This window comes from Lactuca serriola, chromosome 1 (genome assembly GCF_051521515.1).
Source record: "Lactuca serriola cultivar US96UC23 chromosome 1, Lser_US96UC23_V15, whole genome shotgun sequence".
NCBI classification, from domain to species: Eukaryota; Viridiplantae; Streptophyta; class Magnoliopsida; order Asterales; family Asteraceae; genus Lactuca; species Lactuca serriola.
The window spans coordinates 17,394,702-17,466,790 of record NC_136408.1 but is presented as its reverse complement, the minus strand read 5'-3'; the positions used below and the strand labels follow the sequence as shown (position 1 = coordinate 17,466,790).

General features: G+C 38.0%; 5 protein-coding genes across 5 annotated transcripts; 2 read left to right on the top strand and 3 right to left on the bottom strand.

The window, feature by feature from the left end:
• Positions 1–2,105: 2,105 nt before the first annotated feature.
• On the bottom strand, positions 2,106–6,531 carry LOC145052040 (flavonoid protein). The gene is made up of 10 exons (XM_078999860.1): positions 6,514–6,531; positions 5,244–5,329; positions 4,258–4,700; positions 3,972–4,154; positions 3,758–3,865; positions 3,568–3,663; positions 3,331–3,475; positions 2,882–3,094; positions 2,643–2,761; positions 2,106–2,487 (listed from the first exon to the last, which is right to left on the bottom strand). The coding sequence occupies exons 1-10, from the start codon at positions 6,529–6,531 to the stop codon at positions 2,315–2,317; spliced, it is 1,584 nt and encodes a 527-aa protein (XP_078855986.1). The 3' UTR covers positions 2,106–2,314.
• A 22,690-nt stretch (positions 6,532–29,221) lies between these two features.
• LOC145060201 (target of rapamycin complex subunit LST8-1) lies at positions 29,222–31,688 on the top strand. The gene is made up of 12 exons (XM_079007929.1): positions 29,222–29,397; positions 29,505–29,652; positions 29,803–29,923; positions 30,006–30,107; positions 30,204–30,316; positions 30,393–30,462; positions 30,536–30,613; positions 30,754–30,870; positions 30,936–31,030; positions 31,108–31,187; positions 31,264–31,323; positions 31,409–31,688. Exons 3-12 carry the CDS (start codon positions 29,816–29,818, stop codon positions 31,534–31,536), a joined length of 951 nt encoding a protein of 316 aa, XP_078864055.1. The 5' UTR covers positions 29,222–29,397; positions 29,505–29,652; positions 29,803–29,815; the 3' UTR covers positions 31,537–31,688.
• Positions 31,689–32,969: 1,281 nt separating this feature from the next.
• On the bottom strand, positions 32,970–37,186 carry LOC145060141 (protein LEO1 homolog). Its single transcript, XM_079007879.1, has 11 exons — positions 36,977–37,186; positions 36,207–36,541; positions 35,966–36,089; positions 35,666–35,848; positions 35,129–35,305; positions 34,906–35,037; positions 34,300–34,479; positions 34,012–34,143; positions 33,806–33,913; positions 33,478–33,669; positions 32,970–33,327 (listed from the first exon to the last, which is right to left on the bottom strand). The coding sequence occupies exons 1-11, from the start codon at positions 37,097–37,099 to the stop codon at positions 33,172–33,174; spliced, it is 1,842 nt and encodes a 613-aa protein (XP_078864005.1). The 5' UTR covers positions 37,100–37,186; the 3' UTR covers positions 32,970–33,171.
• A 10,032-nt stretch (positions 37,187–47,218) lies between these two features.
• On the top strand, positions 47,219–48,316 carry LOC145060069 (asterix-like protein). Its single transcript, XM_079007819.1, has 3 exons — positions 47,219–47,455; positions 47,895–47,995; positions 48,093–48,316. The coding sequence occupies exons 1-3, from the start codon at positions 47,318–47,320 to the stop codon at positions 48,157–48,159; spliced, it is 306 nt and encodes a 101-aa protein (XP_078863945.1). The 5' UTR covers positions 47,219–47,317; the 3' UTR covers positions 48,160–48,316.
• A 2,524-nt stretch (positions 48,317–50,840) lies between these two features.
• On the bottom strand, positions 50,841–52,970 carry LOC145060015 (biotin carboxyl carrier protein of acetyl-CoA carboxylase, chloroplastic-like). The gene is made up of 7 exons (XM_079007768.1): positions 52,659–52,970; positions 52,203–52,256; positions 51,983–52,119; positions 51,576–51,888; positions 51,380–51,451; positions 51,163–51,228; positions 50,841–51,067 (listed from the first exon to the last, which is right to left on the bottom strand). Exons 1-7 carry the CDS (start codon positions 52,827–52,829, stop codon positions 51,044–51,046), a joined length of 837 nt encoding a protein of 278 aa, XP_078863894.1. The 5' UTR covers positions 52,830–52,970; the 3' UTR covers positions 50,841–51,043.
• Positions 52,971–72,089: the final 19,119 nt, after the last annotated feature.

The window sequence follows — 72,089 nt, the reverse complement described above, 5'->3', positions numbered from 1 at the left end:
GCCGATATATATATATATATATATATATATATATATATATATATATATATATTTACAAGAGATTTCAAGAATGAATATAGTTTATGTTCATAGTTGTATTCATTAAGAATGAATATAATTACTTATTTTAAACTATTAAACTTCGTCTTATATAAAAGGTGTATTCATTAAAAATTATTGGTCTTGATAATATGTGTTTATAATATTATGTTCATAGTTGTATACCATTTTGACTTACAAAATATCATTATAACAAAATAACATTCTGATAGAATAAAGTCGGTTTATGTTTACAAATTACGTTTGAAATTGAATTAATTTGAAAAAAAATCAGATTTTTTAAATTAGAATCATTAATTATCCCATAAATCTCGATTTTTCCTTTTTTAAATTTGTCTCAATTGATTAAAATGCCCTTATGCTGAAATTTATGTGATTATATGGTACATGTTACCCTATTGTACTATCATAGACCCTCAAATCATGACCTTTGATTTTATTCCATCCGATGGTCCAGATCTATGCATTCTGGCACACAATAGTTACTAGAAACAAAATAACCTAACCCTATATATATATATATATATATATATATATATATATATATATATATATATTATAAAGTAATGAATTTCTATATTTTTAGTTTTTTTTGATAAAAAATAAGTTCTAAAAGTTGAAAAAAAAAATATTGGTTCTTTGGTTCATTGGTTAATTATAGTTCTCTATTGAACCTAATCATATATATATATATATATATATATATATATATATATATATATATATATATATATATATAGACACACACACACACTAGATGTGTATTGTGTGCATGTAGGATTGATTCTGCACCAATCATTTTAGTTATTTTAAAAAAAATAATTAATGCATATTAAATGCTAAACATTTAATTAATACCCATTATATCTTCAACATGTAATATGCATTAATTATTTTCTTAAAATAACTAAAATGATTGGCTCCATAATCAATTCTAAATGCATACAATTGATATACAATTGATAGTTAGAACACAATAACATAAATCAATAGTATGACATAATATGCATTAATTACTTTCTTAAAATAACTAAAATGATTGTTTCATAATCAATCATAAATGCACATAATAGATAGTTAGAACACAGTAACATAAATTAGTAGTATGACATAAGATGCATGCCTTAATCCTATATTTTGATTAAAAGACATAAATTAATGAACTAAACGAGGTAGGGTTTGTATGCCATAGTTGTGTACTTTATAGTTTATAGTTTATAATATATCACTAGTCATTACGAAAAGCTTGAAAATTTTGAATCAAAATAATCAATGATGGAATTGTTAGTTTATTCTTCAATTTTTTTCTTGGTTATTGACGTCCAAATTTGGCATAAAAAAATATGATTTCATAACTATCTAAAATGATTGGTATGATCAACAAGATATTTAAAGACCGTTTTGGTAACTAAATATAACTACAAGTTATTTTAAGGGCATTGGCGTACTTTTGTAATTATCACGGGATACAAACATACAATATTTCAAAATCGATTCCAACATATCAACACCTATCATGCATCGATTATAATTAATAAATAGGCATTAAAATATTATTATAAATATAATAATTTATAACTGAAGTAATAAATAAATATTAAAACATATAATTAATAAAAAAAGTAATAGATATTTAATTTAATTTGTTATATTCATCGTTAACTAAACATTTTGTCTAGCTAGGAGGAAAAACCAACAGCAGCAAGTCAGCAAGTTTAATTTATGAATAGTAGTTTATGCATTGTCTAAACATATCGCACATCAAACATTCAATTTATTGTTTTATTTTGTGAATATGCATGTGTATATATATATATATATATATATATATATATATATATATATATATATATATATATATATATATATATATATATATATATATATATATTTTGAGTTTTTTAACCGATGGCCATAGAGGATGCATAATAACAATGATTTTAGTGGTATTATGAGTCAAAAATATTGTTTTGTTCTCATGAATATTTGAGTTGTCAAATATACTTAGGCTATGAAAAGGTAAAATAGTAACATTAGTTGCTATATAGCTGAATTTCCCCATACACTAATTGGTAATTAGTAAGTAGTAAATGCCATCAATATCCACAAATGCATAGTTCTGCCAAGTAACTATTTAACACGTGCTTCTTTCTTTTCCTATTTGAAACCCGAAACCATCAATAATCTTTTTTTCTTCAGCTATATAATATGCTCTAAGTATGTGGTGCCACGTGTCATATATATTGCAAAAGGATCAACCTTGAGGAGGAGGAGGAGGGTTGTGCATTTTCTCAAAACCTGGAGGAAAGTCATAAAACTTTGACTCTGAATTGGCATTCTCATGCACAGCAATTGACTTTGATGACGTGTCCTTCTTCACCATGTTTGCCCTAAACACTCCCCAAAGAAAGTAATTCCCTTCAAATTCTGAACACCCAAAAAAAAACAATATTTAATTTATACATTCATTCTTCTATGTAATACAACAAGCTTAAAACTTTTTGAATGGGACAAAAAAGTGTAATTTTTGTTCCAACAAAAGGGATAATAAACATATATACTGTGTGAGATTATGAAGTTACCTTGAGAATTTAGTTGTAGGAATTTAGATGAGAGTACAAACAACTCCACTTCATCCACATAGCTTTTCATAACCAAATTATTATTCCAAAGAAAGTCCGTTAAAGTACACTTTTCATATCTGTGCACAATAAATAAATCAAGATTTGTCACAAAAGAAACAAACTAAAATTTAATAATACAGATTATGTGTTCAACCCTAAAGATATAAATAAGGTTGGTGAAGAAGGAAGATATGAACCTTTTTTTGTATCTTGGAAAGAAGTACAAGCCAATGTCATCCTTATAGGGGGAGTCGCCTTGAAATAAGTCAGGAATTGGAAGCAACTCAAAACAAATATTTTCAGGCATTTTGTGTAGGGCCTCATACACCTTACTATGCACATTTGATGGTGGATGAGCCCTGAATGCCCCATTATATATTTCATGCCCATTTGGTAGGTTAAAACTTCCCCTACAAAAAACAAACATGCCAATTAAATTTTTTCCTTTTCTTTTTCAAACATAAAACCAAACACACACTCTCTCTTTTCTAAAGAAAAAAAAAAGTCCACTTGACTTTCCACCTTTATATGGGTTTCAGGTTTCTAAAAACTTCCTATTTTGACATTCAAAAGTCAAACACTGACTCCTCTTTTCAATGAAAGTAGAATTAGATTTATGCAAGAAAAGAATGGATAATTTCCTTACTTCCAGTAAGAATGTAAAGCAGGAATGGAAGTATCATGCATCTCCTCAGAAACAGGCCCTCCCCCTGCCCCTGGCCCACCCATTGTTAGATATAGCCCTCTAGAATTATTCCTGGCGTCCACATCAGCATCATTCTTATTGCCACCTTCAAATAACATTTACAAAATTAATGGCATTTTCAACAAGGATGACATGACACAATGACATTAACAAACAACATATACCAATCTTTTCTACCTCTTTTCATGTTGGTTTCATCGACTTTTTTGGAAGATTTAGGCACCTTGATTTCAGCTTCTTCTTCTTTTGTGGGAGAGAGAACCTCACTCTTTGCTGAAAGAAATTTAAAAAAAAATACATAACATTAGGGATTAGGCAAGATAATATCATAAGAAAAAGGAACAATCACAATATTAGAGATACATACCCATCTTTGTAATTTCCTGTGTGATGGTTTTTTCGACTTTTTTGGAAGATTTAGGCACCTCGATTTCAGCTTCTTCTTCTTTTGTGGGAGAGAGAACCTCACTCTTTGCTGAAAAAAAATTTATTAAAAAAAATACATAACATTAGGGATTAGGCAAGATAAAACCATAAGAATAAGATGCAATCACAAATACTAGAGATTCATAAGTCAATACCCATCTTTATAGTTTCTTGTGTGATGTTTTTTTCAATTTTGTTGGAAGATTTAGGCACCTCAACCTGCTTTCTGATATCAGCTTCTTCTTTTGTGGGAGGCAAGACTTCACTCCTTGGTGAAAAGCTTTTTGTGTTTGTTCTTTCAACTCTTACAGAAGAACACTTAGTGGACTTGATAGAATCTGGAAACAAGGAACCCCAAAAAAAGGTTAAAGATAACGATAACTTTTGTAATTACATTTTACAAACTAAAAGTACATAACAAGTATGCATAAAGAGTTTCACCTTTCACAGCAGTTGATTTTTGAGCAACAGGTTGCTGTAATTGTGGTTCAAACTTGGAGTTGTTGGTGGCTCCATAGATTTTAACAAGACTCTTTTCACGTGGTGGTGGCATGGATCTTGATGATCCATGTTTACAACTGAAAGCATTTCTTGAAGAAAGTGGTTGTTGTTCAGACCTGTTAACACCTGAAGAAAGTTTAACTGCTTCATCACAACTGATATATTTTGTTCTTCCTGTATTCACCCTTTTCTCCTTGAAGTTAAATCGACTAGCAAAAGAACTTTTGTTTGGACTTTTTAGTACCCTTGTGTTTTTCTGTATTAAAACTTCAGGTATCTGCTCTTTATCGGTTGTTTTTGTTGGTGAAAACAACTTTTTTCTCTCACATTCTTCACAAAGCCAAAACTGTGGTGCCTCTGTAGTAACTACCTTCATGCAATACCTGAAAGTAACATACAAATTTACTTTTAATACATAAATACAACTTTCAAGTCTTCTAAATGAAGAAAATTACAAATTTACTTTTATATTATGATTTATGACAAAAAAAGGACAATAAAACATATCCAACAAGGAACATCGACTTTTGAAGAATGATTGAGTGGTTCTTCTACAAAAACAAAACACTTTAAATGACATATTTTCATTATTGGGAAAGACTTCTAATAAATGATCTAAAATTTCCGTCTCCAATCAATGGATTAAGCACATATTGTTCATATGATTCATTAAGACACATTAACGATTGAATATCGAATAATGTTTCACATATTTAAAAGATTGAAGGTTTGAGTATTTTATAAATGTATGGTAACAAACTTTCAAGTTATGTTTGTAACTGTTAATTATATAAAAACTTAATTTTACTAAATGATTGTATTTTTTTATAAAATTGATTAAAAATATAAACCTTTTACATACAAGAATGTGTTTATAGTCATATGATATTGTCATGTGAAAGTGAAGTAGAGAAGAGAAATCATACAGATGCTGACGAGAAGTTTTGCATTCACAACATGTTATTATAGCTTCAATCACACCTTTATCACCACATATATCACAACAATTGGCCTGCAAAGTAGTAAATATTAAATAATTGACATAAATTTAAGGAAAAGATTCTAAAGATTTGATATAATGGGCTTTGACCAAATGATAAAATTGCATGCATGATTAATTGATTACCATATTGATGATATCTTTCAAGTACTTCTGTTGGGGTTTGAAGACTTTTTAAAAAGATTCTGGTCCCATTACTAAAATTCAAAAGGAACTTGAATATTGACATGTGGAAATCATGTTATGATTTGGTACTTTTGCCTTTTAAAGTCAAACTACATGTCAAAGTTCCAGTCAAGAATCAAAAACAAATTCATAATCCAAAGAAAGAGGAAATCAAACAATATGCCAAAGAGATTGTTAAGATATAAAAGAATTTACATGAAATTTGTATCTTTCTGTTGTTGTATACTAAGGTATCACATTAAAAGGCCAATAAAATATATTATATTAGGTGTCCCCCTCTACCAAACAGTGGCCACACAAATGAAACATTCTATTTCATGGGTCCCACACCAGGAAACTGAACCAAAAGCCAAAAATTATATATAATCTCGGTTTTCAAGAACATTATCATGTCATTTTTAATGTAGAGTGTAAAGTTGTTTTGACTATTTAACAAATTTATAGAACATCTCCCAATAAAAAAGCAATGCAGTTTCAACGAAAGAAAATGAAAAGTGTTCATGACACCAAGCTAGTAATAACTAAATTTAAGTTTAGAACACAAATCTTAACAATAGATCTTTAAACTAACTTCCTATTTTCCGGATCTAAAGAATCAGTCAAGCATAGATTAGAATTTATTCCAAATCGTTTCATAAAAGGTAAAACCCTAATCAATCTTGGTCGATTTGAGTAGCTCCCAGAAAATAAATAAAAATAGAAGTTGGAATAAAATGAAGTTAGCCTCTCGTCATCAGCCACAATGAAATCCAAACCCCATTTTACATGAGTTGAGCTTTCATCGTAGTGTACACAGATCAAAACTTTCACTCAACACAAACCTTGATATAATCGATCGAACTCCGTTCCATGATTTGGATAAAGCCGCACAATTAACAAACAGTTGTTATAAGCACGAAAATCGCTTCACATTTATGGATTAAGGGTTTATGAAAGAGGGTTTTGTGTCGGATGATCGTGTATTGTAAAGAATAAATGAAAGGACAAAATATAGAAGACGACAAACTAACCATGTTGGTGGTGGGCATGACCCTACTACAATGGCGCTGATTTGGAGGTTTGTTGAAGAATGTGCAATGACAATAATGGGAACTCAATGATCATCTGCAGCCTTCCACCAACTCGATTCGATCGTGCTTTTCCGGCAACTCATCGTTGCGTTGATTCAGACAAAATTAGTATGTGGCTATGTGCTATGTGGTGCTTTGTTGTATATTAGAATAATATGGAAAGCATCATATCATTTTCTTTCGGAAGGGTGTTCTTTCAAAGCAAGCTATTAATTACGTGAATTTAATTATTTATTGTCAAATTTTAAAAGTTTAGTTTCTATTTTTTCATAGAGAAATTAAATAGAAAACTATTTTGAATTTAGTAATATAAATTCAACTTATTATTTATTATTAGTTTATTAAAACTTGTTTTTTATATAGAATTATAATTTTTGTATTGAACTTCCTCTAATTGTCGAGGGGTGTTTTTAGGGCACATGCATTATAGTTTTGGTATTGATCAAAATTAGTTGGTTTCAAAGAATACTTGCATGAAGTTTCAACATATATAAAAAGTCTCTAGCTTAACGCAAAGCAACAATAGGATGTTGAAATGTTCAAACAAAAATGTTTTTTTTTTCTAGACGAATTATTTGTTTAACTTCAAGGAAATAAGGGTTTTCATGCAAGGAGAACAAAATATATTCGTTCTCAAGCTTCTTGGCTCCTTGATTATATACTACATGATGTGGATCTCTAAATTGCCGGTGCTAGACAAACAGAAGTTAGAAGCTCTTAGATCTCAATTCTTTGTGGGCTGGAACGAAGAACTACGAAGAAACGAAGAAAGAAAAATAAGTTGGGTTAAATAGGATAAAGTTTTGGCTTCCAAAAAGAGAGGTGGTACCAACCTTGGAAGCGTGGAGGGATTCGATTCAATAACGCTCTTTATAATAATAATAATAAAAACAATAAAAAAAGAAAAAGGGCAGTGGCTTTTTGATAACAATGAGACATGCTTTGGATTAGACTTATAAAAGCAATCTATGGTGTATGTGTAACATGGTGTATGTGTAACGTTTCAAATTTCAAAACCAAAATTTTCAAAATTTTGATTTGAAATCCGATGAAAAGTTCCTGCACATTCCTGAAAACATATTATATTATCCTTTCGTTTCGAAAACATACGTTTAAAGAGAGTTAATTTATAAAAACCAACGCAAGCCAATAATAATAATAATCTTCGATGCGAATATACAGTCACGCCGCGTCCTTCCCTCGAATAACCTGAAAAACATTTAACTTAACAACGTAAGCATAAAACTTAATGAGTTCTCAAATATACCATATACTCCGCCATACATACAATGCATACAAACAAGGCTTTCGGTTCCATAGTCGATCCACAACCATACAAAAGCTAATATTGATGGATCGCCTCATGAATGCATAATCACACGTAGTCGGAGAATAAGATAGACAATCGGATAGGTGTTCATATCCTAAGGCCTTTATCAAATAAGAACAAGCAATAAGGTTAGATCAAGAGTTATAAGGCTATCTGATTTTAACTACATACGACCTCGTCATATAACGATTAACCAATACTAGCAATACCCCAACCAAACATGACACATAAAAGTATCATACAGTCAATCAATTGCATACATAATAGACATTATCCTAGTTAACTAGTGTTGGAAAATGAAAGGGTTTGTAATGGAGATTTGGATACCAACTTGGATCGTGAGAACACTTTCCGAACTAAAATTTCTACCCTATGTCTGGGTTGCAAGAAATTCAGCCTAGGATAATCCAAATAGACATTTATGATTCTAGGCATAGAAATCATAAGCCAAATTGCTAGAAAGATTATGTGAAAGTTTGAAGAAAACGAGAGCTAAATTATGTATGTCTCTTATGAGAAGGAATAACCATTTATATAATAAACGAGATTAGGGTTTCATTAAGGTTGGGTTGTCATGAGTTTCTTTGGAAGCAAGTCAGAGTAATCCGGATTTTAATGAGGATTTAGGGTTACCAAAACTAACAAGTCTCGTTAGTTTTACCATAATCACCCTCAAGAAATCTGATTTTCCACTAAGTTCCCATAAATAGAATGTTGAGAGGTTTTGGGGCGTTGCCCCCAGCCAGGGGCTCTGCCCTTAGACCCCGCCAAAGGGGTGCTGCCCCCGGACCCCCGACTTGTCGTCAAACCGGATTCTAGTTTGATCTTATACATGCGTGCACTCCATACAAACCCGTACATATATTAGAATACAAATTATGAAGCCCCTTAGCTCACATGTTAATTCCAGTTACATAAAATGACATGGTGACACTAAAATCACCATAAATCCTCCCATATTTTAGTGTAACCCTTGAACATAACCTTATTAAACAAACCAAACTATTACATAATGAAAATATCGAAACGATTGAATTTCCACTTAGTATCATACATTTGCAAATACTCAAGAATCAGGGTGTTCTAATAATTAAACCCATCAATCCATATGAATACCAGAAGGTAAAATACATACTAGTTTAATGAATTTCTAGTAAAATACAACTTCACACTATTATAAAGTTGAAACGACCTAAAAATACGACCCGAAATTTCATTTTTTTAATATAACCAAAAATCATAAAACTGAGTATATCATAATAAAACCATGCGTTGCGAATCTCAAAACCATACTAAAATACAGTGAGAAAACTGTGTCACAACTGTATCAAAACATATTTAAGAAAACTGAATCAACTCCCAGGATAAAAACTGAAGCTGTGGTGTGTGCGATGCCATCATCCCGAGCTCTTCCCTTTGCTTGCGGAAGTACCTGAAACCAAAACTGAAAACTGTAAGAACGAAGCTTAGTGAGCTCCCCCAAACTACCACATACCACACAATAACATATAAAGCACATACTGGGCCTTGCCCACTGCATCGGACCGAAGTCCGACTAACCGGGGCCTTGCCCCCTACATCGTACCGAAGTCCGAAGCTGACTGGGACCTTCGTCCCCTACATCGAACCGAGTCCGAAGCTAACTGAGTCATCGGACCGAAGTCCGAAGCGGACTGGGACCTACGTCCCCTACATCGGACCAAAGTCCGAAGCTGACTGGGACCTCTGTCCCCTACATCGGACCGAAGTCCGAAGCTGACTGAACATAGCATAAACATATCAACTGGCATAAACACATAAATCCTGTCTGAACCACGAAGGCATCAAACATACTAACTACTACATTGGATCGAGGTCCGAAGCTGACTGCTAGCTAAACGGGCCGACATTGTGGCCTTAGACCCGTTCCTACTGGAAGGAAACTCACCTCGTGAACTGGCTGTTGTGCGAATGGCTCTGGAAACTAACTGCTGCTGCTCCGGTATCTCCCCGGCTACAAATCCATAAACACACTCAATCAAATGCTAATCACTGCACTGGGGTAAAATGACTCTTTTACCCTCGGTTAATGTCAACTCTCCCAGTCAAAGTCAACCCTCTCGGTCAAAGTCAACCCACAGTTGACCTGACTCGCCGAGTTGGGCCGCCAACTCGCCGAGTCTCTAGTCTCATTTCACAACCCCACTCGTGGCTACTCGTCGAGTATGGCATCGACTCGACGAGTACCCTCTCTTGATCCAAGAACTCAGATAATCTGCATCCGACTCGCCGAGTCATATGAACAACTCGACGAGTTGTTCTTGAGCTTAAGAAGATTTCCTTGGACTCGCTGAGTTGTATGAACAACTCGTCGAGTCCTTCCATTACTGAGTCTGCCCTCCAACTCACTGAGTCCGCTCTACTACTCACAGGCTTCCACTCAACATCACTCAAAAAGGGAAAAAACGGGACTCGCGACTTGACTCGCCGAGTCGTTCTTCTGACTCGCCGAGTCACATCCATGCAACTACTCTAAACTCGATTATGCTTGAATCCAGCGCATACAAATGATAGATCTGAGTCCAATAAGCTGATCTACCACGTAAAGTTTCCAACTTTACGTGTACATACACAAGAAAAAGGAGATAAAGGCTAAAAAGGCACTTAGAAGAGTAGATCTAGGGTTCTTATGCAAAGCATCTTCAAAAAGGCAATAGATCCGGGCTCTATAACTCCTAAATGAACAGATCTAGGGATATCTCGACCTATTAAGGCATCCATACAACTATAAGGCCTTGAGAATGCATCAAACTAGCCCTAGAAGAGTTCTAATGGAGGTATAAAGCATAAAACAGAAAGAATCCGAGAAATACCTCAATGAACTCTGATTTTGCCCTTGGATCTTTGCTCTACACCTCTTCTCCTTGCTCCTTTCTTCTTCTTCTTCTTCAAGCCTTCAAAATCCACACAAGAGCACTTAAAACAAATAAGGGATGGATTAGGGTTTTCTCACAGCTCTCTGAGGGTGAAGGAGGCGAGTTTGGGGCACAAAGCATTGCTTAAATAGTGAGCAACCCGGGGATTTAGGGTTTCTTCCAGACAGGCAGACTCGCCGAGTCCCGAATATGGACTCGCCGAGTCGCCTACTAACACGTGCTCGAAAACTCGACCCTACTCGACGAGTCAGGCCATAGACTCGCCGAGTCCCTCAATAAACTTCTAAATAAATGCCACGGGGACAACATACCAGAGACGGGGCGTTACAATTCTCCCCCACTTGTCTCAGACTTCGTCCTCGAAGTCTGCTACGACTGAATCTGCAAATAACTCCGGGTAGTGTTCCCTCATTTCCTCCCCAGCCTCCCACATCCACTCAGACCCCTTCCGGTGCTGCCACTGCACCTTCACTAACTGAATTGCCTTGTTCCTCAAGGTCTTTGTCTACCGGTCCAGAATCGCAACCGGCCTCTCAATATAGTTCAGGCTGCTATCAACCTGAATATCCTCTAAGGGAACAACTGCTGACTCATCCACCAAACACTTCCTCAACTGAGACACATGGAAAGTGTTGTGGATCTGGCTAAGCTCTACAGGAAGATCCAACCGATAAGCAACCCGACCCACTCGGGCCAAAACCCTGAAGGGACCAATGAACCTGGGGCCCAGCTTGCCCCTCTTCCGAAACCTGATGACACCCTTCCAGGGTGAGACCTTTAGGAGGACCATATCGCCCACCCGGAACTCCAAGTCTGAACGCCTCCTGTCGGCGTAGCTCTTTTGTCGACTCTGCGCAGTCTGCAGTCTACTACGGACCTGCTGAATCAACTCGGTCGTCTTGAGCACCACCTCTGTGCTCCCAACGACTCGCTGCCCAACCTCGTCCCAACAAATCGGGGTCCTACACTTCCTCCCATAAAGCATCTCAAAGGGAGGTCGATCAATGCTCGCATGATAACTGTTGTTATACGAAAATTCCGCTAACGGAAGATACGTATCCCAATTGCCACCGAAGTCTAGAACACACGCCCTGAGCATGTCCTCGAGAGTCTGAATCGTCCTCTCGCTCTGCCCGTCCGTCTGAGGGTGGAAAGCGGTGCTGAAATGAAGACGAGTACCCATCTCATCGTGAAACCGCTTCCAGAATCTGGATGTAAAACGGACATCTCGGTCAGACACTACTGATACCGGCACTCCATGACGTGCCACGATCTCACGCACATAGATATCGGCTAACTTTTCTGTTGATATACTCTCCTGGATCGGGATAAAATGAGCACTCTTCGTCAACCGATCCACTACTACCCATATCGAATCTACTCCTCGTGCGGTCCTGGGAAGCTTGGTGACAAAATCCATGGTGATGTCCTCCCATTTCCACACGGGAATGTCTAACGGCTGCATCTTGCCGTGAGGCCTCTGGTGCTCCGCCTTGACCTTCCTGCAGGCCAGGCACCTCTCAACATACCAAGCGACATCCCGCTTCATGCAGGGCCACCAATAATCGGGTCGAAGATCTCTATACATCTTCGTCGCCCCTGGATGGATAGAAAATCGAGACTTATGAGCCTCGTCCATCAACACCTGCCGTACCCCACCCCAGTACGGTACCCACACTCTCCCATGAAGTGTCAGCAATCCCCGACTGTCATAATCAAACGAAGATACTCGACCCACTATCCTCTCACACTTTTTCCTTTCCTCCTTGAGGCCCTCACCCTGAGCCTCCTTGATCCGCTCCAACAACGGAGTAATCACTGTCATCCTCAAACACAAATCTCTGATAGGGGCTGCCGACACTTTACGGCTCAGGGCGTCGGCCACCACGTTGGCCTTCCCTGGATGGTAAAGGATCTCACAATCATAATCCTTCAGCACATCCAACCACCTCCTCTGTCTCATGTTCAAGATCGGCTGATCCATAAGGTACCTCAAACTCTTGTGATCCGTGTAGATAGTACAACGGACCCCATAAAGATAGTGCCTCCAAATCTTGAGGGCAAACACAACCGCCCCCAGCTCTCAATCATGGGTAGGATAATTAGCCTCGTGAGGCTTCAACTGCCTCGAGGCGTAAGCTATCACATGGCCTCGCTGCATCAACACTGCTCCCATACCTGTGATTGAGGCATCACAATAGACTACGAAGTCCTCTACTCCCTCTGGCAAGGTGAGGATCGGAGCCTCGCACAATCTCTGTCTGAGGGTCTCGAACGTTGCCTGCTGCTCAGGCCCCCAACGAAATACCACCGACTTCTTGGTCAGTCGGGTGAGCGGCACTGCTATCTTGGAGAAATCCTGAATGAACCTCCGGTAATACCCTGCCAACCCTAGGAAGCTCCGAATCTCAGATGGAGACTTCGGGACCTCCCACTGCATCACGGCCTCTATCTTGGCCGGATCCACCAAAATACCCTTCTGGTTGACGAGGTGACCAAGGAACTGCACCTCGCGCAACCAGAACTCACACTTGGAGAACTTTGCGAAAAGCCTCTCCCTCCTCAAAACTTCCAGAACCTCCCTCAGGCGCTCCTCTTGCTGCTCCTGCGTCTTGGAATACACCAAGATATCATCTATGAATACTATCACTGACCGATCCAGCATCGGCCTGCACACGCGATTCATGAGGTCCATGAACGCGGCTGGAGCATTGGTGAGCCCAAATGGCATCACCACAAACTCATAATGACCATACCTAGTCCTGAAAGCAGTCTTCTGAACATCCTCATCCCTAACCCTCATCTGGTGATACCCGGAGCGTAGATCGATCTTAGAGAACCAAGACGCTCCCTGAAGCTGATCAATCAAATCATCTATCCTCGGAAGTGGGTAACGGTTCTTCACCGTTACCTTATTCAACTCCCGGTAATCTATACACATACGATGCGACCCATCCTTCTTCCTCACAAACAGGATCGACGCTCCCCAAGGTGAACTACTCGGCCGAATGAAACCCTTGTCTAGTAGCTCCTGCAGCTGCGTAGACAACTCCTGCATCTCAAGGGGAGCTAGGCGATACGGTGCCTTGGCTATCGGAGCCGCACCAGGAATCAGGTCGATCCTAAACTCAACCTGCCTCTCAGGAGGTATTCCCGGTAAATCCTCGGGAAATACATCCGGGAAGTCTCGCACTATCGGAACATCAACAACTGACGTCTTGCCCTTCTCCCGGGCATCCAAAACATAAGCTACATAACCAGCGCAACCCTGCTGAAAATAGCGCCTCGCCCTTGCGGCGGAACAAAAGGTCGGTCCACGTTGTGGCCTTTCGCCCTGAATCACTAACTCTCCCCCACTGGGAGTGCGAACCCTCACTAGCTGAAGCTCACAATCAATCACCGCCCCATTGCGGCTTAGCCAATCCATGCCTACAATAACCTTATTCCCTCGCAGGGGAATAGGAACCAGGTCCACCGAAAACTACTCGTCAAACAACTGAAGAGAACACCCTCTATGCACTCTGGCGACCCTCACGGTCCGTTCATCTGCTATCTCAACCTCTAGTGGACAATCCAGCTCCCCTGGAGCTCTGCTAAATCTCTTGCTAAGCGCAAGCGATACAAATGATCGGGTAGCCCCTGAATCGAATAATACCATAGCAGAAATGCCGTTCACAGAGAACGACCCTATATAAAACATACAATCATAAGCAATAATCAAACAATAATTATACAGAGATGAAGGGAAGATACATACCCGTCACCACGTTAGGAGTCGCTCGCGCCTCCTCTGCTATCATCTGAAACGCTCTACTCTTCGCCACTGGTGCCTCGGCTCGGCCCTGCCGGCCATCTATAATCCTCAAAGTAGCAGGGGCAGGTGCAGCCACCTTCCCTACTGCAGCTAAACTCGGACATTGGGACTTTTTATGTCCCCTCTGATTGCACTGAAAGCAAATCAGATCTAATGCTGCAACAGCAGTAGCAGGGGTCGTACAATCCCTGCTCACATGCCCAGTCTGACCGCACTTGAAGCAACCGGAACTCCCTGCCTTGCACACCCCATCGTGTATCTTCCCACACCTGCCACATCGACTGTGGCTCGGCTGAGTGCTGGATCTGTGATCTGAAACCTTGGGCTTTTTGCCCGAACCTCCTGAACCCGAAACCGCCTCCGGTTTCCTCTTCTTCTCCATCTCGAGATCAATCTCCCTCTCTCGAGCCCTAGCAATCATGTCGTCCAGCGTGTTACAGCTGGACCGGCTCACAAACTGGCAGATATCGCTCCACAACATCTCATGATAACGGGCCTTCTTCATCTCCTCATCGGCTGCATACTGAGGAACAAGAAGAGCCCTCTCCCTGAACTTGGCGGTGATCTTCGCCACGGTCTCTGTAGTCTGGGTGAGGTCCTGAAACTCTCTGGCTAACTGCTGCACCTCAATAACTGGTGCAAACTCCGCCCTGAACCTGGTAGAGAAATCAGCCCAGGTCATGGCATCCAATGCTGCATCATCTCCCATGGTATGTCCGACCTCCTCCCACCAATCCCGTGTCCTGTCCTTCAGAAGACAGGACGCCAATCTGACCTTGTCCCCCTCGGGACACCTGCTAGTGCGGAACGCATTGGCCACATCCGCCAACCATCTAGTACTCGCTATGGGGTCCCACGCCCCATGATAGTCTGGAGCTCCACATGCCCCGAACTCCCTGAATGTAAGTGTGCGCGACCTCATCATGGCCGCCACCTCGGCACGGAAGGTGCCCAATCTCTCATCCATCAGCTCTAGGATGCCCTCCTTGATCGAACCGAAGATCACAGGAGTCTGCTCTAAAATGATACGAGTAATCTATGAAGAAAGAAACTCTCTGGTCTGCTCATCCATGTGCTCGTTCCCCGAGCCTGATCCTGATCCCTCCCCGGCACCTCCACTGCCGGCTGCTGGCCTCGAACACAAAACCACCATTCCGAAACACATCATAGCAACATCAGAAAACTGAAATATCTCGAGGGATCATTGATACTACTACTAGCTTCCTGGTCTTGTCTCGGCCTTCCTTGATTCGAGTACGGATCCTCTGCTTTCAGTAGTACGGGCCCATACTACCTTCCACATCTATCCGTACTTTCCTCAAGAACTGCCTTGACTCCACCAAGTCACTTCTACTACTACTGATCTCTGCTACTCTCATCCTAGGCTTGCCCTAGAGAAATCTCTGACTCCACTCAAACCAGTCCTCAGCTGCTGAAGGCCTCCTTGTACTGCCAATTAGCCACCACCTGAATACCATCACATGTGATGAGGCTCAGATAATCCTTCGAGTAAAAGGCTCGTCCCTACAACGGTTGGACTCAAACAAGAGCTGCGCAATAGGGCCAAACCCAACACTCTGAGATTATTCAACCCTGATCACATGTGACGTGACGTATTCACCTAATGGCTAACTCCCATCACTCAGAGTCCCACAAAGCACAAAGCAAGCAGCATTCAGACACAAGAAACTATTCAATCAATTCTATCCTCGTAACGAGAAAACTGTACTAGCATACAATGCTAAACTCATACTATCAGGCATAACCTAACAGGCTATCCTACTGCTGTCTACTCAATACTAGCATGCAATTCTCAATAAGCTGAAACACATATAGCAGGCACATAAGGCATCCTCCTAGATCCTTAGTCCTATACTAGCATGTTGTTCTACTGAAACTAAAACTGAAACTTGTATGGGTAATTTGGGAGTACTTACTTGAGCTCGGCTGATCGCATGCACCACACCCTTATCTTGTTTAAAAATTCTGTTCTTTCTAAGTGTTTTTTCAAAATTTATTTCGAAAACATTTTCCTTTTGAAAATCTTTTTATCTTTCCCTTAGTTTGAGTTCAGATACACCCAGAAGTGTATCCAAATCCCTCAAACCAAGGCTCTGATACCAACTTGGAACGACCCAAAAATACGACCCGAAATTTCATTTTTTTAATATAACCAAAAATCATAAAACTGAGTATATCATAATAAAACCATGCGTTGCGAATCTCAAAACCATACTAAAATACAGTGAGAAAACTGTGTCACAACTGTATCAAAACATATCTAAGAAAACTGAATCAACTCCCAGGATAAAAACTGAAGTTGTGGTGTGTGCGATGCCATCATCCCGAGCTCTTGCGGAAGTACCTGAAACCAAAACTGAAAACTGTAAGCACGAAGCTTAGTGAGCTCCCCCAAACTACCACATACCACACAATAACATATAAAGCACATACTGGGCCTTGCCCACTGCATCAGACCGAAGTCCGACTAACCGGGGCCTTGCCCCTACATCTTACCGAAGTCCGAAGCTGACTGGAACATCGGACCGAAGTCCGAAGCTGACTGGGACCTTCGTCCCCTACATCGAACCGAGTCCGAAGCTGACTAGGACATCGGACCGAAGTCCGAAGCTGACTGAGTCATCGGACCGAAATCCGAAGCTCACTGGGACCTACGTCCCCTACATCGGACCGAAGTCCGAAGCTGACTGGGACCTCTGTCCCCTACATCGGACCGAAGTCCGAAGCTGACTGAACATAGCATAAACATATCAACTGGCATAAACACATAAATCCTGTCTGAACCACGAAGGCATCAAACATACTAACTACTACATCGGATCGAGGTCCGAAGCTGACTGCTAGCTAAACGGGCCAACATTGTGGCCTTAGACCCGTTCCTACTGGAAGGAAACTCACCTCGTGAACTGGCTGCTGTGCGAATGACTCTGGAAACTAACTGTTGCTGCTCCGGTATCTCCCCGGCTACAAATCCATAAACACACTCAATCAAATGCTAATCACTGCACTAGGGTAAAATGACTATTTTACCCTCGGTCAATGTCAACTCTCCCAGTCAAAGTCAACCCTCTCGGTCAAAGTCAACCCACAGTTGACCTGACTCGCCGAGTTGGGCCGCCAACTCGCCGAGTCTCTAGTCTCATTTCACAACCCCACTCGTGGCTATTCATCGAGTATGGCATCGACTCGACGAGTACCCTCTCTTGATCCAAGAACTCAGACAATCTGCATCCGACTCGCCGAGTCATATGAACAACTCGACGAGTTGTTCTTGAGCTTAAGAAGATTGCCTTGGACTCGCCGAGTTGTATGAACAACTCGTCGAGTCCTTCCATTACTGAGTCAGCCCTCCAACTCACTGAGTCCACTCTACTACTCACATTGGTGCCTTCGACTCGTTCTTACTGGAGGAAAACTCACCTCGTAAGCTAACTATGAAATCTCAGGTAAGGAATCTCTGGCGGCTGCTGTGACAACCCGAAATTTCTATCTTGAAAGTCAATCAATTCAATCAAAAGTCAGACTTATTTCTTCTATCTTTTAGCCCTTTTGGGTCTGTTTGAGATTTTATGATTCTAGTGTAATGTATGAATGGATGCTAGGATGAGTTAGCTTGTGATCGGGAGGACTAATTCAAACCAGAAAACCACTCACAAGGTGTTCACGGCCGCAAACTAGGTTCAAGGTCGTGAACCACCTCCTATATATATTAGAGTGACCTCATTTTCTTCTCATTTATCCTCCTCCAAACCGTGAACACATCCATTCTCTCTCAAAAAGCTTCAACCGTGAACACTCTAAAGCCTAAAAAACGTAAGTATTTCATCCTTAATCTTGTCATACTTGAAAGACTACTAGATCCTAGCCTTGATTTTTCATGTTTCATCATCATCTTCATGAACTTGAAGGGTATCAGCATTAAAGTTGGTGAGTTCATAAGTGTGTTTTTGAAAAGGAAACCTGTGTGTGAATCTGTAAAAATGTTTACATGATCTCAAGAGAATCCAATATTCTCTTTAGTTTCGAAAAAGCAGTCTTAACCCTAAGACCGAAGTGTAGGTTCGTTACTGTATACTATAAAACTATATGAAAGTATTAGTTTGTATATCTAGATATCACCAGTTGTATTGTATAGTTTTATTTTACATGAAAACTATATTGTGAAAACCCTGGAATCCTCCGGTATGTATAGTAGTTTTATTACTTCAAAATAAAACTATTTTAAGTTGTTACTATTCATACATTAATCGTATTAATTAGCACCAAATTTATGAGTTGTTATAACCATAATTGACCATTAAATTGCCGGAACGACGTTCTTCAGGCGTCGGAATCGAAATGACTTTGTCACCCAGGCCTGCCGGCCTAACTGTAGCTAACAATTATGGTGTGGGATTGTCAATCCCGTATAGATCTATACACAAACTCACGTTCTCCCTCGAGAAGACTCTGGTTATAATCTCAGGGCTTTTGTTAGTACTTAAGTAAGTACGCGAAGATGCTCACTCATAAAATGCTATACTAACGATTAGGTGTAGAATAAAATGAATCCATTGAATTTAAATTACTGTTTATATGACTCATAAACTATACTCTATATAGCTTATATGTTCGATCGCATTGATTCTATGTTTCATACATTGATAAGGTAATTGTTCCATAAAATATACCTATCAGGGGCGGAGCCAGGATTTTAGGATAACGGGGGCTCACATCATGATAATATAATAGAGTACTCGTATAAATTATGTGTAAACTATGTGATTAGATTGAAGTCTTGCCTTAATTGATAATGAAGCACACAATCTTTGCCACATATAACTTTATTTCTATTTATTAAACCCTATTACACTAAATGCATCCGATCTAGCTCACCCAATAGGTTTTCTATTAAAAAGAAAACAAGGAAAACAAAACGAAACATCTATTTTCAAATAATATTCCAACTTCCAAGAATTCTTAAATTAGCTTGTTGAAAACTATTCTTATAATCGTTAGGACCACTAGGATCGAACATATACTTTGATTTTTTGACATTGGTATGGTCCACATTTAATATATAATGGTTTAATCAATCAAGTTGGTTACTTGAATAACTTAAGATTGAAGGTTTTCTCTGGGACCACGAATAAAAAAAAACTAATTGTATCTTTTATAAATTTGGATGTTAATTTTTTCATATTACGATGTTCAACGTTAAGCTCTTTGATATTACTATTCCTTTGAGTATGAGGGATTATACCGTTAACATCTTTCCTATTATTATGTTTAACATGATGCAAATATGGTTCATGAGCATTTTAATTTGAAAAAAAAGAAATCAATAGTCTTATAATTATAAGAAACCAAATTGTCAAGGATAACAAAACTATTAATTACAAATTACAAAAAGTTAAATGTTTGATGACTAATAAGAATTGAAACTTACCTTGTTATTGATTGAAAAACGGAAATCGCCTAGAAACGCTTCTTAATCCAGGACACTTGATGTCGTCGAATAGCAAAAAGAGGTATGTCGTTGAAAAAATAGGTTTATGAATTATGACTACAAGTCTCCACAATTAAAAAAAAAAGAGGGCAATTGGCTTTTATATTAATCCAACATGTGGGCTTGAAATTTTATAACAAACTTTTTATTTTCCTTTTATATTATAATAATAAAATTTAAAAGATATTGAAGGGCATAAAACAAAAAGGTTTGTCATATGTGCTTCACCATTTTCAAAATTTACTGTATTATAAATGATCTTTTAATGAGATTGGGGGTGGCTAAGCACCTGCATGCCACCCTATTGTCTCCGCCCCTATACCTATTATAGCTTAAATGTTCGTTAATGTATTCAATTCATGATTTACACTGAAAACTCTATAAATATGTTGAAATCTTCCCTTATGCTCAACATATTACAAAAGGGATAAAATATCTAAATATTTTGTAAAATGTTGAAATCATTTGATTGTATCAATCGCATCAGTTTTAAACATGTTGGAATTCTTTTGTATAACTTCACAAAATCATTTGTGTTTGGCTTGTATTCCCCCCTTAAAACGTTAAAAATGGTAAAAACATAGGGGTATGAACTCACATGTGGTAGCGTGAAAGTGTCGGACAACAAGACTGGAAATGAAGACCCTCGGGTTGATGTACGTGGCACTTAACGAGATCCTAATAATAATTAAATACATATATGCATTTTATTAGCGAGATCGTTATTTATAGTGTTGGAAAAACACTTGCTTTTGGTTTACGAATGTTGTCGAGACTTGATCAAAGTGGAAAGGTGGGTTTGCAATCAAGATTCACGGTGCAGGGTGGTTCACGCCCACGAAGGGATTACGGCTGTGAACTGTTCTCGGCCGTGAAGTGATCTCGGCCGTGAACGGTTCACTGATCTTAAAGGGTTCACGACTTAAAATATGAAGATTCGAAGGGTTCACGGTCGTGAACTCAAGAACAACAACACTTGATTCGACGAAAAATGGATGTTTGAATGTTCCAAAACGTGTTCCAAGGCGGATAGAGTGATAGATGAAGAGAAATCTTGAGTTTTCTTGTGTTTTCGGGTGAGGGTTCTTAGAGAGAGAAAGGGTGTTTTCGGCCAGAAAAGTGTGAATGAGGGTAGGAACCACATATTTATAGGGGGGGTTTCATGGTCGGTGGTGGGGTCCAGCCGTGAATGGTTCATAGCCGTGATTGGGTTTATGGTCGTGATCAGGTTCATGACCGTGAACACCAGTCAGACTGGATTCGCTGATTTTCTATGTGACTCGGGTTTTCGTGCGATTTTAGTTCCAACTCATATATAAAATTCAATTATACGACTTAAATGATTTTCCAAACTATAAGAATTTTGACGGAACTAAATAAATTCCAAATTTATTTAATGGAAATCTGTTAACGTTAACGGAAAAGATTCGGGTTGTCACCGTCCTCAACATATTACAATAACGAGATATTATCGTTTCATCTATTGATGCATACTTGGGGCATAAAAATGCCCTCTTCATGAACTTATCGGTGATCTCCGTCATCGACTCCATGGCTTACTCAAGAGCCAGATACTCTCAAGCTATTTGTTGTACCTCAATTGGGGATAAATATTCCTCTTGAAACCACCTCGTGAAATCCGCCCAAGACATATTCTCTAACTCAGTCGAAAAAATGATATGAATAATTAGGCACCACTAGTCCCTCGCTCCATCACATAGAAGGCTCTCAACGAACCATTCATTTTCCCCATATGAGCAAAAGCTCTTGTGGACGGGACTATCCATATATGCTATCAAACATGCTCATTATCATGTCCTTCTCTCCCTGTACAATGGAGGATTGCAAGTTGTAAAGCCACGATAGGTGACATCCCTAGTCCCCGTTTGACCAATCCCACTGGCCGCTAAAGTGTCACGATCCGCTCATCTATCAAAGTAACTAACTCATTATTAACCTTCCCAAACATGCCTGAAAACTCCTCAAGCACAACCCACGTAGCTTCAACGGTCACCAACTCTAGCAAAATCGTTTCGCTCAAACCCAAACCTGGACTGCCCCTTCTCTACCTAGTCGTAACCATACCACATATATAAATGAAAATAGGTTATAACCAATACATAATGTTAATCCCACACTAAGCACAACTACCTATAAACCCCTCAATATCCTTGTGATGCTCCCTTAACCTAAGTATGTATCTTGTGCTTCCAGTAGTACGATTCCATACTACCTTTTACATCTATCCATACTTGCTCCAAGGATTGTTCCAAGGCTCCCAAGTCATTTCTCACCACTCCACTAAACTTCTATCGAGCATGTATATGTCTAGCCATATACATACCACTACTCTTCATAGACTTTCTCTAGGATCCTCCCTTTCCCCACTGACTCATAAGTCATATGACGTCTCTTATAATATCATCGGATTGCCTCACGAATACGCAACCATATATAATTGAGAATGATATAATTATTCAAATAAATGTATCTATCCTAAAACCACAACCAAACAAGGAGCATGTAATAAGGCCGAATAAAAAATTATAAGGATATCAAATCCTAACTATACATAATCCTGATGGCAAGCATTAACATTTCAATGATAGTAATCATAAATTCCACGAAACATATAGAAAGCAACATGTATCTAATGTATACGATGCATCTATACAAATCAAACAATTATAACATGTAACTCCTAAATATATCATTAACCAACACTCTACCATGTAAATCCATCAACATCATAAATAACATACACAACAATATAGTTATATTGGGAATCATTTTCCCTTATGAGTTCCGACTGATTGTACGCATCACATATTTGTTTTGTTAGTAATTTAGGTCAAGAACAATGTCCCCATATCCTAAGGCTTTTATCAGACAAGAGTAGGTAATGGGACTAAGTCCATGTTCCAGACCCAACAATTTTTATTTTTTTTCCGAAAATTTCAGTGAAAATCTCTCAGATCCCAATTTGAGTTTAGAGTCATGCTTGCACATCAACTCGGATCCCTCAAACTAAGGCTCTGATACCAACTTGTAATGTCCTAAATTTCAAACCAAAATTTCCATTTAAAATTCGCTTGAACATTCAAGCAAATTATTGAAAACATATTATATTATCATTTCGCTTCGAAGACATGAGTTTAATTAGAGTTAATGGATAAAATTTCCAGCTTTATCCATTTGGATGACCAAAACAAGCAAGATCTAAAACCCTAATTTTCAAAGGTGTCCAAAAATGCACTTATCTTTATGCATAGAGCAAATAGAGATATTGCATATACTCTTTACTCCATCCTAATGTCATATATGATTCCAAGCATCAATCACAAGTTGTGGAGCTCATCAAACTCCAAGAAACAAACCTTAAAGCGACCAAACTCAACAGAAATGATTAAAAACCCATCAAACTTTTAGATATGTGCAATAAACCTAATAAACCTTGAATCTAGGTCCAGATGTGAATGTACGACTGATTTCCTCAAGAACAAAGCTTATTTGTCCAAGCTTTCATGTTTTCCTTACCCAAGAACACCAAAAGAGCATAAATGAACACCAAAATGGACTTAGGAGAGATGATGATCTCCAATCACTTCTAAAGAGACTAAAGTTTAATTAGATGTGTTCTAAAAGAGATGGATGCTCAAAATAAGGTCGGACGGAATGGTTGTGGGGAAGACCCGCGGGAAGCTTCCCGCCCGGCGGAACACCACACCCTCAGCACGGGGAAGGGCGAGGGGAGACTCTCCCGCGTTCTCTCTTCGGCTGTGAGGGGCTACGATTTTTTTTTTTTAAATTCAACCGTTGATTAACGATATATATATATATATATATATATATATATATATATATATATATATATATATATATATATATATATATATATGCTTGAGTTATTTTGTTTTCACTAAGTATTGTGTGCCCGTAAGTACAAATCTGGACCACCGGATGGAACAGAATCATGATTCATGATCTAAGAGTCTATGATATTACAATAGAGTAACATGCACCATATAATCACTCAAATTTCAGCATAAGGGTATTTTGGTTAATTAACCTATATTAAATAAGGAAATTTTCGGAATTTTAGGGATAATTAATTCACTTATTTTTAAAAATCTGAATTTTTTAAATTAATTCAAATTTAATTCTACTATAATTTTTATTAGTAACCGATTTTATTCCATCAGAATGACAAAGTTAACCATAAACTAAGAAAGATATTTTTTATTTTATTATTGTGGAATGGTTTCATTCAAGATATTTTTTATATTTAATATGCTTAAAGAACTATACCACATATTATCAAGAATATAATTAATTCATAAAGAATATATAAACAATTATTATATTCATTCTGAAATTTAATAAGACTAATAACGGTTTAAGAATTACATTATTCTTAAAGATTAAAACTAAGAATGGTTGAAAAAGAAAAAGAAAACATTAAAATCTAACAAAAACATTAATCAATTCTTAAAGAATATTATTCTTAAGAAACACTTTATACGTTATGACAAAATACATTATGCTAGAATACATGTTTGTTCTTCAATAGTCCAGATAATCCACTTGATTCAAACTATTCTTACGAAAATGTGATGTATTCCTTCTCCATGTCATTCTGAAAAAATAAGATGCATTACTCCTTAGTATTACCAGTGAAGCAAATATATTTGTTGTTAACAAACCTTCTTAAAGACATTTTAACAGAATGCATTTATATAAATAAATTTTAACAGAATACATTACATAATGCAATTAAATCATAGTCTTTTCTTCTATATGTATAAACATTCTAAAGCATGTATAAATGTATTCTGTCAGAATTACTAGCAACACATGTTTTATGTAATATTTATATTCTCATAGACTGAACAGGTGTTTGCATTTTGATATGAAAAAAAATCCCTTACTTAACCCTTAGCCAAAGTATTTAATCCAATTTCATCCAAAGAATTGTAAAATATATTTGGAACTTGCACATAGATACAGATGAAGTTGGAGAAATTTTAAACAATAAAACAACTGCACATTAAACATATAAATAATTGACTAAAATTCTATTAGAATACAACAATAATATTTTTAAAAATTTTATCAGAATATATTTCTCGTTAGTATTACCAGCCACTTAAGAATATTATAAAATTTTTTATCAGAATATATTTCTCGTTAGTATTACCAGCCACTTAAGAATATTATAAAATTTTAAAACAAACATTCCTCAAGAATCATTAAAACTAACCTGCAATTATCTTGAATGAATCTTCATTCACCTTCTTGGTTCGTTCTTACATGTCGTGTATATGTTTGACCCCTAAACCACTTCAAAACATGCGGACATTCTGGAAGAATGACATTATGTAGGAATAACTTTATATAGGAGAGTTGTAGAAGGAGATGAACTCAATGATGACAAGTAATCCATAGGTAAAGCTTGACACAAACAAAAATCATGATGAAACTTTACCCAATTCAAAAAGCCACCAAAAAAACTTTAAGTAACATTCCAAACAAACATGTTAAAACCTTGGTAAATCAAAATATTAAATCAAATGAAAAGTACCAATCGACATAAAATGATTAAGACGATAACAAAATGCCAAATTTCTTCGAACTAAACAAATTTATTTGGAATACCAATTAAAATTTAATACAAATTATTGATGGACTCACCTTATACACACAATTCTTTTAAAATCATGTTCCACTGTTAATCACATGTACTTGTGAAAATTATAATTTGGGATGCCAAGAAATATTCCTATTAAACCCAATGCTTATCACGTATTTGAATGGATTCTCAATGAATAACTTTTTTTAGTTTCTTTTAATTACTTTTCGCCGTATTTAGGCTCACAATTTAATATATTTTAAAGAGTTCATGGAATTGCTGTTTGTAGATTGAAGCCGTTTGTAGCTTGAAAGATGATATACAAACATTGAAGTTTTTCTGTTTTATAAAATCAAGATTTATCAAAACCTCCCACATATATTATTTAAAAAATCAAAAGTGGATAGAAAAAATCTTACCTTCTCATAAAGGGAAAAGAAGATGTGTGGGACTGTCGTCCTCTTATTCATGGGTATTTCGTTGCATTTCACTTTTTATTGGTTATTGCATGTATGAAGGGTGCTGACGACAATGGTGAGACGTAGGGTTTTCTCTATAAGGTTAGATTTTGATATCCCTTGGCGGTAGTATTAGGTTGCAATGTTGGTCGGCGATTGGGAAGGAGGCGTTGAAGATAGAGATCGCAACACGAGAAGATGATGATGACGAGGGATGCATGAGCGTTTGTTGATGATGAAGAACGTGTGCTCTCGTATACACACAAACACAAGTGGGGTGAGGGAAAAATTAGGGTAAAAGTCAATATAACTAGATTATAGGAAATATTTATGGAATTTATATATCAAATTACTAAATCACCCTTATTTATTTATTTTATTATTTTTTAAATTTCTATTGGTGCATTCATTCACACAATAGTTGCTAAAAATATTTGAACCTAACTCTCTCTCTCTCTCTCTCTCTCTCTCTCTCTCTATATATATATATATATATATATATATATATATATATATATATATATATATATATATATATATATATTTGTTGTAACGGCTAAATGCTTTTAAATCTTTTTTTTTTCTTTTTTCTTTTTTACCTTTTTAAACACATAAATACACAATTATTTACCATCAAACAACATTCACAAAAACCCTCTATTCTCTCTATTTTCTTCTAAAAAAAATGAATCCCGACAATCAAATCCCAACTTCCGATCGAAGGAAAAAAAGCCATGGTTCGAGTTTAAACATCCCTTCTCGAAATATTTTTGCTATCGATTTATCACCACAAGGAGTTTATCGCCCCAACTCGATGCTCTCATTCAATCTCCACTACAATTCCAATACCAAAATGTTGGACAATATTACCTGATGCAAGTTCCAAATGTTTTACCACAAATGTTTTCAAACTTTGTTGTGTTTACGGATCAACAACCGCCAAATCAACCTTAACCCCAAACCCAAACTTAAACTCAAACCCAAACTCAAACTCAAACCCAAACCCAACAACAACGTCAACTAGTCGATGAGTTGGATGACTTGAAAGAAGAAGACATGGTTCCCGAAACTCAACCAACACCACCCCCACAAAGACGTAAAAGGAAAAAAACAAGCGCGCGAGGGTGTCGCACAACCAGGAAGACAAAAGCCGACAGCATGGCTTCCACACGAAGAGCTAGTTTTGGTCAAAGCTTGGGCTGACATTTCTGAAGATTCGATTCAAGGAAACGCACAACCGGGAGAACATTTTTGGTTTCGCATTTTAGAACGGTTTCGAGAGGAGCTAGAAAAAGGCGACAACTACCGTACGAAACATCAACTGAATTTGAAGTTTCGAGAAATAGCAAAGGGGGTTTCAAAAATAAACGGGTTGTACAACAACCTAAAAACCCAACGAAAAAGTGGCCAAGGCGATGAAGAAATACTTTAAGAAGCTTTGCAGTTTTACCTTGAAGACGTCAGAAAACCATTCAAGTGACATGATTGTTGGAAATTATTGGTCCGATGTCATAGGTGGAAAAAACACGAGTAAAATTTTATTTATAGAGTCCAACAATCAAAACGAACGAAAACGGGCTCTAGTGGTTACACAACCTCCTCTGATGCTTAGGTCAGGCTAGATTTAAATCAGGATGACGAACTCGAGCTAGAAGAAATTGTCCGCCTAATGGGTAGGGACAAAGTGAAGAGAAAGGGAAAAGGGACTTCTTCCGGTGCATCTGATTTCAGCGTGGACATTGACGAAATGCGGAAAATAACATTGTCGTTTGATTGATATAATCTTAATTTCTCCGAACGTTTGGCTTTTGACAAAGAAAAAGAAGAAACAAGGAAAAAGAAGCGGGAGGAGAGACAAGAAATGAAGGATATGAAGTTTTTGATGGAAAACATCGATCATCTCTCGGGACCGGCTCTCGAGCTCCTGATGAAGAAGAGGGAAAAAATTCTGAAAAAATATTTTCCGTAGGTCGTTGTTCGTTTGTTTGATTTTTAGTTAGTTTTTTTGTCTAGTTTTTTAAATTTTAGGTTTAATGTAAGTTTTATTTTAATTAATGAAATGCTTTTTATTTTTAATTAAATTTTATGTTTAGTATTAATTTAAAAATTATAAATCATAAAAAAAAAATTATAAAAAAAAAAGTAAGAAAATGGCTTCCTACCTATTGCTTGGGTTTTAGGTGAAGGAACGAAAAAAAAAAGATATGGCTTACAAAAAGAAAGCTTTCTCTTCCGTACCCTCTGTCTAACAAAATCCCCTGGGATGAGTGTTCTTAAATAGGCCCACTTCCCAATGCTTAAGGCCTAAGGGCATTTTGCGGGAACGGTCCACGTTCCTTACTAAGCGGCAGACACATCACGCCCAAACGAATTTTTGATCACTTTGCGATTAATGCTTTCATGTCTATGTTTCTATTTCACTTATACATATAAATATAACTAGTTTATAACCCGTGGGAACCACGGTTAGAAAATTAATTAAATTTTCTAAGTAAAAACTCAAACTATTAATTAATAATTTTAAATAACTTATTAATTAAAAGATATTTTTTAGTTATATATAAATTATAATCGTTGATTCAAATAAATACATAAAATATATCATCTTATAATTTGTATAAATTTTATTTTATTTTTATTCTAATATTATTAATTTAATATAATTAAAATGTGATTTAAATTTTGAAATTTGAAATTTGAATGAAGAATTAATAGATTGATAAGTGTCATATATTAATTACAAGTGTCAATAGATTGACAAGTGTCATGATATTTATTACAATGCCTAACATGGTGACACATGACAAAAAAACTACTCTTTTATTAGTATAGGAAGATATTATTTTGGATTATTTTCTTAAATAATACATTTTGTAAAATGGTTAGTTTAATAATTTTGTTCATGGGTTTTTGTACTGTTTCCGTCAAACAATCAGCCCATGAACAAGCCGCTAGAAAAGCCCACTACTGATCCGCAGTCGTCACTCTCGTCGCCGCTACCGTAATTCACACAAACCATTCCCGGTGGTTTTGCAGAATCTCGAAAATTATTCGTAACCTTTTTTTTTTTTTTTTAATTTATTCTATATAAGTTTCCCAACAAATCCGTGTCCGCGGAAGATCCTATGTTCTAGGTCTTGAAGATTTTTTGATGCAAATTCATCGCAAGGTAACGTTTATAGTCCTCATTTCCTCATTCACTTAAGTAATATCCATTAACATCAATCACTTAAGTACTTAAACCCTTACTTCTTTTGACTTTCCCCAATGTTTCAGGGTGTGTTGAATTAGATCAATAACCCATGCGAAGAAGTTATATATGTTCAGAGGTGTTTCATCATACATGTTTTGGATCTTGAAGATCGGAGGAACATAATTATAATTGATGTATCCAGGAATCGTTGGTTCATGAGTGATAACAACAGTACTTTCATCTTCCACAATTACTTATACAGTTCCTATAGTTTATTAGAATTAAAGTGGACAAAACCAATGGTTTTCGTCATCTCATATAGATGCTATCTGTATGCTTAATGTTTAGGTTACCTATTGTTGGTTGTTTGGTGTTGAGCAGGAGGAAATAAGGTATGACTCAACCATCGGTAATTTTAGCAACTGCTAGCTATGATCACACCATTAGGTTCTGGGAAGCCAAAAGCGGGCGCTGCTATCGAACAATTCAGTACCCAGAATCTGTAAGATCCCCAAATCCTATGTTTTACCATGCAATGGGAACTTGTCGTTATTTATTCTCAAGAACCTTGTTGTTTTGTACAGCAAGTTAATCGGCTGGAGATAACTCCAGATAAAAGGTACCTAGCTGCTGCAGGGAACCCACACATTCGACTTTTTGATGTCAACTCCACCAGCCCTCAGCCTGTATCTTTCTGTCTCTCTCTTGCTGACCACAGATACATATATTATGTATAGGTTGGGGCTAATGTGTTAGGGTTTATTTGTGATAATGATTGACAGGTGATGAGCTATGATTCACACACAAACAATGTAATGGCTGTGGGATTTCAGTGTGATGGAAAATGGATGTACTCGGGTTCTGAAGATGGAACTGTAAAGATCTGGGATTTGAGGTTAGTCTGCAAAAGACATAAATACCCTTGTTATCCTTCAGGTTGATGAGTGTTGTTTGAAATGGGATGAATATAGGGCACCAGGGTGTCAACGAGAATATGAAAGTCGAGCTGCTGTTAACACGGTGGTTTTGCATCCAAATCAGGTGTCTATGATTGTATTCTATTCCTTGTGAAAATTAGATTTATCTATAATTTGGTTTGTTGTTGGGAGTGCAGACTGAGCTGATATCTGGTGATCAAAATGGCAATATTCGTGTATGGGATTTGACTGCAAACTCTTGTAGCTGTGAGCTGGTATGATTTTGTTTTTAATTTTCAGCATATATATATATATATATATATATATATATATATATATATATATATATATATATATATATATATTGATTAAGGTGTGTATGGGTTTGAAGTTTGAAGTTTTGAACTGAACCCAGGTGCCAGAGGTTGATACAGCAGTGAGATCATTGACAGTGATGTGGGATGGAAGCTTGGTAGTTGCTGCAAACAACAAAGGAACTTGTTATGTCTGGAGGCTCTTACGTGGGACACAGGTAAATTCACTATTTATTCTCTTCATTTTTTGACTTAATCTCATGATCTGTGTTATTTACTGCAGACAATGACCAATTTTGAGCCACTTCACAAGCTACAGGCTCATGATGGTTATATCCTCAAATGTCTCCTATCACCCGAGTTTTGTGAACCTCAGAGGTTACATTTTTCATTCCTTTTGGCTTTTTTGTTGGGTTGGGTGGGATTTTGGACTGACTGATTGATTGTTGAAATAGGTATCTAGCAACTGCATCTTCTGATAGTACAGTCAAGATATGGAATGTAGATGGTTTTACTTTGGAGAAAACACTAGTTGGTATGTTTATATTAAATTTTACATGTCTTAAACAAACGTTGCATGAATATAAATATATGATACGTGTGTGTTTCAGGGCACCAACGATGGGTATGGGATTGCGTGTTTTCTGTAGATGGTGCTTATCTCATTACAGGTGTGTATATTTGATAAAATTTCAGGCTTTTTGATATAAGAGTAATTATTAGTTGTAACACGTCTTAATTGATGGTTTGTTTCAGCTTCGTCTGATACAACAGCAAGGCTTTGGTCAATGTCAACTGGTGAAGATATTAGAGTTTATCAGGGACATCATAAAGCCACTGTCTGCTGTGCTCTTCATGATGGTGCTGAAACCACTGCTACCTGATACACTCCATAATCACCAAAAAATACTTCCAATTTCAATTGCTTGTTTGAATTTAACTACTTGTATGCAATGCATTCTGTTTTACTCACAGATGGATCTCCACCATTATCATGTCTATATTGGGGTTCTCCGTTTTCTTTAGTTCCTTCAAATGGTTTTCGTGACAATTGTGGATGACAAGTGCACATAAATAGAAACCATTGTGACAATGGTTGACAGATATGCATAAATAACCATTGTTGAAAACATGTTGGTGTATATAGGGGTGTTAATCGGGTTCCGGATCAATCGGGTCGGGTTAGTTGGGTTTTTTAAACTAAAACTTCACCCGAAACCTGACCTTATTAAGCTACGGGTTAGTCGGGTTAGGGCCAATCGGGATTCGGGTTAAACCAAACAAATTAAGGGCAACAAGTGGTTTTTAAAGACAATTATCGAGTTTTTGGTTCTGTGTGCTCTATGGTATTCCATTTTAATGGTGTGTTTAACGTATAGATAATCATAATATGATATAGTTATTTTAAAAGAGTTTGGAGAACTACTTGATTCATGCATATCAAATAGGAAAAAAAAATTATTAATTCATTCTTACATGTATTGTTTTATTGGACAAGTGGACATTACAATTAAGATGATCTTTTAGGAGGATGATCTTCATTAAAGAAACAATAATAAAAGATGGATGATTTCTATTAAAGAAACTAAAAAAAAACTTTTTGCTTAGAAGAACAAACTTATCATGATACACTTGGTCCTTTTCTTTCGTTGTTATAATACCTTGTAAATATTAAAACTAATGCACCGTGTCCTTTTTTTTCATTGTTATCATACTTGTAAATATTAAGACGAATATGAAGAGAGTATGAAACTAATTGCTTTGGATACTCAATTTGTAGATTTTTAACAAAATTTAAGGACGAAAATCAAATATGAATGAAACTAAAAACAAATAAGATTAAAACATGGCAATGCATTGTCATTGTACATTACTTGCAGAAAGGTTTGCATGCAATATGATATAGACATGAGTTTCGCATGATTAATTAAATTTATGCGGTTTAATCGGGTTGACCCGAATCTGAAAGAATTATATAAATCTAACCCGAAACCCGATCCTAAATATATTTCAAGTTAGTCGGGTAATCGGATTAACCCGAATAATCCGATTTTGACTTTAGACCCTATTAAACCCGACCCTATGTATCTTATTCGGGTTAGGGTCGGGTTTGAGTATTTTTGACACCCCTAGGTGCATACGTTCTTTAAAAAAAAAAAAAACATTGTGAGGTAACCGTGTTTCTTGTTAAAATAACTAAAGAAACTGCATGTGTAATAAAGGCCAAAACTTGTTCATCATCATGTAAAATTCTTGTGATAACCTACCATTTATCCACAAAAAGATGTAAAGTAGAAAGTGAGAGTGAGTTTTGAGATTAGATGAAAAGCAATCTTTGTTTTTCTATGTATTAAAATGAAGAACGGACACGGGAATATATACAAGAAAAGTAAGTCCGATTACACTATATGTATCCACTAATTTAGTGATTTCAAATGAAAAACGGACTCCTATCTATCTATCTAAAATAAAATAAATACAAGAGATCTGTCTGTTGAAAGAAGCATTGATTATTATGATTAATCTTCATCGCTATCATAAACAAGTGCCTTTCGGCGATGTGATGATGATGTTGTAGCCTTTCGTGGAGGAGACGGAGACTCCAACTCCTCCTCATCTGAATCCATCTCCTTACGCTTCTGACGTCCTCCTCCTGAACCCTTGTGCTTATTAAACTGCTCAACAACAACAACATTTATCACATGATTCACAACAAACTCAGATTTTGGTCTTTTCAACAAATAACTTAGAGAATTCCGTCCATTTTGGAATGGAATCAATAACTCCAATTCCATTTGTAAGGAAGACTAATGATATGCATATACCTGAGGTTCTTCTTCTTCTTCATCATCATCATCATCATACTGTTGTGGCTCTTCACCTCTTATATGTTGAGGGGACCTCTCCTCCTCTTCGGTTTCATACTCGGATTCCTCCTCATAGTCATCAACCGGACGCCTTGATGACTTCATAGAAGATGCAGATGACTTGCGACCAATATCCTTATGCCCTTGAGACTGGTGAGTGAAAAGTAGTCACAGATAAAAGTACAAATTATTTATCACACAAGACATGCATGTAATATATACTAGTTTTTATGATTATGAGAAGGGGATTGTCCTGTGTAGTAGCTAGGGTACTTATACATCATACCCTTTTTGCATTGATGATCCGTTTCTCAGCTCGAGCTTCCATTTCCAGGTCTTCCTCAAAGCGGCGATGGGCGGATGGTCGAGATTCATAATAATCCGGTTCCTCCTCCTATGTATAAAATTTCAGTAAGTTGGAAAAATAATATCTATTAGAATTAAAAAAGACATGACATATTGATGAACAAGAATAGATTTTATAATTTAAACCTCATCAAGTGCATCCTCCAAGAAGCCAGGTGAAAGTTGACGCTCCCTACGCACACTGTGTGTGTATTTCCGGTTCACCTTTTCCTTCTTCCGGCTAAGTACTTCATTCGCCCTGATTGTTTGACTTTCAGCCTGGAATCAAATCATCAACCCATATTATACCTTATCAAATATAACAACATAATACCATTCTACTTCCAATTTTAACCCTAACTAAAAGTTAAAACCCCTTAATTTGGATGCAAAAAAAAAAAAAAAAAAAAAAAAGTATACATAATTGTAACGTACCTTCTCTTTTTGTTCCTTCTCCCTCTCAGGGTCAATGGCAGTGACACAGTTTTTAACTCTGAACACTTTTTTATGGCGTGAATCAACGAGTGCAGTCAATAATCTGTGAGATTTAGAGCTCAAGGATGAAGGCATAAATCTCATCTTTCTCAAAACTCTCCCCTGAGATTGGAGGATTCCCTGCATTTCATTTTTCCATACATTACAACACCCCCATATTCATACCAAATAACACAATACACAAAAAACTACCTCAACATCTTTTTAAATCGTAACTAATAGACACTATAGACATAGGCAAATGAAGGATCATATGGGGTATATGAAAGAGCTAAATGCCAGAAATAGGAACATATTTTATTTATTCTTGTGTATTACAGCATTGACTTTACAAACTTTTTTTTAGCAAGGTCCAAGTGATTCTTCAAAAGTTGCGACATTGGGCTTATGCTGCATTTGTTACATTGGACAGGAACAGACAAGACTGGACAAGCTCTGTAAGATATATTCAATGATGAGGATGGGGGCGTTCATGTCTTTTTCACAATGGGAGATCTATAGTCAAGAACTTCGTGAGGAAAGATTGATTCATATATATATGCATACCTTTTCATGTCGAAGAAAAAGATGAGCTTGATCATGCTGAGCATCTTGCACAGAAATGTCAAGAACTTCATTCCCAATCTGTAACTGTAAGCTGCCATCTGACCATCTAATAAACCGTGCATTGCTTTCATACTGCAAAAAACAGATATTCATAAGAAAAAAAGAAGAAGACCATAAACATGATAAACAGATTGCTTGGAACTCCAATCCAATATAAACTTACAGATTTTGTTCCATCAGGATTTCTCACAGCCCTGTAGCGAACAATATTGTTCTCCAAACGAATCCGTTTGGTGTGTCCAGACTCATCAGCAACGAATGCATCCTCTTCAACAAATGTCTTTGGATCAAATGGTTTAGGATCAATCCCCATAATGTTTGAAACTTTGATCATGTTCATCTGTAATCAGGAAACAAAGAAATTTAGGTGGTATATATTATATTGACTGCTGCATTATGGTTTAGGATCAATGCCCCTAACTCTACATCCTAACCCCTTAAATTACCTAATTTTTTTTTTCAATTTGGTCATTTTTATTGATTTATACCTATTCAACCAGTTAACCTGTTGATGTGGCATCCATGTGGCAGTGACATGGCGTCCATGTCTCCTTCAACAGGTTAACCGGTTGAATAGTTTAAAGCTTTAATAAAATTAAAATTAAAATAAGGAGTCCACAAGGACATCATGTCAAAGCCACATCAGCTAATAGGGACCCTATTCATCATCTACAAAAATGATTTTAAGTTTTATTATAACCTTTTCAGGATGTGAAGGAGGAGGTCGCAAAGGAATCCCTAGTTCCAATGGAGGTCCAACTGGTTTCTCTTTGGTTTTAATCTCAATGTTATCCTCTTCAGAATAATAGCGTCCCTCTTCATCAGCTAACATGTCTTCTGGCCTCAGATCGTTTTCATAACCTTCCTCTTCCATTGGAGATCTCTATGAAAAGAAAATCCGTTCAATTTCTTAAAGCCATACAATAACAAATGCACCATCATATAGATAGATTTATAATAAGGAATATAGGCATTATTGTTTTTAAGAATTGTTACAAACATTTGAATTGTCCTTGGGATGATTCTGAACAGCATTATATTCTTCTGCTTCTTCATCATCAGATTCCCCAAATACATCACGCAGTTCAGGTGCTGTATTTGATATGTGGGCTTCATCAGGTGACCTATGATATGAAGCAAAGCAGAGAGGTTGAATGTGAGGTAAAAAAAAAAAAAAAAAAAATCTTGGACATGTAGCATGATCAACTTCTTCAACCATTCTTCAGAGTGGAGCACATTACCTCGGACTTGTAGCATGATCAACTTCTTCATCTGCATTGCCAACATAATGATTCTCCTCAGATCTTTCCGACTCACTCTCCACTACATCCCTTATCCTACTTGTTACAACTCTTTGACTGTAATCTTCTCTTTGGTCACTCCTTGAGTCGTTTCCTTCACTTTCATCCCTCTGGTCTCCCAAATCTACTTCTTGTGAGTTATGATCTCTTTCACCCTCACTCTCAATCTGATCATCATTTATCTGATGCAGTTCACCATCATTGCCTAAATCTGCTTCCCCTTGGCCTTCTACCACGTCTTCAGCTTCAGGTTTCAGCCCAATGTCCCCTTCATCCTGAACAAAGAATTCAACCACATGTAAACATCAATGATGTAAGATAAGGTTTACAACTTTATTGTACTCGTGATATTTCTAATAAAGTTTGATGTGGTTTAAGAATTCTCTCAAATTTGATAAAAATCAATGTGCAACTACGAAAAGCATATCTCTGATTCTCAAAAGTCAAAATTTCCTAGTTACAGTATTCCCTTAAACAATCAACAGTAACCTCATTCTACCGCCACACTCCTTCAATTCCCTAATCTCAAACATACATGTACATATTGTAGAGAAGGCACCCGGCGAACAAATTCAACTTCCCTATATCAATTAGGATCTAAACACATTCAATGTGATCATTATGAAGATACAATGCCGAACAAATATAAGCTTGTTTCCATCAAAATTAACCAATTATTCAACAAGAAAACTAGGAGAGATAGGTCGTACAGATGCGTAATCGGGCTGACGATTAGATTCGTGCTCTGATTCAACTTCTTCTTCTTCTTCCTCTTCCTCCGATTGATCACCGAACAAATTTTGCATCAGATGCCTTTTGTCGTCGGCAACCATTTTTCTCCGTTCGAGAATCGCCGAGGTATGTGTATTCTGTATACGTATAATTTTACAGCTGAAGAGACATGACACGCAGCACCACGCATTTTTTAACCCAAAATCTAATGTAGCAACTAGCAACTAGCAACTAGCAACCGTTTAGGATGTCACGTGAGACGCACGTTACGAGATATCGATCACAAATTCTTGGTTTTATTTTCAATTAGATTTAAAAAGCTTTTGAAATTCATTGGGATTCGTATTTAAAAAAAAAATCTACTTTGCTTTAGATTTTTGTTGGTATGGACAACTTGAAGTGATGTTATGACAAGAAACAACAAGAAGAGATGGTGGTATTCATGGTGTTATACTCTTATAACATCATGTTAAGAGGAGAGAGATAGAGAGAGAATTTGGACAACTAATAGAAAATCACGTTGCATCTAGTCATGTCCACAACAAGAAGCAATACAACTAGATACAACAAGAAGTGGGGGGGGGGGGGGGGGGGGGGTGTTGATGCTTCTTAACGGCAGCGTTAGAATGTTCCACCTCAACAAAAATGAGATGCAACATGACCCATACCTTATACTCTTAGGGAGTCTAAGGGGGTGTTTGGATTAGCTTATTACTTATTACTTATTAGCTTATTTGTGGTGGGAATAAGCAATAAACAATAACCATGAGAAGAGATGCTTATTTAAATTAACTTATTTAGCTTAATAAGTTAGATTTTATCCAAACACTCAAAGTTAGCTTATTGTGGGAATAAGCAATAAACACCTCTTTTTATCCTATCCAAACCCCCTAAGGTGCTGTTTGATTTTTTGAAGCTAAAATGTCTGCAGTTTGCAGACCATATCTGTAAGTCTCTGCAGCAGAAGAGGTGGACCAGACGTCTGCAGTCTGCAATAAGAACATTGTTTATTTTTTAACGTCTACAGGCTACTGAATAAACTGAATTTTAAATAAACTGATTTTACATATGATGTTTTCTTTGACAATTATATACATAAATAACAACATATTGTCGATTGCAATCTAACCAAATTATCATTTAACGAGATAATTTTTTTAAATTAAATGACCAGTGTAATCTAATCAAAATTTCATATATATAAAAAAATCATCAAAAACTCCATATAATAACGTTAAGCACCATCATCAAACACATATTTCACCCATTCAAATTTCTGTCGATAAGAAGACTATAACCAACTCCAGTGAGATCATGTATCATTGTTACTGTGAAGTGAAGAGTGAAGTATACGTTCAAAATACATCATGGCTATATATATATATATATATATATATATATATATATATATATATATATAAACACAAGAATTGTGAATTACAAAATCAATGTGAAATCATATAATTGATCATCTGAAATCAATCAATTACATATGTGATAATAGTTAATTAAATAAAAAATGAAATCATTTGAAAAATCCAATCATCTACTTGCCAAGAAATAACGTCATCGCTTCATAGAGAAAAAAATGGGATTTTAGTTAAATCAATCGGCAACCTAGTTGACCTCCAATTGTACCAGTACATGATCTCAATTACACCAATCCGTGTTCCATATTCGATCAATTCTCCATCCCAATTGAATTAGACACAAAATCGGGAACGACACATATTCAACAAAAAATAACAGCACAATAAAACAAACCCTAGAAAAAGTAGTCGAGGAAGAAGGGGGTTACCTGGCATCGGCGGAAGAATGCAGCGGGAAGAGGGTGATGTCAGAATAGCGGACGACTTCTAGACGACGAAGACGGTTGTTGACGACGACCAGGACGACGCCGACAAAGAGAAGCGGAAGATGAACGATGAAGGAGGGAGTCGTTGAATGGTGGAAGAAGGAATTACGGAGGCGTCGCGTTGAGAGAAACAGATGCACATTTTTTTCCAAGTTATGAATAAAAGTGTGCCTGCCTTAGAAGACTTAAGGCCAAGTTTGTGCCATGGAGACCCCGTGCAGACGTTTTCATGTCTGTGGACTTCTAAAAAACAAACATAATGCAACCCTCTATGTTTGCACGTGATCTGTGCGACGCAGACAAAAGAGGTCACGCAGACCTGCAGAGAAAAAACAAACAACTCCTAAGATGTTGTTTGTTTTTTCGAAGTGAAATTTTATGAAGTCTGCGGATGACATACATGAAAGGGTATTTATTACATTAAATGCATAACATGTCAGGAAGGGTGTCTTGTTTTTGTCAAGCTTTAGGGAGTCTAAGATACTGTTTGTTTTTTCGAAGCGAAATTTCAGTTTACTGTTTGTTTTTTCTATTTGACATCCATGGCATACACCCTTCCTGATGGTGTCTTGCCGAACAATATGACCCCAAACGATATTTTACTGTTGATGAGAGAGGAGAGAGAAGGCAATGGTTGAAAGTTTTTCATTGGTTTATTATTATCTTTTTTTCAATCTCAAACCATTTAATGTAATCCTGACTCGTCCCACCTAAATGACATGTTATGCATTTAATGTAACATAAATGACGTGATAACATGATATATTGTAACGATTCAAAAATGACAACAAATTTAAACTTTTCAAAACAACTCATTTACTAAAAGAAGTGTTTACAAAACCATTGTTTCCAAAATATTATTTAAAATCAGAGTCTCCCAAGATCCAATCAGTCGTAAAACCAAGGATGTGTACGGTCACGCATTCGTCTTGCCACAATCATCTGAAGTGCTTGAAACAATAAACTGAAATTGTAAGCACGAAGCTTAGTGAGTTCCCCAATAATACAACCACACAAACAGATAAAAAATACAATCAAACATGTCGGGTCTAATCAACCATCGGGTTGGAATACCCTAGGCCCAGTCAACCTTTGGGTCCAGTTATCCTCGGGATGGAATACCCCAGGTTGGAATGCCAATATACAATGGGTCCAGTCAACCATCGGGTTGGAATACCCCAGGCCCAATCAACCTTCGGGTCCAGTCATCTCTCGGGATGGAATACCCAAGGTTGGAATGCCAATATACAACGGGTCTAGTCAACCATCAGATTGGAATACCCTAGGCCCAGTCAACCTACAAGTCCAGTCATCATCGGGATGGAATACTCCAGGTTGGAATGCCAATATACAACGGGTCTAGTCATCCTCGGGATGGAATACTCTCGGGCCTAATCAACCATCGGTTTGGAATGCCCACGGTCTGTTGGCTCACACACATAACAGTAAAGCCTCAACCGCCAACCAAAATATGTGCACATATAACAGATAGACATATAACCGGCCAATAAACTATCAGACAGATCGACATATCACTACTGCATACTCACATCCTCACTACAGCATAACGACATTCTATCACAAAGTAGGATATCAAATCCAATGGGTCAGCCTTGGTGCCTTCGACCCATAAGTATAGTGAGGAAAATCACCTCTCGATCTTATTAATAACTGATGAGGTCTTGACTCTGAATCTCAGCTCTAACCGTCACCTATCTATCCAAATGACCAATTCTCAAACACAATCCAAAAATATCCAAAATACCCCTATGTCAAACTTGGTCAAAATCAGGTAAAAGTCAAAATTCCAAAAAGTCAACTAAGTCAACCCAACTGAGTACGCTTGTACGCCCAACGTATTCGGCTGGCTACCAACCCAACTCATTAAGAGCTTAATCCTTAAGCTCTTAAGCCCATTTTCCATATCCATGCTCGAAATGATGTCCTTGACCAAAAAGTTTCCAACTTTATGCTGGCCATTAAGTGCTTAATGTCCAAAACCCTATGTTCTTAACCCATTAAGACCATCTAACACATGCATGGGTTACATACAACACTCAAGATCATATTTTTATGGTTCATAATAGCTCCATAATGGACAGGAGTGAGCAAAAACCAATCCGATAAAAGAAAAACCGCAATAAACCGCAACCGAAAAATCGAAACCGATGCAAAAACCGATGGTGCATATTTATTTTTTTTGAAAAACCGAATTTATTGGTGCAGAGCAGTTTTTATCTAGAAACCGGACCACCAAAACCAAACCGCACCGCAAGCTTGTTAACAATAACATAAATCACTAATTTATATTATACACTTATACATACTTTTTTAAAAACTAATAAATTCTAATTTACACATATATTATATATTGAACTTGACGGTAATTAGTAATTAGGTATTAGGGTTAATATGTGAGTTTGTCACTTTGTGTTTGTGAGTTAATGATTATGTGTAAAGTGTAAACACTATGTGGGCTACAACTTGCAAGCTTGTAACTTCTAAGCACAAATTGAATAAAAAAATGAGCTTGAGAATATGGCTTACAAAAGAAATGATCAAGTAAACAACATAAAAAACTCAAAATTACAGCATCTAAATGTGAGGAAACGAAACGACAACATGTTATACAATCATAAATCTTCACATGAACACCACAGTTAAAAAAAATCGTATCAGTGGACATAAAAAATTGCACCATATGTTTGACACGATTTAAAACCGACACCAAACCGGTACAAAACCGAAAACCGCACTAAAAAACCGCAAAAACAAACCATTGAAAAACCGCACCCAACGGTTTCTAGAATACAAAAACCACACCTTGCGGCTTGCAGTTCAGTTTGGCCTTAAAACGCACCAAACCGCACCATGCTCACCCCTAATAATGCATAAAGTTTCCAACTTTATCCATTAGAATGGTCCCAATAAAGTTTCAACTTAATTCATTAAGTCCAAGTCTCTAATCTTCAGATCTGAATCAAAATGATGTTTAAATGGATAAAGTTTCAAACTTTATCCATAACAAGGTCACAAACTTTCAAGATCTAAACTTTTATGCATTTAAAGTGACTAAAAGCTCATAACACTCAAAAACTAGATAAATCTAATAATATAATCTTCAAGATTCAAACTTTATGTAACGACCCGTTCCCGGTATGATGATTCCTTGGTATTTATTTTGAAGTTTTGTAAAGGGACTCGGCGAGTTCATAGCCTGACTCGCCGAGTAGGGACGGGATTTCGAGCACGTGTTAGTTGGCGACTCGGCGAGTCCATATTCTGGACTCGGCGAGTCTGTCCGTCTGGGAGAAACCCTAAATCCCCGGGTTGCCCACTATTTAAGCCACCTTATAGCACCCAATCTCGCCTCCTTCACCCTCTTAAGCTGTGAGAAAACCCTAATTCATTCTTGAGTGTTTTAAGTGATCTTGTGTGCATTTTGTGAAGGATTGAAGAAAGAGAAGAAGAAAGGAGCAAGGAGAAGAATTGTAGAGCGAAGATTCAAGGGAAAGCAAGAGTTCTTTGAGGTATTCTTCGGATTTCCTTCCCTTTTATGCTTTAAAATCCCCTTTAGATCTAGTTGATGCTTTTCTCAAGCCTTATGTTGATATGGAAGCCATTTTATGTCGAGATATCCTTAGATCTGTTCATTTAGGGGTTGTAGAGCCCAGATCTATTGTCTTTATGGAGCCATTGTGCATCATAACCCTAGATCTACCCTTTTAAGTGCCTTTTTAGCCTTTATTCCCTTGTTCATGTGTTTGTACACGTAAAGTTGGAAACTTTACGTGGTAAATCAGCTTATTGGACCCAGATCTATCATTTGTATGTATTGGATTCGAGCAGAATCGAGTGTAGAATAGTTGCATGGCGGTGACTCGGCGAGTCGGAAAAACGACTCGGCGAGTCGAGTCGCGAGTCCCCGATTTCTTCCTTTTGAGCGATATCGAGTGGGCCCAGTGAGTTGTGGAGTGGACTCAGCGAGTTCGAGGGTAGACTCAGTAATGGAGGGACTCGGCGAGTTGTTCATACAACTCGGCGAGTCCAAGGCAATCTTCTTAAGCTCAAGAACAACTCGTCGAGTTGTTCATATGACTCGGCGAGTCGGATGAAGATTGTCTGAGTTCTTGGATCGAATGAGTACTCGTCGAGTCGATGCCATACTCGACGAGTAGCAACGAGTAAGGTCGAGGAATGAGAACAAGGACTCGGCGAGTTGGCGGCCCAACTCGGCGAGTCAGGTCAACTGTGGGTTGACTTTGTCCGAAGGTTGACTTTGACCAAGGGTAAAAGAATCATTTTACCCAGTGCAGTGTTTAGTATTTGATTGAGTGTGTTTATGGACTTGTAGCCGGGGAGATACCGGAGCAGCAGCAGTTAGCCCTCAGAGCTATTCACTCAGCAGCCAGTTCACGAGGTGAGTTTCCCTTCAGTAGGAACGGGTCTACGGCCACAATGCCGTCCCGTGTAATTATCAGTAGTTCCGGTCTTTAATTTGATGTAGTAGCTAGCTGGCTTGACGTCTTTGTGATTCAAGCATATTTGTGTTATGTGTTCCGGACTTCGGTCTGATGCAGTATGCAGTATGGGTGAATATAATAGTTGTTATGTGATATGCTATGTCATGATCAGTCAGTTCCGGACTTCGGTCCGATGCAGTTAGTTCCGGACTTCGGTCCGATGCAGTCAGTTCCGGGCTTCGGTCCGATGCAGTTAGTTCTGGATTTCGGTCCGATGCAGTTAGTTCCGGACTTCGGTCCGATGCAGTTAGTTCCGGACTCTGGTCCGATGCAGGGGACAAGGTCCCAGTCAGTTCCGGACTTCGGTCCGATGCAGCTAGTTCCAGACTTCGGTCTGATGCAGTGGGCAAGGCCCAGTATGTGCTTTATATGTATTGTATGGTATGTGGTAGTTTGGGGGAGCTCACTAAGCTTCGTGCTTACAGTTTTAGTTTTGGTTTCAGGTATTTCCGCTAGCAGAGGGAAGAGCTCGGGATGATGGCATCGCACACACCACGGCTTCAGCTTTTATCTTGGGAATTGATTTAGTTTTTGATTTTTATATGTCATGGATATGATACAGTTTTCTTTCCGCACAGTGTTTTATTATTATGTTGAGATACATCATGTGTGGTTTTATGATATGACACTCAGATTACGGTTTTTGGTTATGTTGAAAAACGAAATTTTTGGGTTGTATTTTTGGGTCGTTTCACTTTATACCTCTAGAAGAAAGATCAGTGAACAAAGTATGGATCTACAAGCTCCAATGCAACCAACATTTCTTCCATGAGTTCCTTCTTCTCCAAGGTGCACCAAGAACACTCCAAAACACTTAAAAACACCTTTTTTTCTCACAATGCTCAATATAGGGTTAGGGTTTCAAGAGAGGGTGTTGGAGAGGTAGAGGCTGAGAATGGAGTGGGTTTGGGGAAGTTAAGGAGCTTAAATAGGGCTCAAACCACGAAAATAGGGTTTGGGCGTAAATTGAGCATGCACGACTAGGGATGCCCTAGTATGCCCAATGTACATGTTGAGTACACCCAACGTAATAGGGTTTGGGCGTAAAATTTTTAGTTAAATTTTGAACTAAAAATTACTATGTTTGCTTAATCATAATTGGTACTCATGGATTATGGATAAAACTGCTTAATTGTTGTTATCAAATGATATTATAAACAATTATTGTGTTTGATTAATCATTATTGGTACTCATGGATGGAACTGCTTAATTGTTGTTAATCATTGTTGATTAATCATTATTAGTTTTCTTATTTTGTTGTTATCAGATGATATTATAAACTTTCAAATATTTGAAACAACATACAAATGTCAAATTTTGTTGTTTTCATTTTGTTACACAAGACATGACAAAATATGAAGGTCTTGTACTATGTTTGATTTGAAGATGTGATCAACCACATATAAACATACAATTTTAAGTTATTTTTTGATATCATGAAATCCCGAAGGAATGAAATGATTTAGTTCATTATAAGTATACAAAATTGTTTGTTTTGTCCCATTATGAGATGAGAAAAAGTATAATACAATATTTTCCAATAAGCTTTCTCAAGGGCTTGGTTGTAGTACATTTAAAGTATACCATATATTTTGTCACATTTTAAAAAATCATGAAACGTAATGAAAGAATTGCTAATAAGACATCGATTAAAAATGTTTCTCTCGCACGATGAGCATGTAATAGATTTCAAAATGGTTTAAATCATAAAAGGAAGCGCCTATCAATATACCCAAACTTGGTTGTTTTCGAAGTCTTCAGGCTCAATTAAACCATCTTTGAAAATTTGTCTAGGATACCACAAAACATTTCCACCATAATACAATGATGAAATTTGTGAAAATAGAGTGGATATACATCCACAACTTTTCCCTTATGGTCTTGTTTGTTATATAAGACATAGCAATATATAGCAAGTTATATTAAGTTTGGTATGTATTGGAGTGAGATTGAAAATGATGTCGATTGGAAAACACTTAATTGTTTTGTTCTACAAAAATGATGAAACGATGACTCACTACGAATATTTCGTTTGTGACTTCCCTTGTCATCCTCACATCATAGACACATCAATAAAAAGTGTTCGGTCCATTCCAACATCCTCCATCCAGGTCAATCATGTCACATGTAACAAATATATGCAACTCAAAATGTTATGAACCAATGTGAAAGCATTTTGTAACATAAATCAAACATCCTCACTTCTACATCCTCCATCCAGGTCAATCATGTCCCATGTAACAAATATATGGGTTCACGGGTTGACCGAGTTGATGTTTCCAACCCACCAACCCGTGACCTGAATAATTATGTGTCATGTACGGGTTGATGCATTCTGACCCGCCAACCCAAACCCAATACGATTGTCACCCCTACATTCATCCTTTATTTCTTTTTCATTTTTTGTAATTGTAAAGTTCTAATGGGTACGGTAAAAACCACGTATTTGTTCTCGTTTTATCCACTCAAGAAACTTGCCACGCTATGAAAATCGAATGAATAATGGAGAAGAAACTCAAGAAAAGAATCAGGAAACAACTCAAAAATCGAAGGAAGTACAAGGAAGAAATCATCAAGATTGAAGTTATTGAGCATAAAATAGCTAGATCATGTTGTCATCTTCTCACTCTTCTTTGTCTTTATGTATCTCTAACTTTTTAGTGATAGGAAGATGGAATTCATTTTTCATGTTGTAAATTTATAGTTACATCATTTTTGGTAGGATCTTAAAATCTTGATCAAATCTTACGATTATGATTTTGCAAAACCCAAAACCAAACCTACATATGACAACGATCTTGACAACCTTGCGTAAAACCACTTACAAACCAGATTGTAAATGATTTTTTTTCTTGAACATGTTATGTTATTTTTTGAAAATAAAAAAGATCTTTCTGTAATAATACTAAACTATAGGGTCTATTTACGTTGTTACAGTCGACCTACCAAGATGATTTAGAGGACGTTTGAAATTTCATTTAAAACAACTTATTGATTTTTTGAAAAGTCAATAAGTCAAAAGGTGTTTGACAATATGAAAAATAATTTTAAACTATTTTTTCATTAATCCTTTAAAAATAAGATTTCAATAAGCTAGAATTTATAATTTTTCAAAACTCCTTAAAAATTTTAGATCGTAAAATATAAATATCTCTTAAAACATATATAAACTAACACAAACATTTAAAAAAAACAATTTGATAACACTTAAAAACTAATCCAAAATCATTTTAAGAACGCTTTTTTAACTTATTGACTTCTTAAAAAGTGAATAAGTTAAAAAAAAAAGTTTGTGTATAAAAAAAAAACATTTTAAAACAACTTTTTGTTTTAGTCTTTAGAAATGAGATTTTAAGAAGTTATAGTTTCTTACTTTTTGAAACAAATTATGATTTGTTATGTTTACAAAATAAATAAAAGACAAAATTAAGAGGATATTTGGCAAAAAAAAACGTATTACTTATTAATTTATTGTTAGAAGAAATTAATTTATGATAAAAATGACTTATTAGCGGTTTGCCACCCCTATAAGCTATTTTTATCCAAATACATTTTAGTTTTTGGTGGTGAGAAACTCCTAATAATTTAATAAATTGTTTTGCCAAACACACCTAAACCAAACCTTTTTTAACTTATTATTTATTGCTTTATACAACTATAAAAACTAATCCAAAAATTTGTAAAAACTTATTTTTCAACACAATAAATCTATTTAAAAATAATATTTTTTTTCTTCGAAATAAAATCCCAAACAACATCTAAAAGAATCCATTTTTCTAGACACCATAAATCCTTTTGCTAAAAGCCCAAAAATTGTCCAAAAATAAATACTAAACACCCTTTATATTGTATTGTGAAGTGTGAGGCGACAAAATTCAGGGAAGACCGAACCGAAGACAATCAGAGATCGTGAGAAGAAAACAGATCTAATTCTACAACGATGTCGTCCGGCAATGATCCTCGGCAGCCGTCATCGGCGAAGCCTTACAAGCCTCAAGCGGTTCATCCTGATAATTTGCCCATTGATTACTCTGGTTTCATCGCCATCATCTTCGGCGTCGCTGGCGTTATGTTCCGGGTTAGTTTTTTAATGCACTTTAGATGAAAACATGTTGCAAGCTTGTATGTATACGTGTTGAATTGTTGTTGTACGTATTGTATGAGTTCCAAATACAGGTGAGTTGAGATCTGGAAAAGTAATTCAGTAAATTAAAGAATCTAATTTACCATCTGGAACATTTATACGATCGTTTGATTGGTTGTTAGAGAATCGGGCTGCTGTAACCTGATAGTATATGGTTAATTCTATACATATTAGGTTATTACGAATGGCGCACCAAAGCAAAATATTAGGGCACAATAAGAAAGTATAGGATTTTGTTTATGGTGACAGAGTTTGTGCAACCTGATGGATTATTATCTAAGACTATTACTCATTTACTTGTGGGTTTTATAGAAGTTGATTCATAGGCTGATGGATGATGTTAATTTGCATGTATGTATATGTATGTTTGCAGTACAAGCTTGGTTCATGGCTTGCTCTCATATTCTGTGCTCAGTCTCTTGCTAACATGAAGAATATAGAGACTGATTTAAAGCAGATCTCCACAGGATTTATGTAAGTCCATTATATGCTATCTTCATCACTGAGTTGCAATCTGCTCTGTTGCAGCATGGCATATATAAAGTTTGATATTGTTGGTGTTGTTTAATAGGTTTGCTGTTATGGGAATGGTGACAAATTACTTAAGCCCTGCTCGACCAGGAGTGAAGACGACTTGAGATCTTGACTCACTTTAGTTTACAGTTTATACCCAGTGATTCAAAAGTTTTCTTTGGAATGCTCTTTTCTGTGATGTAATCCCATAGTCACTGTTCTGAACTTAGGTAGTGAACTATTATCCCATGTTTTTGTTTGTATTAAAACTGAAATTTATTATGCTTTCTTTCTTTTCCTTACACACACACACACACTAGTCTAGAAGAATAAATGGTGTTTTATATAGGGGTGTTCAATGAATGCCTCCCTCAATGCCATTTTATCAATATATTTACTTAGGGGGTGTTTGGATAGGAAAAAAAATAGGTGCTTATTGCTTATTCCCACAATAAGCTAATTTAAGTGTTTGGATAAAATTCAGTTTATTAGGCTAAATAAGCTAATTTTAATAAGTATCCATCCCCATGCTTATTGCTTATTCCCACCACAAATAAGCTATAAGCAATAAGCTAAAAATCTAATCCAAACACCCCCTTAAGATGATCTGATTTTCTTTTGTTGTATCTAAAAAGCAAGGTCAAGTAGATACCATACAATTTTAAAACGTTAGTTAAAATTGAAACAGGCAAATCATAAATTTTGTTATCACATTATTAATTACCTAAAATTTTGGAAAAGAAAACGATACAACAGCTTTGATGGATTTCAAAAGAAAGATCAGCTGAAAAGTCTTTATATTTGGGTGAGACTGAACTTATCGATGTTACATTGGAAGAAGATTTCAAACCAAAAGGAATGGATATGTGCGATGATGCATTCTTGAACATTTTGTCTGATGTTGAAGATAATGGAGTCGAAGTTGATAAGACAATGACAATAGCTATTTGGGTGTAGGCCGACTTCATAAATGAAGGAGTCGACACCAAATCGTCTGATGCCACATCAGAATTTAACCAATAATTAGGATTTAATTCACTAAAAAAAAGATAAAAACCAAATTGTTAATGAGGCCCAAATATAAAGTCGGTTCGGTATTACCATTTTTATCCTGTCTTATTTGCTTTCTCTATAGACAAAATTGCAAAAATGGTTCATGTGGTATGCATTTTTTTGGGGTTTTAATCCAAACCATGATTTTTTTGGATTGGTAGTCATTTTAAGCTAGTTTCGTTGCTTTTTTGGTCCCTAGAAAACTAAAAAGACTAAAATACCCTTCTCATATATATTTTTTTTTTATGATTTTTGCTATTTAATTTAAAGTTTTATTAATAAAAATTATGAGGCCCACCTCTCTCTCTCTCTCTCTCTCTCTCTCTCTCTCTCTCTCTCTCTCTCTCTCTCTCTCTCTCTCTCTCTCTCTCATTTTTATGGTAAAAACACCATCGGAGGTGGATGCATTTCCGATGACCATCAAGAATAACAACTCCACCGGCAAGCCAAGGGGCTGCCATCGCCACCACCAACACCTCTGTCGCCACCAACTGCCGCCTCCGTTAATGCTTCCTTCTTCTCGGATCAACAAAGGATCGAAGACCTCCATCCTTTTTTACGTTTTTCTGCCGATCACAACAGAAAGGGAATGAAGGCTCCGATGATAGCCTTCTGTCGGCACCCCTCCTCGTGACTGTGTAACCACCACAACTTGAGACTTGCTTATCAATTTCACAAAGAAAGAAGAAAGAGACATCGAATCTCCATCTCTGTCCCATCTTCTCGTTCAAAATCAAATAAGAAATAGAGGATCATTGAGAGCTGCGATCGAAAACACATACACACACACACACTTATTAATCAATCCAACTAAGATAAATAAAGGATATCCATGGTTCGATTTCACACGTAAAATCAATTTCAGATTCGAAATTGATTTCATATTGCATTAGGGCTTACCGAGATTGGATCTTGAGAGATCGATGTGGTTAAATCTTGACAAATTCGATATCGTTTTTTTCCCCTGATATGTCTTCAACTTCTAAATCAATTTCATATGTTGTTCTTGAAGAGCAAACCTAGAACATTGAATGTTCATGTGTGTGTCAGTGTGTGTTAAAGTGCAAACATGTGAATTGATTTCCAAAAACAAAAATTAGATCACTGCCGACATCCGTCAACGACATGACATCTCCATCACCTGCTAGTAAACCTAACAACATCGTTGTCGTCCCTTTTTTCTTCCTCCCTGTCGATAACCAACCCCTAAATCTTGATATTTTAGGTGGGTTTCATTGCGGTAGTTTGGTCTAAGGGTTTCAATGGAGGAGATGGTCAATATCCTGACAATGGAATGATTATCGAGGTTCATTGGGTAAGGGAGTGGAAATATCATGAATAAGAATTCAAGAACTGGGTAAGAGTTGGGGAAAATGGGGGAGAGAGAGAGAGAGAGAGAGATGCCCACTTTTATATTTAATAATAATAATAATATTAAAAAGTGAAAGAAAAATGAAAAATAAATTCATTAAGGGTATAATAGTCTTTTTAGTTTGGACAGGGACCAAAACTGCAAGCAAAGTAGCTCAAAAGGACTACCAACCCAAAAAAGTCGGGGTTTGGACTAAAACCCTAAAAAATGCATACCATAGAGACCATTTTTACAATTTTGTCTTCTTATAATCAGATAGCTTTGTTAACTAACCAACCAAATCAAAAGTTCTAATCACAAAGCAGAAAACAATCCCATTTCTCCCAAATTACAAACCAAAACCGATTCATGATTCATTTGCTAAAGCTACAAGAACTGAAGTGATAGACACAACACAATTACTTAAAAGCAAGCATCTTTTTCTTACAAGTAAGTGATGTGTTATTTTAATATTTGGGCTTACAAAACCAAACCAATTTAACAACAACTACCAACGCCCTCTCCTCAAAAAACAAAAACAAACTCTTAATTTCCATTTTGCCAAATCACACAGCTTCATAATCATATAATGTTCCACTTCCACCTCAAGGTTCAATAACAAGTAAAGGCTGCAACACAACACAACAAACCATAATCAATTCAGAACGTAAATTGATGTGTGCATGTGTGTGTCGGTGTGTGTGTGAGAGAGAGAGAGAGATACCGTATCCAGGCTAACTGGTTTCCCATCCTCAGCAATAATATCAACTACTGTTCCCGATTGATCAGCCTAACAGAATAACATAATAATTCACACAGACACATCAAATACACTTAATATAACCTAATTTTATCTTGTTCTAGCCAATAGATTTTTGACAGGTCATAATTAAGACTTAGGTTGTCAGAAATTATCCAAATTATGAAAGAGACTAAATTACCTCGATCTCATTCATCAACTTCATTGCTTCAATAATGCATATTACTTGACCTTTCTGAACCTTGTCTCCCACCTAGTAATAAAAAAAAAATACATCAAGTATCTTCACATCAATTCCACTTCCAAATCAAAGAATAAGACTATTTTCAATGAATGAGAATGACGAGGGCATTAACGTCTTTTGTTGGTTAATATACCTTAACAAAAGCAGGAGCTCCTGGTGCAGGGGCGCGATAGAATGTTCCAGCCATGGGGGATTTGAGAGGAGGACGTGAGGATTTTGGCTTTGCAGGAGGAGGTAATGCTGGCGGTGATGCGGAAGGAGCCGGAGTGGAGGCTTGTGGTGGTGGCGGTGGTTGTGAATGATACATAGGCTGTGGTTGCTGTGATGATTGCATCATCATCATAGGAGGTGCAGGAGGTGGGGCTAAAGCTTCTTTTTTTCTTATAATCACCTCACGATCATCTTGTTTTAACTGCAACTCCATTATATCTCTCGAATCCACTAGCCTGAAAATAAAAAAGATAATAATTACACTTTACACCCCAAATCCCAAATTAATTTAAGAAAATATACGTATAAGAAAGAAAGATATTTGCATACTCAACAAGTCCCGCAACTTGGTTCATGAATGCGGTGATGGATGCAACATCAGGAACTGCAGTTTCAGAAGAAGATATTTTGCTCGACTTTTCATCTGATGGTGGTGGTGCAGAATTTGATGATTCCCCAACAGAAATCTGAAGAGGAAAGATTAGCATCTGATTTTGGTTGGAAACCAGGAAATGTCAATGATATTTGATATTATTTATTCGTAGGTTACCTCATTAAGCTGAGCAGACACTTTCATAACACCATTCTGATTCCTCTTAGTTGCCTACATGATGATGATGTTTTAACAAATTAACAGATACATGCTTGATAATTCATAATCATATTGTGGCTCAATCGTTATTGAATTGTAGATGGTAGAAGCTGTGCACTTAAATCTTTGAACAGTACCACTTGTCAAGTCATAGTCAGTCAGTCACGTTTTGATAAACCAAGGGTTTTAAAATCTATTCAAGCAACTAGGAACACTGAATTACACTAGTGGATGTGGATCAAACAGAATTTGAATTAAAAGCAACTACAGAGTACAGAGATGGAGAATGAGAGAATCTAACTAACACGGCATCAAAATTACCGAATTCATGCCAAAAACAAACTACCTACACAAACGTCTCAACAACTTGTTAAGTGAAGTGAATAAAAGATTGAGCATGAAATCTGAAGATACCTGAAATCCTAGAGACGGTGATCGTGAAACCAAAGCGCGGTTGGGTTTGATTTTGAAATCGGATTGGAAGAGAACAATGGAGGTGTTGCGGTGGTTGGGGATTTGCTTAGGGTTGGAGTGAGGTGCAAGTAAAGCTGAAGTCTTGGGGCAAGGAACAGAGAAAGACGCCATTTTGGATGGGAATTGGGAATGGCGGAGGAGATTTGTAGGGATTTGAGGGCGGTGAAAACAGAGGAAAGGGGAGGGGGAAGGTAGTGTCTAGTGTAAAAACCGATGGCGATATGAACGAGGAGAGGCCAAGGCTGAACAGGACAGCTACACCCAGTCACCCACTGACCCACTCTATTCAATATCACTAGCCATCGAGTCTATATAAGACCTCAAGCCTTCAAAGCCCATAAATAATTAACAAAAAATAAATTAAAATTAAAATTTTCCTTTTTCATGACATTAATAACTATTAGTTATAAATTAAGAGTAATAGTTTGTAGCAATAAAAACTTAAATTAGGAGTAATAGATTAGACAAAACTATAAATTTGATTCTTGAGTTTTGTAAAAAAGTACGTATGACGTCCAAAAAGTTTCCAATTTGCATGAAATGTCTAAACCAAAAGTTTTCTGCGAATTTGATCCAAAAATCAGAAATTTCCCATGAATTTAGTTCATGATGGACTTGTAATGACGGTTCCCTTTTATTTTTTTTCATATTTGTTTTAATACTTAATTAAATAAAAATAAAAAAACAAACAATTGGACTCACCCCCACCCCCACCCCCACTCCATACCGTCCCATTTCCTTTTCTTTTTTTCTAACCTAACCCAAATTATCTGATCATCTTCAAGAAATCCAGATCCATGCATCAGTGGAAGCATATGAAACTCTACTCATTTATGCAATCTTTGCATCAATACTCGGACTCCGAGCCTTACTCAGTTTGGTATTACTTTGTATGGGCGGTTCTCCTTTATTGGAATTCTCCATACTAAAACGATTTAGTACCTTTTCCAAATACGTACTTTGACTAAGTCCAATTAGCCTTTTACTCCAAAATCCTTATCCCCGGAATATAAGTAGTTTCTCCTAGATCCTTCATAGCGAAACACCTTCCAAGCCAAGACTTAATATCTTGCAAAGTTGGAATGTCGTTTCCTATAAGAAGTATGTCATCAACATACAAAACCAAGAAGATTATTATACTCTCACTAGCTTTGACATATACACAATATTTATCTTCACTTATAGAGAAACCAAACTCATTGAACTTATCGTCAAAGCAAAGATTCCATCCGTGAGAAGTTTGTTTCAATCCATAGACTGATTTTACAAGCTTACACACTCTATTCGGATACTTTGCATCCACAAAACCCTATGGTTGACTTATGTAAACATCCTCAGCTAACTTCTCATTAAGGAAAGCGGTTTTGACATCCATCTGCCAAATTTCATAGTCATGAAACACAGTTATGGCTAGCATTACCCTAGTAGTTTTTTTTTTCTTTTTTTTTGCCACCAGTGAGAAAGTCTCGTCATAGTTAACCCATGGGGTTTGAGTAAAGCCTTTTGCAACTAGTCGAGCCTTGAAAGTGTGTACCTTTCCATCCATGTCGGTCTTCTTATTGAATATCCATTTGTACCAAACTGTCTTACAACCTGGTACATTGTCAACCAAATTCTAAACTTAGTTTTCATACATGGACTTGATCTCGTTGTCTATTGCCTCTTTCCAGTTGGCTGAATCAGGGCCTACCATGGCTTCCTTGTAGTTAGTTGGTTCATCCAAATTTTACAGTGTACTATCACTAATAAACATATTACCTTATGCAGTAATATGGAAACAATACAAATCTGGTTGTATTCTAACTCTAGTAGAACACCTAAGAGGTAATGACTCATCAATTGATTCAACTAGAATTTCTTCCTCAGGTTGAACCCTAGCATTTTCAGAAGTTCCTTCATCGTTTGACTCTTGAATGTCTTCAAGATCAATAGTACTCCCACTGTCCTCTTTGCATATGAGATCTGTCTTGCGAAAGACTCTCGTTGTGCTAGGAAGACCACATTCTCACTAGGTCTGTAGAACAAGTATCCAAAGGACTTTTGTAGGTAGTTGATGAAAATACATCTCTCACTTCGAGGTTCAAGCTTGTCATGAGTCTCTCGTTTAACAAAATCTTCACAAACCCAAACCTCGATATGTGCCAACGAGGGAACCTTCCATGTCCACATCTCGTGAGGTGTTTTAGCAATCTTCTTAGTTGGTACAAGATTAAGAATCTGGGCGGCAGTCTCTAAGGTATACCCCCAGAATGAGATTGGAAGTGAAGCTCGACTCATCATGGAACTAACCATGTCCAATAAGGTTCAATTACGCATCTCAACCACATCATTAAGTTGTGGTGTCCTAGGAGGTGTCAATTGTGAAACTATTCAACATTCATTGAGGTAGTTATGAACTCGATACTAAGATACTCAGCGCCTCTATAAGAGCTAAGCATCTTTATCTTCCTGCATAATTGATTCTCGACTTCTTGTTTAAAATCTTTGAACTTTTCAAGGGTTTCTGACTTATGCCTGCTTAAGTAGATATAACCATATTTGCTATAATTATCAGTAAAGTCACATAGAATCAATTTACATCCCTTGTGGTGGACATGAAGGGCCCACACACATCTATGTGTATGAGATCCAACAATCCTTTACCTCTTTCACAATAACCAGTGAAAGGTGATTTTGTCATATTTCCTAGTAAACAAGACTCGCATGAATCATCTGACCTTAAGTCAAATGATTCCAACACTCCATCATTTTGGAGTTGGGCTATGCGTTTCTTGCTAACATGTCCAAGACAACAATGCCACAAGCATGCTTTGTCTATACCATTAGACGAATCAATTTGAAAAACACTATTACTTAAATTGTCTATAACCATCACAGTTTCATACACACCATCACAATATAAAGCTTCAAAACAAAAAACACCATTTTTAAAAGCATAAATAAAACCATTCTCATAATTAAAAGAATATCTAAAACCTTGTTTAAATAAAACATGAAATGAAATGATGTTTCGAGTCATCTCTGACGAGTAGCAACAAATTATTAAATCTAACCCTAACTCACTACTAAACACTAAGCCATAAACTCCAATATGGGTAATAGGTGAAGATCACCTATTGCCCATGATCAAGTTCATCCTTCCATGCTCCACATTCTCATTCCTTCTTAGCCCGTGCAAATCAGAACAAATGTGAAAACCACATCCTATATCAAGGACCCAATAATGATAAAATGATGAGTTATTAGATAAGATAGTGTAAATATCTTCCGAGGTTGGCTTTACTTTGCCATCCTTGATATCTTGCAAGTACTTTGGGCAACTTTGTTTCCAATGCCCTTATTTGTGATAGTAGAAGCAAGTGGCCTCTTTTGGGATTGGAGGAACGGGGGGCTTTAGAACTGGTCTTTGCTTTGGGTCCATTGCTTGATGACCCAACTTGGGACTTTCCCTTCCAATTCTGCTTCGGAGGACCTTTCCTCTTTTTTCCTTTTCCTTGCCCAATGGCCAAGACTGGAGTAGCAGCAGGAGTAGAGACAATACTTTTTCCCTTCATTCTCGCTTCTGTCATTCACAGGAGGTTCTCGATTTGAGCCAATGTAGTCTCTTGGTTGTTCAAATGCTAAGTTAAGATAAACTATTCATAACAACTGGGCAATGAGTGTAAGACTATGTCAATAGCCAACTCCTCATCAAAGTTTACATTCAGCTTGTAACACCCATTAAATTCGAGCCAAATTAAAGCTTTTCAAAACATTTAAAACCAACAGTTATTACAAATTTGTTTTCAAAATAATCTATATCAGAGTTCTCCCAGAAACATAAACAAAACATGAGGAGCTGTACGATCACGCCTTCGCTTTGCTGCGATTCCCTGATGTACCTGAAACAATAAACTGAAACCGTAAGCCCGAGGCTTAGTGAGTTCCCCCAAAATACCGATACCCTGCACATAAAACATATACAAATAACAACATATACTGGGTCCACATCTTTACAGACTGGATTACCCCTGGGCCCACAGTGTGAGTCTGGATTACCTTCCGGGCCCACAACTCACATTTGGATTGCCACCGAGCCCACAATATGAGTCTCCCTCAGCTCGTATCTGGAATGCTCCCGGGTTTGTTGGTTACCGCACGGAGCAGTATCACCTCAACCCATCCCACACAATATGTCGACATATAACACAACTAATGCACATATAGATGATCATACACAATACTACAGGTAGTCCTACAGATCTACCCTATTGGCATAGCAACTAATATGCAACACTGACTCATACTCAACATACTAACAATTGCTAGGATATCACATCTAATGGGCCGACCTTGGTGCCTTAGACCCCTTAGTATAGTAAGATAACCGACCTTGCAACTGTCGACTCGAAAGATAAGCTCAAACTCTCGTATCACCGCCATAAACTCCACCACCTATATTCGCCACACCACCATGTTTATAAATTCCAATTTCCCAAAATGCCCCAGAAGTCAAATAGTCAACCCTTGGTCAAAGTCAAAGTCAACAGTCTGTGTTGACCTCAACTCGTCGAGTACAACCAGCCACACGCCGAGTTCCTTGCATAACTCGCCAAGTTCATTCTTGTCCAAAGGTTGGGAAAACCCTAGCTGACTTGCCAATTCACTCTACTGAATCACCGATCCCACGACAATCTTCATCGGACTCGCCGAGTTGACCATGTAACTCGCCGAGTCCCTTCAGTCCTTCATCCAAACATATGCTTTTTAAGCCATGACAAGGTTCCACATTGCAGATCTAGCTTCCCAAGGCGTGTTTGGAGTGGTGGATCTGCCTTAAAATTTCTGAATGAGAATACAGACTGAATGGACTCGCCGAGTCAATGAGCTGACTCGACAAGTCGGCTAGGGTTTTCCCCGATGAGTCTGGACAAGGGTAACTCAGCGAGTTGATGAGACAACTCGACGAGTTAAGTTCAGTTTTTGCGATTAACTAAGGAACAATGGGGACTCGGAGAGTCACATAGGTGCACTCGGCGAGTCAGGTCAACATGGACAGTTGACTCGAGTGTTGACTTCTATTGACTTTAGGGTTTGGTCAAGACATGGATTATAGGGACCATGGAGGGGTAAAATGGTCTTTTACCCATCCCAGGAGTTAAATGGGTACTATCAAGAGTTTATTTAGAGTTGTGATCTTTAACTTTTAATCTGAGATGTTTATTTACATGTAGGCGACAGTTAGACTGTTCGAGGGGTATTCGGTTTCCTTGCTTGCTTACGAGGTGAGTCTTCTCACTATACTTACCTAGAGTGGTGATCCTTGTGTGACCGAAGGGTCTTATTTGCTTATATTGAGTATTATGATATCATGCATTATGTCTTTGTGATTTATGCTATATATTATACTGAGTTTACTGAGTTAGGACCGGAAGGTCCATCCGAGTTGTGGGACCGGAGGGTTCCACTGAGACACATTGACCGGGGGGGGTCTTATCTGAGTATAGCCATGAGAGGATAATGAGCTAGAAGTGGTATTTTGGGGGAACTCACTAAGCTTTGTGCTTACTGTGTTATGTGTTATGTGTTTCAGGTACTTCTCAGGATCACGGGAAGGCGTCGGCTTGATTGTACACACCGATTCGAGACTATGTGGATGATTTTGGGATAGTGACATTTTTATGTGGATTTGTGTTGATACTTGAAACAATTATGTTTTTAAGAAACATATTATGAGTTTTTATGTGTTTTAAAAATGAAAAATTTTGTTTGAAAATTTACGTCGTTACAAGTTGGTATCAGAACCTTGGTTTGAGGGATTCGGGTGTACCTTCGGGTATGTCTGAACTCAAACTAAGTATTTGTGAAAAATTTTCAAAAGAAATTATTTTTCTAAAATGAGAAAGTTTTTTAAGAGAAAACGAGTTGGAGCAGTGTGTACAATCAGCCAAATCCCGAATGGTGATTTCCCAAAACACCCTTACTTATTTGTGTTATAAGATATTAGTGATGCATGCTAGAGTATAGGCTAAGTAATTCATGTTTAGGGCTAGAGTTGCCTGATTTGTGATGCCTTAGTCTAGGAGTTGTTGCTATCTGCTATGTGTCTTGAGTATGTGCTGACTAAGAGTGTCTAGTAGGAATCACTTAGAGAGAGAGAGAGAGTCTGAGTCGAGAGATAATCTAGGAGAGATACCTAGATGAGAATACGAGAGATCTAATGAGAGGGTAGTCTGTTATTCGTGAAAGTTAGAGTACTTGTGAATTGGGATCCTAGGAGGAGGAATTGGGGTGACTACAGGTTGGTGTGGAAGGTAGTATTGGGCGCATACTACTGAAAGCACCGAATCTGTATGCAACCCAAGTAAGAATCCTTAGGGTACTAAGGAGTATTTAGGGGCGGGAATCGAGTGTGAGTATACTCGAGCGAGTCTCTGATGATTTTTGTGTTGTGTTTCAGAGACATCATGGTGGGTATGCGTCACAACCCTGAGAGCAGTGGGACTAGTGGTGAGGAGATCCACAGGATCATCCATGAGGAGGTGGCCGCAACTATTTGAGAGGCGATACTAGAGATATTTGGGTCTATTAAGACCACCCTGATTGAGACTTTTGATGAGCGGTATGCTGCTGTTACTGAGGTCGCTGCTGCTGCAGCTACCGCAGTTGTCGCCGCTGCCAGGCCACAGGGAGGTGACTCGTTGTTGTTTCGGGAGTTCAGCAACACGAAGCCACCAAAGTTTTGTGGGACATAGGATTTGATTGCTGCCATGAGATGGATCTCTGATATTGAGGGATGTTTTTACACGTGTTCGTGCCCAAAGCACTTGAGAGTTCGGTTTGCGCTGAACCAGCTTCGCTTGGGAGCGAAAGGATTGGTGGAAGTTTGTGACAGCCAGTTTTACTCCTGTAGACCATGTTGCAGTGATGTGGGAGAGGTTTACTCAGCTGTTTTGAGACGAGTATGTTCCCCAGTTGGAGAGGGAGTGGTTGGCCCAAGAGTTTCTGTCTCTCAAGCAGAAGACAAAAATTGTGACTGAGATATCGAGGATGTATCATAAGAGGGCACTGTTTTACCCTGAGCACATGTCTACCGAGCAGGCACGTGTTAGCATATATTTGAGCATTCTGAGGAGGGATATACAGGAGTTCATGGCGAACTCGTCGTACAGGACATTGGCTGAGCTTCAGACCAATGCCAGGCAGAGGGAGATCGAGCTTGAGTTGCAGGTCAGGGAGGAGGGAAAGTCCCATGGGAGGGACCGGAGACCAGTGCAGTCGCAATTGGCGACGAAGTGGGCAAAGCCCGCTGATGCAAGAGTTGGGGCCAGAAGGTCCGTACTTGTGGTAAGTACGGCAATAGTCACGAGGGATCATGTCGGGCAGGGATTTGCTACAAATATGGCAAGGAGGGGCACATGGCGAAGGATTTCCCTAAGGGGTTTGCAGTTTGCTTTCACTACAACCAGACCAAACCTCAGAAGGTCGACTGCCCTCAGCTTATTCAGGGATCAGCTCAGGGTTCTGCACCTGCTACTTTGCGTGCTACTGATAGTCGGCCGGTGAAGGTTGAGGCTCCGAGGGTTCGTGGGAGAGCTTTTCAGCTGACATCGGAGGAGGTCCGCGTAGCACCTGATGTCGTGGCCGATACATATTTCCTTATTTATTTTATTTTGAGATTTATTGTGCTTATTCTGTGCTATATTTAGGTACTTTTCTTATGAGTTATTTACCTACTTTGGTGTTATTTGATTCGGGTGTGAGTCGATCCTTCGTGTCCTTAACTCTTAGCCGCCACATCAGTATATGACGTGAGGCGTTGAGTCGACCTCTAAGGGTTTCTATAGCCGACGAGCATGCAGATTTTGCTACTGATGCATTCCGAGGATGTGTGCTAGAGATTTTTGGTGTTGAGTTTCTGATAGACCTGGTACCTATCACGATGGGTGATGTTTATGTCATAGTGGACATGGACTGGTTGAGTCGGTTTGGAGCTATGATCGACTATGAGCGTCAGATGGTAACCATATGAGACCCTAGTAGGGGAGTGCTTACGGTGTATGGAGAGGGTACCAGATCCAAATAAGCTTTCTGTTCTGCTGCCAAAGCGAGACAGAGTCTACAACTGGGTTATATGGGCTTTTTGGCGTATGTTTTGGATACACGGGTTGCTACAGGGAGGCCGAGTTATATCTACGAGGTTCCGATAGTATGTGAGTTTCCGGATGTTTTTCCCGAGGAGTTGTCGGGAGTGCCTCCCGATAGGCAGGTGGAGTTCCGGATTGATTTGGTTTCTGGTGCGGTGCCTATTGCCAAGGCACCTTATCTCCTTGCACCGCCAGAGATGCAGGAGTTATACTCACAACTCCAGAAGCTGCTAGGGAAGGGGTTCATCAGACCGAGTAGCTCACCATGGGGAGCTCCGATCCTTTTTGTCAAGAAAAAAGTTGGTTCACATCGGATGTGCATTGATTACCGGGAGTTAAACAAGCTGACGGTCAAGAGCCGTTATCCACTTTCGAGGATTGACGATTTATTCGATCAGTTGCAGGGAGCGTATTGGTTTTCCATGATTGATTTGAGATCTGGATATCACCAGATGAGAGTCTACGATGAGGATATCTAGAAGACGGCCTTTAGTACTTGTTATGGGCACTACAAGTTTGTGGTGATGCCTTTCAAACTCACCAACGCACCAGCAGCGTTCATGGACCTCATGAACCAGGTATGTAGAGCTATGTTGGATCGATCGGTGATTGTGTTCATCGACGATATTATGGTGTATTCGAGATCAAGAGAGCGGTACAAGGATCATCTTTGAGAGATTCTTGGAGTATTGAGGTCGGAGAGGCTTTATGCCAAATTCTCCAAGTGTGAATTCTGGTTACGAGAGGTCCAGTTCCCGGGGCATCTCGTTAATCAGAATGGGTTATTGGTCGATCCGGCCAAGATTGAGGCAATTATGAGATGGGAGGTGCTGAGATCCCCATCCGAGATCAGGAGTTTTCTGGGTTTAACCGGCTACTATCAGAGATTTATTAGAGATTTCTCCAAGATTGTTTTTTCCTCTTACCCGATTGACCCGGAAGGGTATTACTTTTGTCTGGGGGCCCGAGCAGCAGACCTCATTTGAGACCCTTCGCCAAGGATTATGTGAAGCCTCGGTGTTAGCCCTTCCCGAGGGTCATGTGGAGGACTTTTTGTCTACTGTGATGCATCTATATCAGGATTGGGTGTGGTGTTGATGCAGAGGGGGCATGTGATAGCTTATGCATCGAGGCAGTTGAAGCCTCATTAGACGAGGTATCCCACCCACGATTTGGAGCTGGGGGTGGTGGTGTTCGCCCTCAAGATCTGGCGCCATTATTTGTATGGAGTCCGGTGTACCATATATACGGACCATAAGAGTTTGAAATACCTCATGGATCAGCCCAACCTGAATATGAGACAGAGGAGATGGTTGGATGTAGTGAAAGACTACGACTACGAGATCTTCTATCACCAATGCAAGGCTAATGTGGTAGCTAATGCCTTGAGCCGCAAAGCAGAGAGTGCTCTGATTCGAGATGTGTGCGTGAGGATGACATTGTTGATTTCAGTCTTAGATACCATTCGAGAGGTCCAGGTGGAGGCCGTGAGGCTGGAGAACCGCAAGAGGGAACGGGTGATTGGGCAGATTTCCGAGTTTGAGACGGACAGTCATGGGCTTATGACTTTCTGAGGGTGGATTTGGGTGCCCTATACAGGTGGATCTCGACGTATACTGATGGAGGAGGCACATACATCGAGATTCTCGATCCATCCAGGAGCCACTAAGATGTATTTGGATCTGAAGAGATATTACTGGTGGCTCTTTATGAAGAGGGATGTGGCATGGGTAGTTGAGAGGTGCTTGACCTGTTGTCGGGTTAAGCCAAAGCACCAACGTGCACATGGCCCGTTACAGCCTCTAGAGATTCCCCAGTGGAAGTGGGAGCAGATTTCCATGGATTTCATCACCAAATTACCGAGGACCGCGCGAGGTGTCGACATGATATGGGTGATTGTGGACCGGTTGATGAAGAGTGCTCACTTCCTTGCTATCAGTGAGAGCTCTTCTGCAGAGAAGTTGGGCGAGATTTATGTGAGAGAAGTGGTGGCTCGGCATGGAGTGCCGACATCGATAGTGTCAGATCGGGATGTGCATTTTACTTCCAGGTTCTGGAAGAAGTTCCATGAGGAGTTGGGGACCCGATTGCATTTCAGCACCGCATACCACCCATAGATAGACAGGCAGAGTAAGCAAACGATTCAGACACTCGAAGATATGCTATGTACCTGTGACACGGACTTCAGAGTAAGTTGGGACACCTATTTTCCCTTGGATGAGTTTTCTTACAACAACAACTACCATTCTAGTATTAGCATGCCTCCCTTTGAGCTCGTATATGGGAGGAGGCGTTGGACTCCCATCTGTTGAGGAGAGGTAGGGCAGCGAGTGATGGGTGGCACTGAGATAGTGTTGAAGATGACCGAGCAGATTCAGCAGGTCAGACAGAGGTTACTGACAGCCTAGAGTCGCCAAAAGTGTTACGCTGATCGGCGATGATCCGAGCTAGAGTTCCAGGTTGGAGATTTTTTCCTCTTGAAGGTTTCCCCATGGAAAGGGTGATCCGATTCAGGAAACGAGGCAAGCTGGGGCCCCAATACATTGGTCCTTTCAGAGTGATCGCCAGAGTGGGTAAGGTAGCTTACCGGATGGAGCTACCTGCAAAGTTGAGTCAGATTCATAATACCTTCCACGTGTCTCAGTTGAGGAAGTGTGTAGCCGATGAGACGGCGGTGGTACCATTAGAGTACATTCAGGTGGATGCGAGCCTGAATTATATTGAGAAGCCGATAACGATCTTGGATCGGAAAGTGAAGGTTCTGAGGAACAAAGAGGTGCCCCTGGTTCAGGTCCAGTGGCAACATCGGAAGGGATCCGAGTGGACTTAGGAGTATGGATGAGCGTGGGACGGAACCGATACCGACCCGTACCGTTCCCGATTTCCTGAAAACCAAAATTAGTCGAAAGTCAATCCCGAGTACCGAACCGAATTAACATCCCCGGTACCGGTACCGGGAATGGTACCGGTTTTCGGTACTAGTACCGGTACTGGCGGTACCGATTCCCGAATTTCATGTATTTGGAGTGTCACACCCCCAAACCGGAACGGCGGAAACGTTCGGGGGCGGATGACTTCATGTGGTAACGTAACAAATGAATACATAGTAAAGAAAGAAATACAACCATCATATATATAATTGAAAGTTTACATTGTTAAAAGGTACATGTTCAAAACCAATTACAATATGATGCCAAAATATGAATTTAAACTGGCGCCGCAGCGTCCCTTCTTCAAAAGCTATTTGTTACCTGTAATTACTGAATCCCTGGGACATACAAGTAGTTTTGAAAGAGTGGATCAACATTTAAGCTGGTGAGTTTCATAAGTATTAAATGACAATGTTTGTATGAAATGAAATGTTTTGTTCTTGTTTGTTTGTTCCTAGAAAATCCTATATTTTCGACTAGCATAAATGTAGTCTTCTTTCAAGACCAATGTTTGTTTCTAGAAAATGTATGTACATATAAAATTTCCAATACGTCTGAAAAACCCCGTAAATCAATGTGTTTTTAATACTCCATGTGAGTTTTATAACCATGCTATTGACTAGAATGCCTACACACAACGTTCTTCAGGCGTTGGAATGTTCTGACGTTTGTCACCCCAAATGGTGTATTGTAGCTAACAGTCAGGGTGCGGGGTTGTCAAGCCCGTATAGATCTATACATAAACACTAGTCTCCCCCTCCAAGGGATTCTGGTATATAATACAGGACTTGAAATGTGTACTCGAACGTACGTGAAGTTAATGTCTCACAAAACTTAGTATAAAAACAGATTTACGTGTGAAAATGTTTGTATAAATGATCATCCCCAAAGACTAGGATAGCTATGAAAAACGACGTGAAATCTTTAGATATGCATTTGACAATATTCTACCCTTTGCTCAACAGGATACAAATGGAGTAGAGTTTCGTAAACTATATATGTATATTTTTGATGTAGAAGACAAGTTTGTAAACAAAGCATATATATATATGTATATTTTCGATGTAGAAGACAAGTTTGTAAACAAAACATATATATGTATATGGTTATATATATATATATATATATATATATATATATATATATGTATATATATATATATATGTATGTATCAATTTTAAAAGATGATTTGGTATGTTTCGTAATTGTTGTTCATATTCTTACGTTTTTTTATTAGAAACTTTGCATGAAATAATCCTTAAGTTTGATACTAAAGACCTTTTTGTACTTATCACTTTTGTAAAAATTGTAATTAAACATATTTAAATGATTATGTTTTTAACTTCCTTAATGTATAAACATTGCTCAAAAATGTTAGAAGGTGTTACTAAATCTATAAACCACTTTTGACAGTTTTACCCTTTACTGTCCCTGTTTTTAGAAAACTCATAGAAAAATCATCGTAAGTGAAAAACTAAATCCGTCACTTCTGAGAGTTTAAAAAATGATTCTACTTTGTTCCTAATTTTTATTATGATTTTTAGTGGTCTCAAACTAGTGTGAAAATGAACATCTTCACAGACTGGTCCGAAATCACTTCTGAAATGACAGACAGTTTTATAAAAATCGCCATAAATTGTAGAAAAATCGTATGAACGTGTGCGAGTAGTCCTTAGAAAGGTATAAACTTGAAATATTTTCATATTGTAAAGTTTTGAAATATATTAAGTTTAAGATGGTCAAAACAGTCTGTGAACAGGACTCAACTTTTCTGTAGAAAGTTGTCATTTAAATTTAAGTTATGTTTAGTGTTCTAACTTGTATTCCCCCCCCCCCCCCCTTAAAACTTGAAGAAAACATGAAAATGTAGGGTTATGAACTCACCTTATTTGAATACTTTAAGAATGGAATGTTGAAGATGAAGAACTTTTGGTTGTTGGTTTGATGCTCCAAAACAGCCACTGTTTTGGCTATGTTGCTGTCACGAAAACTTCACAGCAAAAGAGTAAGAAAAAGGGTAGTTTACTCACTGTTTTGAATCAATAATTTTGAGTATCATAACAATTAACTTCCAGGGGTATTTGTTGGTAAAAATATCAAGCAAAAGGAAGGTGTAGATGGGTGAAATGGTGGCTGAAACACAAAAGGGACAGCAACCCTTTAGTTCATGGTTTCGATGGCTTTGGAAGGAAGTTCTTGTGCTTGAAAATGAGATGAAGGTTGATTGTAATTCCCTAGAGTATTGGTTGGTCAAATGAGGGTAAAATGAAGAGGAAATTTCGTGGATATGAAGGAGGAAAGAGTGGAAGAGGATAAGGGGACAAAACCTAGACTAGCTTGTGATGGGATGTAAGTTTAAGTGATGTGATCTTGTCTAGCCACTTGCTTGGGTGGTTGCTTAGAGATTGGGTTAGTTAACTAACTAACTACTAGTTATTTAGTTAGTTAGGAGTTCTAGTTAAGGAGAGGGAAGGTCTTAATCTCGAAAATTAGAAGAGGGATTAAGAAGCATTCTTAGTAAAATGTCTTAAGTGATTAAGCACTTATTAATTAAGTTGACACTTATCTACACCAATTCTCTTATCTTAATTGATTTAGACATCATAAAACTTACATGAAATCACTTTAAGTCATGACTCATAACTATTCATTCACTAGATAATAATACATATATACAAATACATACATGTATACTTAGTATAAAATAACAATGTAGTTTTTGTGTATTTGAACTTTAATGTTTATGTTTTATTCTTTTTATTCAAAAACACTTAAATACATTCTAATTATACCTTATAATAATTCATTTTATATTTTAATTTATTTAAATATAAAATTTATTGACCAATGTATAATTTCGTGACATTTAACTGGTTAACCATATCGTTAAACACGTTTTGTCACTTTGGTTCGTATATTTGTCAAATTTAGATCCTCCACATCTGTTAAGCAAACGTTTTACATAGAACCTAACTTACTTATCAACTAGAGAAACATTGATATAAAAATTAAGTTTGTTGCGTTTAAATGATGTTATATGCTAATTTCACAAACCGGTGATGGTTCGTAGCCATACATCATAACGAAATTTATCAATAGCTACTTGTTTTATATTTCACAATAACTTATTTAAATAAAAGAGGTTAAATTCCTTCAACCATTCTTGATAAAATACTCATATTGCTTAATAATCAAAACATAGCATCGTACGATCGTTCCTATTTTTACCAATTGTTACATTCTCCCCCCGTTAAAAAAATTTCGCCCCGAAATTCAACTTGTAGACGGGATATCACTAAACAATTGGGGGTGTTTCTTTTTTTCATTTGATTCTCGCGTTCCCTAGTGAATTCAGGTCCTCGCTTGGCGTTCCAACGGGCCTTCACTATGGGTATGCGGCTTTGTTTCGCCCTTTTGACCTCCTGACCCATGATTTCCACCGGTTCTTCGATGAAGTTTAGACTCTCGTTGTCTTCAATTTCTTCAAGTGGAATGACAAGAGTCTCATCAGACAAGCTCTTCTTCGGATCCTGGGATGCCTTCAATTGTTCACGGGTTTGAACAATCTTCTCTATAGTTTCTCGTATGATCTGGGGGCTGGTGAGAGTGTTGTTAGGAACTTGTCCCTTAGCTAGTTGTGTGTCACCTACCTCAGCCCAGCATAGAGGCGATCTACACTTGCTTCTGTAGAGAGCTTTGAATGACGCGACTTTGATATTAATGTAATAGTTGTTGTTGTATAAGGATTCGATGAATGGTTCTTCCGCTTTGTCTGTCAGTTTGAGGGTGATATTAAGGACTTCTTTAACGAATATCAAAAACACGAGGCGAATCACCTGTCCCTTATCCAAAATGATAGATAGTGGTATACTCTGCAGTCTCGCAATCTTCTTGTGATATGCTCCTGTCAGCTTTTCTATTTTTCTTTGTAGCCTTGGTCGGTAGAAAGTGTGTGGGTTTGGTTAATTTGTCTACGATCGCTCAAGTGGTAGCATGTCCATCCACTGTCCTGGGTAACTTGTCATGTAGTTCATGGTATGACTCATAACTGATTCATCTATCATCTCTTTGTGTTTATAAGTCGTATATAATTAAGATTGAAAAGACAGTCGAATCGGTGATTCTATTCTAAGCCCACATCCAAACAAGGAAAAGGATTTAAAGCGAAATTACCAACCCTAAGTCCGTAGAATCTTAATTATATAGGGCTCCAATATATACACTTAGTAATCATAGATTCACTAGTATGGGTCCATAGTCTCTACTTGAGTGGGGTGATTAACTTGGGTGAGATGGCATTTACAACAACCCTTTTCCGCAACTACTGCTTTTAGGTTGATTTTTGAACTCGGGTTGCCATACGGATGGTATTCCCAGGAGATCTTCTCGGAACATATCGAGAAGGTTACGGGCTTTTTCAACATCCATGATGTCTTTCTCTTCTTGTTTCTTATCCACAGCACGGGCTAGGACAGCGTGGTACCTCCTGTCTAGGTACTTCTGAGTCTTGTTGTACAAGGTGAGTCGGGGGATTGTGTACGGTTTGTCGCCATAGACAACGAGGGTTCTATTACTCGATGGGTTTAGGCAAATGGCCTTTTCTTAATAAATGATATCGGTATGGTGAGGAAACTAACTAATACGTTGTTAAAATGAAAATGTTGTAAATTTTTATTGTGACCGGTGTTAGGATGATTTGAAAGAATTGGTTGATTTAGTGTTAGAGTGCACCCTATGTACATGTATCTAGTGCTTTTGATTATTCCAATTCTACTGTAAATATTTCGATTAAGTTTTTGAGGTTTTTGGTTGAGAAATTGATTAAATCTATGACTCACAATACTCCTCTCCGCGTTGCTATTATATAGTATCCATGCATATGTGCTATCGGGAATGAACGTACCGGAATCTCAGCGGGGTCTATTACTGCTTTCCCACGCTCTGTTGCTAAAACACTTCCGACGCTCCTGACATCTTTGTTTTTAGTCTCCGGGAACTCCTTTATGAAATGCCCTACTTCTCCACATCTGTAGCAAGTCCGACTCATCCCAGCCTTTGTGTTCTGGGCGGTCTGTTGAGCCGGCACCCTATAGAAATTTGTGGTATGCCCCTTTTCATTACATTTCTTGCAGTGCATTTCCCTGCACTTTCCTTTGTGATGAAAGCTACACTTGGTGCATTTTGGCAAGTTTCCAACATATGGTCTTGTCGGCACTGAGGCAGTAGGGATGGTGGTGGTATGGAATGTCATTGTTTGTTGTCTTTTGGTAGGTCCTTGATTTGGGGCATCGTTGCAGGAACATACTCGGGGTGTCCCTGGTTGTTATTACGATTGGAACTTTTGGCGCCGTTCCCGCTTTTGTTTGTGTTGTTAGCGCCGAGGTGTGTCATGACTGCTGTCACGGCGGCTGTTACCGCAATTTGAAATGTTGTAGGGTCTATTTATAGAACTAGTGTTGCACCAGTATGCTGATTACCTTCATGTGTCGGCATGATTCTATTTCGCGAGTGGCCTCCTCTGTTCTCAGTTCTGTGATGACTGTCCAGGTTGTAGCTGTAAGGGTTCTTTGTCCTATAACGACTATCTCCTTTTCTAAGGAGTGTAGGTGATTCGTATTTTTCTCTTGATCTGCTTGCCGGTCTATGGGTGCTATGACCCTAAGTACGGGTGCAGTGAGTTTATGTCGGTTGTGGATCATTGGTTGTCCTCTCCAGTCTATATGTGTGGCTAGGTAGTTAATTGCGGGTTGCTTCCTGAAATGAGAGGTGGAGGTTCTTACACTCCTCTTGATAGGGTAAGGTTTATTGATGGTATCTCCCGAACTTCTTTCTCCATCTGGTCCCTTCTCGGAAATCTTCTTCCTCGTATTTCATTTATTGGTACTCTTCGAAATCTTCTTCTGGATCCTTCTTGATCCATCTATTGGCTTCGGTGGCAGGATAGTAGGGGTCTATGTGGAGATGAAGTCTAGCTGATATGCCTATGCGAGAATAGGGGTAAGAAGCATATGAAGAATCTAAGTGTGTGGTTCTATTGTAACGCAAAATACTCCTATAGTATTTTAAATTTGTATGTTAAAGTTTTCTTTGTATGGTTTGTTGGTAAGTTTTAGACTCGTCATCCACTACGACCATTCCTCGGCATACGTTGGTCACCTCTTGGATAAATATAGTTGATCAGGCTATATTCATGCCAGACATGATTACATACCCCGAGGCTTACTCGCAGTGTTTAACTTATCTTGATACTTTTTGTTTTGTTGCCAATATGACTCCTTACTAGTATGTTTGTATGCACTTACATTTTTCGAGAAATCTCTGTCCATTCCTGGTCCTTCTATGGTTGCCTTATGTATACAGGTCATATACAGTCAAGATTAAATAGTCAGTCGAATAAGTGATCTTACCTTATATCCACATCCAAACAAGGAAAAGGAAGTAAAGTGAAAATCACAAATTCTAAGTCTATAAAACTTTTAGTATATACCACCTTAACGTATACACTTAGCAAACATAGACTTAACAGCAAAGGACCCCTAATGTTCCTGTTTTGAAATTGTTAAGTCAGAGAGTTTTAGTCCCTATGTATTTATAGTTTGTATATCTTATGTGGTTTGATATACTTAGCTCACTATAAACAATGCTCTGATACCAATCTCAAAACAGGAACATTAGGGGTCCTTTGCTGTTAAGTCTATGTTTGCTAAGTGTATACGTTAAGGTGGTATATACTAAGCAAACATAGATTTAACATCAAAGGACCCCTAACGTTCCGGTTTGGGGGTGTGACAGATTGGTATCAGAGCATTGTTTATAGTGAGCTAAGTATATCAAACCACATAAGATATACAAACTATAAATACATAGGGACTAAAACTCTCTGACATAACAATTTCAAAACAGGAACATTAGGGGTCCTTTGCTGTTAAGTTTATGTTTGCTAAGTGTATAAGGATTCGATGAATGGTTCTTCTGCTTTGTTTGTCAGTTTGAGGGTGATATTAAGGACTTCTTTAACGAATATCGAAAACACGAGGCGAATCACCTGTCCCTTATCCAAAATGATAGATAGTGGTATACTCAACAGTCTCGCAATCTTCTTGTGATATGCTCCCGTCAGCTTTTCTATTTTTCTTTGTAGCCTTGGTCGGTAGAAAGTGTGGGTGGTACCACTAGAGTATATTTAGGTGGATGCGAGCCTGAATTACGTTGAGAAGCCGATAGCGATCTTGGATCGGAAAGTGAAGGTTCTGAGGAACAAAGAGGTGCCCCTGGTTCAGGTCCAGTGGCAACATCGGAAGGGATCTGAGTGGACTTAGGAGTATGGATGAGCGTGGGACGGAACCGGTACCGAACCGTACCGTTCCCGATTTCCTGAAAACCAAAATTGGTCGAAAGTCAATCCCGAGTACCGAACTGAATTAACATCCCCGGTACTGGTACCGGGAATGGTACCGGTTTTCGGTACTAGTATCGGTACTGGCGGTACCGATTCCCGAATTTCATGTATTTGGATTACCAAGTACCGTCCCATATTTTTACATTCTGTACGGTTCGGTACTGGTTCCGGTATGGGATCGGGATTTGGGACAAACTGCTCATCCCTACTTGGGAGCCGAAGTCCGAGATGCCGATCAGTATCCAGAGTTATTTCCGGAGCATTCATCCCGACTCTCAGGTATAATATTTATATATTTATTTTGGGATTGAGTGAGTGACTCGACAAGTTATGTGCCCGACCCGTCGAGTAGGGTTGGTTTGGTCGCGTGGGTTTAATGACCAACTCGATGAGTCAGAGAGCCGACTCGCCGAGTTGGCGTTGTGTGAGGAAACCCTAAATCCATAGGTTTGTGTCCTATTTAAAGGTACTTAAGCCCTCATTTCCGCCTCACCAGCCACCTTACATCCTTGAGATACACCCTAATCGTCCACTTGAGATAGAGAGTGAGAGAGAATCCAATCTTGTGATTATTAGTGCAATTTTTAATGATAAGTGGAAAGCATCAAAACTTGGATCAAGAGGAGGCTTTGGATCTTGAGGTTCTTCAGGGTTTTGCTTCAATTGGAGGTAAAAAGATGCTAACTTGAGCATTTCCTTATGAGATCTTGGTTTAGGGAGTTTCCAGGGTTTTCTCCAATCCTTTTTGTGTCATTGAGTCCCTTGAGCATGATTTGAGGTTGAAACCTCAGATCTGGATTGTGGGAGGTCTTGTGAGTCCAAAGACTCGAACTTTATTGAGCTAGAGACAAGATCTTGTGCATCTAACCCTTGTTGGAGCTTGTATTGGCACTATGGAGCAAATATGCCATGCATG

What these genes read in the sequence shown, in the direction of transcription:
- LOC145052040 (XM_078999860.1), bottom strand. An exon ending in AAAACTTCTCGTCAGCATCT is followed by an intron (nt 4,701 to 5,243) that starts GTATGATTTCTC and finishes TGTTACTTTCAG; the next exon opens with GTATTGCATGAAGGTAGTTA. An exon ending in GCTTTACATTCTTACTGGAA is followed by an intron (nt 3,095 to 3,330) that starts GTAAGGAAATTA and finishes TGTTTTTTGTAG; the next exon opens with GGGAAGTTTTAACCTACCAA.
- LOC145060069 (XM_079007819.1), top strand. Translation starts at nt 47,318, where the DNA reads ATGTCGTCCGGCAATGATCCTCGGCAGCCGTCATCGGCGAAGCCTTAC. An exon ending in TCGCTGGCGTTATGTTCCGG is followed by an intron (nt 47,456 to 47,894) that starts GTTAGTTTTTTA and finishes GTATGTTTGCAG; the next exon opens with TACAAGCTTGGTTCATGGCT. An exon ending in CAGATCTCCACAGGATTTAT is followed by an intron (nt 47,996 to 48,092) that starts GTAAGTCCATTA and finishes GTTGTTTAATAG; the next exon opens with GTTTGCTGTTATGGGAATGG.
- LOC145060201 (XM_079007929.1), top strand. Translation starts at nt 29,816, where the DNA reads ATGACTCAACCATCGGTAATTTTAGCAACTGCTAGCTATGATCACACC. An exon ending in ACTCTTGTAGCTGTGAGCTG is followed by an intron (nt 30,614 to 30,753) that starts GTATGATTTTGT and finishes AACTGAACCCAG; the next exon opens with GTGCCAGAGGTTGATACAGC. An exon ending in TGGTGCTTATCTCATTACAG is followed by an intron (nt 31,324 to 31,408) that starts GTGTGTATATTT and finishes GGTTTGTTTCAG; the next exon opens with CTTCGTCTGATACAACAGCA.
- LOC145060141 (XM_079007879.1), bottom strand. Translation starts at nt 37,099, where the DNA reads ATGGTTGCCGACGACAAAAGGCATCTGATGCAAAATTTGTTCGGTGAT. An exon ending in GTCAGCCCGATTACGCATCT is followed by an intron (nt 36,542 to 36,976) that starts GTACGACCTATC and finishes TTCTTTGTTCAG; the next exon opens with GATGAAGGGGACATTGGGCT. An exon ending in ATCCTGATGGAACAAAATCT is followed by an intron (nt 35,038 to 35,128) that starts GTAAGTTTATAT and finishes TGTTTTTTGCAG; the next exon opens with TATGAAAGCAATGCACGGTT.
- LOC145060015 (XM_079007768.1), bottom strand. Translation starts at nt 52,829, where the DNA reads ATGGCGTCTTTCTCTGTTCCTTGCCCCAAGACTTCAGCTTTACTTGCA. An exon ending in GAGCTCCTGCTTTTGTTAAG is followed by an intron (nt 51,452 to 51,575) that starts GTATATTAACCA and finishes TTTTATTACTAG; the next exon opens with GTGGGAGACAAGGTTCAGAA. An exon ending in AGTTGATGAATGAGATCGAG is followed by an intron (nt 51,229 to 51,379) that starts GTAATTTAGTCT and finishes TTATTCTGTTAG; the next exon opens with GCTGATCAATCGGGAACAGT.